This window comes from Protomyctophum parallelum (assembly GCF_964188405.1).
Source record: "Protomyctophum parallelum genome assembly, chromosome: 7".
Classification (NCBI taxonomy): domain Eukaryota; kingdom Metazoa; phylum Chordata; class Actinopteri; order Myctophiformes; family Myctophidae; genus Protomyctophum; species Protomyctophum parallelum.
In genome coordinates this window covers 39,230,094-39,291,041 of record NC_139705.1, presented here as the reverse complement: position 1 = coordinate 39,291,041, position 60,948 = coordinate 39,230,094, and the positions used below count along the sequence as shown (strand labels likewise).

Below are 60,948 nucleotides of genomic sequence, written 5' to 3'. Positions count from 1 at the left end.
TTGCAACCACTTTGGTTACATAATGTTACATTTGTCCAGTCAGAGTTAAACCTAACCAGTCTGTTACACACCAGCATGTTCTGAACTTTTAAAACAACATAGCGGTACAGGAGGGGAAAAAATGACACTGGGTCACATGACAAAAAAAGTCTGGCTGCCTACTTCCTTGTGGGAGAGAGTGTAGGAGGAGCACTTGGACTTGTCAAACAGGTTTGCCCAGAACAACATTAGTTTCCACACGCGTTCACACTCAGCAGCAGAATTCTACAGCTCTGCCGTGTGGCTCGCTGGGTTGGAACTTGGAAGGAAGCAGAGGCCCAAGTTCAACACAGAGAGAGTCAAGGTGAGTTTTGTGTGGTAGAATAGTGAGCATGAATTGTATCTTATCTGGTCAAATAATTCCAAACAGCTTCAACCAAACAAACAAACGACAAACACAGAACTGTGCTTGTCAGGACACGATCACCCACGCCTTTAAGGTGTGCATGCGGGTAGTACTTTCAGAGGTTTCAGTTGTTTAACTAACTGGTTGGTGTTATTCTCTCTGTCGCTATTGCTTTTATCGTCCTGTTCTAAACTATGATTTTTACTTATTCTTCTCCAAAGCAGAACGTGCAACGACTTGACTCAGAATCACTAAATTAGAGCAATGTTTTGCTAACTGTTTTGCATTCCTTTGTGGTTGTTGGAGGTTATACATTGGTCCTACTCCTACCTTTACAGTGCACCATAAAATTTGCTTAATACTTTAGCCTCTGTTCTGACTTATCAGTTATTGCTGGCTGACAAACAGAGGTTAGTGAGCACAGAGCTCAGCTGGAAGTAATTGTAGTTGATACTAAACGTGGTGTGTCCTGCAGGTAAGATTCTCCAGACAGGCGGCGGTGTGCTCAGCATGAGTTTGGCCTGGCTGACTAAAACTGGAATGACAAATATGTTGAGAATGTACAGATTAACCAAGCGGTATCTTTTCAACTGGCACTCTCTCTGTCTGCAGTTTCCTTCTGGGTTTAATATAGAACTGATTCATCATCCTAATCTTTTAATGTTTTTTTGTACTAGGTAAATATTATTGTTACATCATGAACATTGACATCAGAACTCAGAATCCTTCTATTGCCTGTACCTGTATGTGGAGCATACAGAAACTGGTTCTGTTTCAACCTATCTTCATATACTTAGGCCTTAATGCTCATATCATATCATAATGCATTTTTGTCTACTCGCTCTGTGTCTCAGAGGACGGCTGTAGACAGTTCAGACAAGATTAAAATTATTCTAATTAGAACAAACAATGGTTTCTATTATAGCTGACCTTCCAGGAATAGAGAGAGACTGCAGTTTCTATTTGCTTTGATTTCCCATCGATGATTGCACTAGTAGGTGGGTTTCTTTCTGAACTGTCAACAGCCCTCTGAGGCTCATACTATATTTGAATGAACAATTGTAAGAAGCTGGGTTGAAGTTGTCGTTGAAGACAAGAAACATGTAGGACGATGACAGTTTGCAAGACAACAGCTATGTGTAAGCACATGTCAATGTTATTGTTGTGAGCCAATGGCTAACCATGGCTAAACAAAGAGGTTTTCACTGGTCCAGAGGGTCTACTAGAGGAAGTCCACTGAAAACTAGGCAACTGGGAGCTTTATTTAAAGATGAGGAGGTATTGTTTCCGTGTGTGTGTGTGTGTGTGTGTGTGTCTGAGTTCGTCTCCAAACAAAAGATTGTCGACATCTGCTGCGAAACACATACAAAGGCCCCATGGGTGACTGAAAATGAAGTCTCACTTTTATTGTGTGTTTGTCTAGAGAAAGATTGATGGTTGGGCGTGACACTCCTGCATGGCAACCAATGAACACATTAGGAATAGGATGTATATCATTAAAGGCTGGTGATTGGGCTGCGTTTCCAGAGTGAAAGGGGAGGGTTTATGACGGTTGATTTAGTTTGAGTCTCAGTTGTTAATGTTGAGTTTCTGAATTGTCTGATGAAGAGACGCTCACTTTTGTCTGAGGAGGTAACCGTTTCTGCTGACTGCTCTTTTTCCCTACTTTGTTTATGTTTTTCCTCTACACCCTCGCCAGTCGCCAGATTGATGTTTTAATGTCTACATTGTCAGTGTTGTTGTACGTGTTACCGTTTGTTTAAAGCAGCTTCTCTCCTTTTTCTTTCTCACAGGAAGTGCAAATGTCAGAGCACTTGGGTTCATGTGAGCGCCGAGACGCTAATATCTCCTCAAGGAATGACACACAGCTGTTTATGAGGGAACTATGAAGTGACGCTATTTCACATCTGCAGCACAAAGTAAGGACTGTCATTCCAGAGTACTGGCTGAAGACAAAGCTTTAGAAACAAAGTTAACAAGGACAAATCCAAATCCACTGTGCTAGTTCCCACCAGTCACCACCAGAGATGCCTGTGGAGAGCGTCCAGCCTCTACTGGGGCGACCGCTGAGGACCGCTGCCCTTGCTACACCCCCACGCCTGCGTCCCAAGGGTCCGGTAGGGCCCGAATTCTACCGGCAGAGCCCGGCGGCAGCGGAGAGACCAAAGCAAAGTGCAGTGGAAAGGCTGGCGGCAGACAAGGCGAAATATGTCAAGAGTCCAGTTGCGCTCTCCAAGCAGCAGCCAATCAGACCTCCGGTGATGCGCAAGCCACCAGCCACGGCTACCGCTGCTATGCGACCCACCAGAAAGACACCGACCCAGCAGAACACGCAGCAAGGGAATGTCCCTTTTAACCTGGCGCACCTCAGTAACCTGATCAACGGTGTGAACGACGCTCAGCTCTCCACTTCTACAGTAACCTCAGAGGACACGGTAACCTCTAACTGCACCACCTCCACCACTACTAGAAGTTTCACCAGCTCTGATCTTGATGATCATGGGCAAGGAGAGGAGAGGTCAGGTCCTCCTCCCGGTCCAGACTGGTCCACTCCAGCTAAGGTGAGGTTGAAAGCCTCTGGTCCGGCCGAGGCAGAGAGTCCTGGTCCTGTGTCATCTCCGGCTGCGGTGACCGTGCGCAGAGTGGACGTTATGCCTCAGGTGCGACCAGTGCGGACGCCTCCTTGCAGACCTCCGCGGTACATCCGACAGCCACTTCAGCCCATGCCGTTGCTGTCACAGTCTCAACTCCGCCCCGCTACTTCAAACCAACATCTCTTCTACCCCAGAAAGTTGCCTGGTCCTTCTCCCTTGAAACCTGTTTCTGCTCCGCCCAAACTGGACCACCCTGCCTCCACCCCGGTCGACGCCTCTGCCCCCGCCCCACCCCCCCCTCCTCTGCCGGTCCTACCCCCCGCCTCCCCAGCCGTCACCCGTTTGTCCTCCTCTAGCTCCAGGAAGCGTCCCTCTCTCACCCGGTCCAAATCAGACATGAGCGAGCGGTACTCCCGGGCCGGGACGGAGCTAGAGCGCTTCTTCAGCCTGTGCGGTCTGGACCCGTCTGAGCTGCAGGACTTGACCAAGGCCAGTTCCGACATTGTGTCTCTGGCACGTTTCCGGAGCGCCAGCGCCCCGGGGTCAGAGTGCGGCGGCTCCGATGGGGCGGAGGGTGGTGACGATGGCGGAGAGGATGACGGTGACGTCCGAGAGCGTCTTCCCTACGGCATATCTGTCATCGAGAGAAACGCAAGAGTCATCAAATGGCTTTATGGAGTCCGACAGGCCAAGGACACAAAGGTCACCAACATGTAGTCTAAATAATGACGAGCTACCTGTCGAAACACTAATGATACTGACTGATTTGTTTGGCACACAGGGCGTTGCGGGCGTTAAAACTTATTTTATACTCCATCGCAGAACAGTGTCGCATGCCGACAAGAACTGATCTAAAGTTTCATTGTTGGATTGTATTAGTTCTTGTCAGCAAGCAACACCGTCCTGCGATGCAGTTTAAATTATGTTTAAGAATTATGGTCACACTGTACAATTGAGTTGTATGGTTGAACACACGCATGGTAATCCAGGGTTATTTATTGCCATTTGGTCCTCTGAAATAGTAGGGGGGACATGTAAAAATAATAATAATGTTTATACTTGATCGATGAGGAAGACTTAAAATATTTGCAGTTCATTTTGTTCCATGTTATGTAGTCAAAAGGTTTTTGTTGACTCCGCTGCTGTTAGAATGTCATGGTCAGAAAAATCACTTGATGCCTTTAAATGAGTGACATTAAAGATTTAATGGCACAAGAATCATTGTCATCTTCTGTTGTGAATGTGGATTTATTTGGAGACTTGCCTGTATGTCCATGGTTTCAGCATCTGATAAAAACTGAGTTTACAGCTTATTCATGGAAATGTCAGTTTCCATCCACTAGAGGTCAGGACAGTGCATATAGTATACTATCTGGTTTAAACGGTAACTTCCATATCTGCAACTGTAGAACAACTTAACATTCCAAAGTATTTATAATTTGTGTTCATCAGTCTGTGTCTGTGACACTGAGTGAGTTATTTATTAACAGCTATATAGTCTGTCTCTTACCCTGACTAACAAAGTGGAATAGTTCAAATGTATTCAGTCATATGTACTGTCTAGATACAATCTATATTGAAGTATACAATAAACAGATTCAACAATTAAGTATTATGAGTTATATGTTTTGTGTTAAATGTCACTTAATTATTTTTCCTACTATGGAATCCAATAGGCAGGTAGGAGGTGTTCTGAAAAATGCTGTTTTTTTTTATTTATGTTTATTGGTAGTAGGTTTTCAACAATGTAGTACAGTTTGAACATACTGTACCATTTCCTTTTTCTCCCTCACCCCATCCCTCCCCCCACAGCTATCGTCATCATTAAACAATATAAAAAATAACAATAATAATTGAGTACAGACACATAAAAACAACCATGTATATTTTACACATAATATGGACAGTAGGAAACGAAAATAATAATTTAAGTACAGATAACAAAAACAATATAAATAACAAAAAATAAATACAGTTATGAGTTGGGTTATTTGAGTTCAAAAGAGTCGCAAGTTATGTTGGAAAAGATTGTGTTGAATCGGAACGTTGTCATACACCACCCTCTATACACAGTTCTATCGTTATGAGGCAAAAAACGCACATAGTATTGGTTCAATTAGTCTGTCGGAAGTACCCTCAGAAAAATGCTGTTTGACCAGATTTAATTGTCATGGGGATTAGGGTTGGTTTATGTGTATAAAGGCCTCTTGTTGCCTAAAAAGCTTCAAGTAGATCAATTTTCTACCAGTAGTTGTTGTTCATTCACAAAGATGAGTTGTTTCAAGACCTTTGGAGATAACCTGCAAACTTTAAATATTAACTTACAGAACAAATGCAAAACAACTCGGTGTCAGAAGGTAAGATATATCTTTATCTTATAGTGTTTCCATTATATAAATCAAATCTGTGTTTTGACAGAAACGGATCTACCGTTGTCGGATGCAGCTAGCTGCCTTATTGACAGTATTATTGAAGCATCTTTCACAACCATGTCTGATATAGTGATATTGCTCTCCTCACTGTCTTGTAGCCTATTATGTGTTGCTTACCCAAAAATAATAACTTTGAGCTTGTTTGACAACCGTCTTACCATGGCAGATTGACATTTTTGTAAAAGTAAATGCATTAAAATAGATACACAATACACACAAAATTCTAAATATACAATCTAACTATGTACAATACATTGTGGTCTCTTAAAACTGGTTAAAGTGTGGTCCATTAAAACCTCTTGTGGTCATACAGGGGACAGCAGGCATCCCTTTGGCCACTAAACTGTTCTATGGGTTGGGTGGAGTTCCATATCAGCTAACAACAGTTGCTATGAATGTCTCACTTCAAATTTTCTTACTGGATGTTGTTCAGGTAAGAATTAAAGCTGACATACAGTTTAACAACAGGAGTGAAAGTGCTACATTACTAATTGATTTAAATCCATGAATGAATAGACTTTCACTTTATTCTTTTAAATTAATCCTATATTTAAAGATGCATATCACAGTAAGAATGTTTTATCCTTTAAATGAATGGAAGATGAAGAGAATGTTATCACCTCTGTTCGTGGCCTGACATGTAGTAGCAGGCCATATTTTAGAGATGAGGCCATTTAGCCATCACTGTTACCAGTTCTTTGTAGGTACAAAGACACACATCCCAGGACCGCAACCATCATGTAAAATATAATGATTTAGAGCACAGAAACAAATTATTTGAACTGAATGGTCATGCAGCATGCTTACATTTGGTTTTCAAGGTCACAGACAAGGACATGGTCAAATTAACATAATCATTAAAATACTATAAATTCCTTAGACCAAGCATGTTCACAATAATGTTGGCAATAACAATTCATAATCGCAACAAGAAAAACACTGGTGTTGGATTTTAACATCAGCTGAAAGAGAGAGGCAGAGGAAAAAGAAGATAAATTTAAACACAGATGTATTTCTTTCCAGATGGAAGCCTTCTATGTGTCTATGATTCTGTTTGTGAGTCGGTTCTGGGACGCTGTGACTGACTCACTGGTTGGATATCTGGCGAGCAGAAGTAGATGGACACACATTGGTAAATTCATGCCATGGTGAGTGGAGCAACCTTACATTCCATTTTGAGTGCAAGTTTAAAGGCACCAGTATTATATTCAAAAAGAGCACTTTTGTTCAATAGTAGTTTTTGAAAGACAAAACAAAAATAATAAACAGTTCACTCACGTTGACGTGGACATGACTTATACTTAGACAGGACTATGGTATTACACATTAGTTTGACACTTATGTCATACATGTGTAAGTAGTGTACAATAGTATTCAGAAAAAAAAGTACAACCTCTCATCGCCAAGAAGCCACATAAGACTAACCAAAATATACAGTATATAAATAATAATGTACATGTAACTCAAGTTTGCGTCTGAGACTGGATAAAAGGCATGCTGTTGTGGACAGTAATGTGGACAGTAATGTGTGTGATGCAGGGTGATTCTGTCCACGCCGTTTGCGGTTCTGTCCTACATCCTGCTGTGGTTCGTGCCTCAGGGCAGCATGTCGCAGGCTGTCTCCGTCCCATGGTTCCTCACTACAGCCTGTCTGTTCGAGACCATCATGAGTGTACGGTCTGCTTAATTCCATCCTTACTTCTTTCCTTCCTTTCTTATTGCTTTATGTCTTTACTTCCATCTGCCTCTTTAAAGAAGAAAAAAATATATATACCGGTATACAGTAGTATATGTTATCTTCTTCAGGCCAGTAATATCCAAACACAGTTTCCTTTTAACTGTGTTTTTAAGCACCTTTAGAGAGAGAACATTATTATGCATTCATATATGGGTGACAATCACATTTAATTGTAGGCTACCTCTCAATCTGCAACCTGTCATCTTTTTTATAATGTACCATGTTGCTCTTTGTGTCACCATGGTGACACATTCTTTTTTTGAACAACATTCCCGTGCCAATCTCACTTGCAAGTTGTTCCCTGGCACTGTCACCATGACGACTGACTGTGGTACCCTGAGTTTTACCTCTCCATCCATTAACTGTTACAACACCCCCTACGCAGTAACATCCTCTGTGTTAATTTATACACTTATTAATTCAATTATCCATCCATCCAATAATCCATTCCCCTGTGTATTTACTTATGACGTATTTTAATGTCTGTCAGATTATTGTTACATTTTCCAGTGTTTCGTCTCATCAGTGCGTGTCTATTGGAGCTGGGCAATTATTAACCAATTATTAACCAATCGTGAAATGGAAGTACTGATATAAAGAAGGAAGGACCTATAACATAAAATTCAACTTTTTCAATTTCTTTTGTGTTTTTGGGGCTCCCATGTGTGTTTTCTATCCCCACAAATAACCAATTTTGACCAATCAGGCCTTCATGTCATATGGGTGTTTTAATGGAAATTGCTCTCAGAAACGGCTCATCTGATTTTGGCCTCATCGTGATGTCATCAATGTCACCCTACTTTGTATAATTCCTCCTCTTCTTCAGTCTTCAGTTGCAAATTTGCATTTCCACTTTGTTTACAATGTCCACCATTGTTGATTTTCCAAGCTGGCATGGAATGGAAACAAACCTGGTTTTATCTAGCATGAGTATTATAATGACTCAAATATTAAATAATCTGCATATCAGCACCCTCTCCACCTCAGGACAGTGTGGTACTGCAGCTAAAACGGCTTTCAAAGTCCAGAAAGAATTGACAAGGCCTGGTTATGTCAGAGTGGTGATTGAGGCTCAAACCATTAGAAATAACTTTGAGGGACATAGACAATATGATTATTAAATATTAAAAGCAGTTTTAAAATGCATGTTATTTGCGCTTTAACAGATAAAATATAACTTGATATATGAGTGGCTGAAATTGGCAACCCCGTTTATTAAAGATCTGGAGAGACAGGGAGACCCATGTTACTGAACAAACTATATAATGAACTCTATATAACAATGATTACTTTCACCTTTCAATAATGGATGTTTTGTTTTAACCCCAAAAAGATCACCCTGCCTTTAAAAGAACAGTGTGTGTCTCTCCATCCATTAACAGTGTTACAACGTGCCCTACCTCTCTCTAAACATGTTCCTGGGTGGAGACCAAAGAGACAGAGATTCCGCCACAGCGTACAGTAAGTACAGTAAGACCTCCTCTGTCTGTCTGTCTGTCTGTCAATGAAGCCTGCAGACATAGCCTATAAACGTTTCATCAGAAAGTAGGCTGCGCTGCAACTATCGTGTAACGATTATTATTATATCGATTACCTTTTTGACTACTAGAATAATGGAGAAGTGTTTTTTAAATATATTTTACAAAATTATTGCAAGTATCGCAACTTATTTTACGCTTTGTTGCACGGTGCATTGTGAGCTTGTAGATCGGCTATTTTATCTATTTTTGAACTAATTCATAATTTATTATTTCTTTAAATGATCGATTATTGATTATTCTTTATAATCAATTAAGTGGATTAGTTTAATTAACTGTTGCACCCCAATCATGACACTTCTCCCTGCTTCTTTTTGACAGGGATGGGTGTGGAAATGATAGCGATGCTGGTGGCCTCACTGATCCAGGGTCAGGTTGTTGCTGTGTACAACACAGAAAGAGAGGGGGCGTGTCAACAGCAACTGGTCCAGAGTCAGGGAATATTCCAAACTACAGCGCCTTCACCGGCAGCACACACCGATTCACTACAGACCACGGTATTGATAGTAATATATGCCATTTAGTACTTCAAATACAGCCAGGAACCTGGTCACGGCAGATTAGATTATTGGAAGTAAAATCTAAATTGTTTTCCTGTAGCCTACAGTTAATAACTAAAGAAGGGCAATAACAAGGCAGCTGATGTATTGTATGCAACACAGCTGCAGCAAATTGCACATTAGCAAATGGACCCTCATCCTGGCGGTATTGTCCATTTGGTTACATTAGTGACAATGTGAAAACACAATAGCCTACCTGTGACTACTGCCTGTGCTTGCTCATTGACACACATTATATAACCAACCTTTGGTTGCCTTTTTATACTCTTGAGTTACAAATTGGTTAATTAAAACTGAGGATTTTACTGTGTAACCTTGGCTGTAAACTCTACCTAAGATGAACAGTACTCTCCCCTTTCTCTAGCAGTCGAACAGCATTGCTTTAGCACAGCCTTTAGCATAGTCACAGGGATATCTAGTTACCCTATAATTTACTTTTCTTACCTCAACAAAGGCATTGTTCAACCTGTGCGTATGCATGTCTTTGGCGCACACAGATGCATGAGTAGCTGAACGCACTGCAAGTTTACAGCTTCTCAGGCAATGGTATTAAACAGGGTTGACATGACATGTAACAGCATTGTGGTAATTGTATTATTGCTCCAAATGTAATGCATTACACTGCATGTAAAAAAGAGCCAATTTAAATGCCAGGGACAAACATTTAATAGACATTGAAAGGTAGTAAGGGCAGTTATTTCAGGAAGGTGATCTGTGGTGTGCGTGCATGCGTTTGTACACAGAGTTAGATTAGCACTGACAGAGTACATTCTCAGAGTTAAATTCACACTCAACGTTTTACTGTGCAGAAAAAGGCCTTCCTGACTTCTGCTCTGGTCATGGGCGCATTGTTCTTCCTCTGCAGTCTGCTCGTCTTCCTCGCGGTCAAGGAGCAGCAGGGTGAGTCCAATGTTATCATTCCTTCATAGTAGTTTGCTGTTTGATGCTCTCATTCACACTAACAGCAATCTGAGAACCTATCGGAAAATAAAGGAGAAACAGCGCCCTCTTTTCATTTGAATTTGCTGTTAGTCAACAGTCTGTCTCGAGAGACTACACTACACTAACAGTGACAAAAGACCACATGAATGATAATGAGTAAGGCCATTTCGTTGCGGTCAGACAGAAACCTATTATCTCCATATTCTAACTTTTGGAGTTGTTTTTTTCCCCCCGTAAACTTGATCATTAGTTTTAGACATGAGGTTTCCATTTCCACCCAACAGAGATGTATGATGTATGTTTATTGGATTTAATTGAATTTGTTTTGTTTTTTATCTTCAGCCCCCATCTGTTCACATGAGAAAGTGCAGTTGTCTTATCTCACATCTGTTAAGATGCTGCTGTTCCACGTTCCTTATCAACGACTGGTCCTTGGTTTTGTCTTCAGCGCTGTTGCATTCCAGGTAAACGTACATTCTAAGCAAGATTTATACTTTGTCGTATGGCCGTGTGGCATGCCAAGAATAGGCTGGTTGACCTACAAGCTCACAAAGCATCACATCCGCAACACATTGTGCTTAAGTTTTACGGGTCAGATATTTTTGCAATGCAACGTCATATGACAGAGCATAAATTAAGCTGTACTGTCACATTCACTCTTATTTCTCTCAAAAGTTGCTTAATAACAATAAATCACACAAAAGATGCAAAAATATTTAATGTGTTATTGTACCTGTATGTACATATTTTCACACTTTTACTTTGGATCCGTCTGGATTCTTTTGGATTTATGTTTTTCAGTGTTTGTGCCTCGATCTCCTCCATAGTCCACTAGATGTCCTACGTTCCCTCACTGTCACTCAGAAGCACACTTTGCTTAATGGCCTTACTTAGTTGTCTCCACCAGGCCGAAGGCATGGGGGGAGAGTATGTTTTGCACTCCGTCCGTGTGTCCGTCCGTGTGTGTGTCCGTGAGCAGCTAATCTCCGGCACCGTTAACCCGGTCGATGCCAAATTTTGCACACACACTCCCTGGATGCCAACGATGAACCTCTGCCCCAAAATTTCCAGAACGGCCTGTTATAGCGCCACCAGGAGGCCGCTTTGTGCAAAACAAGTTTTTGCACAGTACACCTACAGATTTTGTCCAAACATCGCGCAAATTGGTAGACAGTCTCTCTAGAGCCATTCAACGAAACGGGTCTTTCAGATTTCTCAGACTCCATCCTGATTGGTTAAGATTGGCTTCCAAAGTTCACAGGAGTGCTCAGTTTCAAACAAAATGCTGCAAATCATGAACACATCGCGTGATTTCCGTGAAATTGTGCACGCACATTCCCACTAGGCCGAGGAAGAAATGCCACATGAACAATTTCAACTCAGCCTCAAGGTGGCGCTATAACTGGCCGAAAAGTGTTTTTACCTCTAATTTTCATTGTTTTGTTCCACTTTTGCTGTGGCAATGTAAACGTCACACACACACACACCCAAACAAACATGTTTAAATTACTCCTAAACATTTTGCCAAACATCACACACTCTCCTATCCTCCTGGTGGAGACCTGTGCCCAGAAGGGCACTTTTTCTAGTTTAGACTTTATTTGTGTGTGTGTGTGTGTGTGTGTGTGTGTGTGTGTGTGTGTGTGTGTGTGTGTGTGTGTGTGTGTGTGTGTGTGTGTGTGTGTGTGTGTGTGTGTGTGTGTGTGTGTGTGTGTGTGTGTGTGTGTGTGTGTGTGTGTGTGTGTGTGTGTGTGTGTGTGTGTGCGGGTACGTACTTACCGTGTCTCATCATCAGTCTTGTCCTGTGTCCTGCCTGTCAACCACCCCCCCCCCCCCCCCCCAGTCGCCTTGTTATCCAATCCTCTTGTTTCCATGTTAATTCTGGTTCATGTCTCCTCCAGCTGTGCTTCCTCCTGTGAGTAATCCATTCCCCTGTGTATTCATGAATGTCGGTTATTTTAATGTGTGATCATCATCTAATTTCCCAGTCTTTCATCTCATCAGTGTGTGTCTATTGGAGCTGGGCAATTATTAACCAAAAGTAAATAGAAGCTGACATTTAAAACCAATAACCAACTTAATCTAGCTCATACAGGCTAATCTAATAGTTTATATATTATTATATAAACAAATCGATGTTTTTGTAACGGACAAAATTAATTAGTCTGAGTAACCACTGAAGCCCTGCATTCTACTTTGGTGCGATGGTATTGGTGGCTATTTTCACTAGGGTTGTTATATTCGAGCCAAACGTTTGTGTGATATTGCTTTTGAAGTCATATTACCCCGCCCTAATGTCTATGATTCATGTCAGCCTGTACGCTGGACTTGTTGATGTTCTTTGTTTGAACTCCCTGTAAAGCACTTTAATCTGTAATTCTGCCTCTGTCTCTGAACCTGCTGCTTTGCTACCCTGTGACAGGAACATTAATAATTGTCAGATTATTTCTGCCTTATCTCAGATGTCCTTGGGTAACTTTGCACTGTTCTGCACTCATGCAGCTGGCCTGGGGTCCCAGTTCCAACACCTTCTATTGGTTCTTCTGGTGAGATGTGCCCATCATGTCACACTGAAGAATTACCTTCCATGTCTTATTTATAATCTGCTTTCATGGACTATCCATTACAAAGCTTTACAAACTCATTGAGGATTTCATGTAATTATTATAATTTTTAAATAAAACAATGTCAATCCTTGTTTTTATAGGTTGCCGCTTGCATAGCACTTCCACTATGGCAAGCAGTTCTCATACGAATCGGCAAGAAGACCACAGTTATCATTGGGCTATCAGTAAGCTAGCATGGAAGATCTACTGCTTGTACAATAATTCAGCAAATTGTTATTGTCTCCACCAGGCCGAAGGCGTGGGGAGAGAGTATGTTTTGCACTGCGTCCGTGTGTGTGTGTGTGTGTGTGTGTGTGTGTGTGTGTGTGTGTGTGTGTGTGTGTGTGTGTGTGTGTGTGTGCGCGTGTGTCCGTCCGTTACCAGCTAATCTCCGGCACCGTTGGCACGATCCATGCCAAACTTTGCACACACACTCCCTGGATGCCAACGACGAACCTCTGCCCCAAATATTCCTCAACGACCTGTTATAGCGCCACCATGAGGCAGATTTAGGCAAAACACATTTCTGTAGATTACTCATACACATTTCATCCATACATCACACAATTCGGTACAAACTATCTCCATAGTCATGTGATCAACACGGATCTGCACCATTTCCCATCTTCCATCCTAATTGGCCAAGATTGGCTTCCAAAGCTCACATGATTGGTCCGTTTCAAACAAAATGCCACAAATCACAAATGCAGTGTGCAATTTGTGAAATTATACACGCACATTTCCACTAGGCCGAGGACGACATGCCACTAATCTTTTTCCAAATCAGCCTCACGGTGGCGCTATAACAGGGCAATTCCTGTCTTTATCTATAACTGCATCATCAGCGCACTCCCTAGAGGCCATGGAAAAACATTTTCCCTGCATCCCTCCACATCTGCCGGTTATAGCGCCACCATGAGGCCGATTTCTGGAAAACACATTGTTTATGTTAGTCGCACAGATTTCATCCAAATCTCACGTAAATCGGTACACATGATCTCTGTAGTCATGTGATCAAGACGAGTCTGTTGGATTTCTCAGATTCTACACTGATTGGCTAAGATTGCCTTCCAAAGTTAACAGGAGTGGCCCGTTTTGTACAAAATGTCCCGCTCATCCAGAATTCTATATCCTCAGAGATGCTATGAGTGATCTGGCTCTGCATTTCCTCAACAAAATGAAGACAATTGTTGCAACAACAAAAAAAAAGTTTATATTACTCCTAAACATTTTGCCAAACATCACACACACACACACACACACATACATTCTATTTTATTTTTAATTCCCTTTTCTCCACATTGCCTGTTGGAAAATATGCAAATTCAAATATCACAATATTTTGGGCAAAATACCTCTATCAATATTGTGACGATAATACTGTATGACGATACATTTTCTTTTACATAAAAAAAAGTTACGATAGCAAAAATAGCAGATCTACAAGCTCACAACATGTTGCAATGTGATGTGTTGTGTGCTTATAGATCGGCTATTTTCAAGTGTTGACTTTTTTGTATGAAATCTAGCGAATCAATTGCTTAACACCAGGAAAAAAACATTTATGACATGTCACTATATTAACGATATCAGTCTGCCAATATCAATATAATATAGAATACAGTATTACCCATGTGTGTTTATGTGTGCTGTAGATCTTCATTCCGGCAGTGATAGTTATTGCCTGCATGCCCACTAACCTGCCAGTCTTCATGATGATGTGTGTGCTGATGGGATGCAGCCTGGCCACCCTGTTTTTACTTCCCTGGTGAGTCAGCGATCACAGGACACGGTGCAGAGATGCCCTGCTTTCTAGCAGTGGTGGAACAAGTACTGTTTTGGTTGTTTTACTTAAGTAAAAGTTGCAATGCCACAGTGTAAATACTCTGTTACAAGTAAAAGGCCTGTTTAAGATTTTACTTGAGTAGAAGTACTTTTGGGATCAAAATATACTTTACTTACGTTTATGAAAATAGTTGTGACTTGTGACCTGCAAAGTGGGGCATTAATCTGCAACGTTACTGACTAAAGCAGTAGCAATTATGGAGTATAAAGTAGTAAGTACAGTATTTGCCTGAGCAGTGGAGTAAAAGTATAAAGTATCAAAAATGGAAATATTCAAGTAAAGTAAAAGTACCTCAAAATTGTACTTGAGCTCAATACTTGAGTATATGTACTTAGTTACTTTCCATGTCTGCGTTTTAGGCCCCTGTCTGCCCGAATTAGAATCAAAGAACAATTCTGCCCATGTATGTTTCACATGGACTCAATGCTGCCCGGAAGGCTGTCTGAGGAATGACAGATCTATTTTGTCAGGTGGTCAGTCATTCTAAGCATTCTAAGCATGGGGTGGCAGTGCCTCGAGGTACAGCAGAGCAGCCACAGCCACTAGGGAATCGGATGGTTCTCTCTGTCGAAGTGACCTTGAGTAAGACACGGAACCACTGAGTGCTCCTGATGAGCAGGTTGGTGCCTTGGCAAGGTTGCCTCCACCGTGTGAATATGTGTGAAAGGGTGAATGTAATGCACATTGTAAAGGCACTATATAAATGCACCATTTAACATACACAGTGTGTTATGCTTCTGTACTGGTCCTTGAGAGGGTTCCTGGGAGTGCCCTGCTAAATGATTGAGATTTTTCATATTGGAGACCCAGAGACAAAAATCATATCAAATGGAGGTCTGTGGCCTAATGATACATGTAGAACTGGAGGTCCTTGAAATTGAAACGTTTGAGAATAATTGTACTGTTGTATGCTGGTTGAAATCTGATTTGCAAGCTTATCTACATTTAGGTCCATGCTGCCAGATGTTGTAGATGACTTTGCCAAGACAAATCCCTCCTGCCAGGACCTGGAGCCACTATTTTTCTCCTGTTATGCCTTCTGCAGTAAGCTTGGAGGGGGCCTGTCTGTTGGAATATCAACCATGACATTGCAGTGAGTCAAACTTAACGGTGTCAACTCAATTCATTTAAAACTTTAATCCAGGCACTCAGGGTATCCATAGAGTACTATACAAATCATCATAGACACAACACAAATAAAATAAATTAAACTAACCGATGAGAATGATTGTGTTTGCAAGCAACACCGTCATTTCCTATCGGCAGAGTATACTAGTTTAGGCTTAAATCATGTGTCTGCCTACTTGGTTCAGTGTGTATATTAATTAGTCTTATGTTCTCCTGCCCTGCAGTTTTGCGGGCTACACAGCTGGATCATGTGACCCAGGCGATAGTGTTGTGATGGCTTTGATTATACTGTTCTCACCGGTGGCCATTGTGCTGCTGTTGGTTGGATTGGTCTTCTTCCATTTCTACCCGATCAATGAAATGCAACAGGTCCAGACACAACTGACCACAATGCAGTGAGTTTGTTTTGCTTGAGTTTAGATTTAGATTTAAGTATGAACATGTGTCTGTCATCTTAGTTACTTTGAATTTATTCTGTACACACTCTTAACCACTTCAACCCTATACTACGGTACGTAGTTGACCTGGGTCCCCCAGTGTTCTATACTACTGTAGGTCTGCTGTCTTTTCCCTCTAAATCTCCAAACTCACAATGGTAGATTGTTCCAGAATAGGGACGCTATAATTCAAGTGGTTAAAATGATACTTTAACCAAACCTATAATAATCATCTAACAATGTGTTCTTAATTAATAATAACCTTGTTAATAATAACCATAACAAAAATGTTTTTTTTCCTTCATCAAGACCAGAAGTTGCATCTTTACCAGAAGAGAGGGTACAGCTGCAACCACAGTCCAGTGGGAAGTCAAATATGAAACAAAATCTAAAGTCACATCCAGCCATGAAGACTGGAATCTTGCACAGATCAAAATCTTTGCCATATCGTCACAGCAACAGCAATCAGAAATATTCCGCTAATTTGAATAACCTGTCAAAATGCTCTTCTGTAAAACACAGCATGTCTATGTGTGTTTCTCGGTCAAATTCACATCCACAATGTCACAAACAGAGGGTCCATTCATATCAGCAGCAGCCATCAAAACCTAAAGACAGTAAAACCTCTTTTGAGTATATCTCTGGGTCTTCTTTATCTGATAGGTCAAAGGTTAAATCCAAAGTCACATGGGTTTAACTAGGGAGATTGTTGGGGACTCTTGGGGAGTAGACAGGACCTGATGAAGATCAAACATTGTTCTCATATCAAGAATTAAATAAAAAGTAAATCACACTTGGGAACACACACACACACACACACACACACACACACACACACACACTATAACAATCCAAGTGAGGGTATTTCGGCTGTCAAATAATTGTATATTTAAATCTTAAAAATGCTGTCAGAAGAAATAGAATGTATTCTGAATACATTCACCAGCAGTAGATCTAGTGCTCGCCCCCAATCCTAGCTCTGACGATGTAGCCTACATAGCAGCTCACAAGGGCAAGGCTGGCTCTCTGTGGGGGTGGGGGTGGTGCATAAGCAGAGCATGAATGTGGGGCATGATGATGGTGTGTGGATGGATGGATGTGTGGGCTGAGGATGAGAGAGACAGAGCTACGTCAAACACACGCAGATAAACTGAAACAAGCTATTCGGCTTCCAAAATAAAAGCTTGAATTATAAATTGATTGATTGATTGAAATATTTATTAACAGTTTGTAGAATTTACAGTACATTTTAAGCACAAACTCAATACAAAGACTGTCAACTGTGAGTGGACGACCCAATTAAGCATTACACTTGTTTACAACAGGGTCCACATTGTTCAATTCATCAAAACATTTAAAGACATACAAACATTTAGAGTCATACAAATAGACATTTCTATGTAGCTAAAGAACAGAACAGTAATTCATCATAATGGGAAGCAAAAAAGGGAAAAGATACAATATACAGTGAGGGAAAATGGGGTGGGGGGGATTCAGATTTTACAGAGGCCAGTTTCGAATTGCAGCCATCCGTAGGTGCCCTTTGAGAGCGGTTTTGAAGGAGTCAAGGGATTCACATGTCTTAATGACTGTTGGTAGGGCGTTCCACATTTTGGTGGCATAGGAGCGAAAATAATTTAGTCCCTTGTTTGTGCTGAATCTGGGTTGTACAAGTTTGTTGCACTCCCTCTGGTGTTGTGGGTGTGGACTTCGTTTACATTAAGGAAGTATTTATGGTTTCTAATACTAACTAACACTAACTATCTATCTATCTACACATTTCCTTTTAAGTAATACATTTCCGTTTTAATAATGATATAATAATTATAATAAAAAAGTATTTTTAATAAAAAGAGCAAAACGTGTGTGTGTGTGTGTGTGTGTGTGTGTGTGTGGGGGGGGGGTGCGTGTGTGTGCGTGCGTGTGTGTGTGTGTGTGTGTGTGTGTGTGTGTGTGTATTTTTTTATGTATTTCCAAAGAAATAAAGAGAAAAAATATATATAGTTTTATTTATATAGTAGTATTTCCTAAAAATAAATAAAGGTGTAGTTATGTGAGATAAATATTTAGTTTTACTCTGAAACTCAAGTAACCGGAAGCTGCTTTATGGTTCAGCTGGTGAGACAAACCAAGGAAGGAAAGGAAGGTAAAGAAACCAAACGAGGAAAAAAATAGGCTCGGGAGAGAAAATGGGAGTCGAAGTTGAGACCTTATCCCCGGGAGACGGTAAATATTTATAACCCATTTATTCGTCCCGTTATTACGGCACATGTTATGTTCGCACTTACTCATAATTTCGTTTATTTAAAAAATGTTGTTTTGTTTCTTTTACATACAGGACAGACGTTTCCGAAGAAAGGACAGCAAGTCGTCGTTCACTACGATGGTGAGGCCCCAATTCATGCCTCGCAGTACGACGGTGCCGCTCGCGACAAAAAGCACAAATCTACAAGTCGACAACGCGTCGCCAAGCGACGTATGCGGGATGCCTTGTCAGCTTGTAGATCTGCGTTTTATGGCCAGCGACCGCTTTTGTTTCGCTTAGCTAAGGTTAGCATTAGCACGAGAGCTAAGGCTTCGCTTAGCTCAGGCTTAGCTGCTAAGCTCCAGCCTGAGGCTGTTAGTTTCCGCATTCCGCGGCGGTGTTTTTTAATTAACGACAACAAATGAACACGGTGGATGAGGATGAGATTAATGTACATTTTAATGTTATAAAACCTTACTGTCCTCATGAGTCAATTTATTCTACAGCACATATTATATTAAACCCTTGTGAAATAAAACGATAGTCCCTGTCTGATCATCTGTCAGATTCAACACCAAAGTGAATTGACATTCAAGAGCATTTCAAAACTATATTCATTATAATGCTACTTCATTAAATACATACACATTAATTTTCATATTTGCAAATCCCTTGACTACAGGAAATCGACTTTCATTGCACTTAGACCTGTAATATATTTGCAAATCCATTGACTACACTAAATCGAGACCTCTGACGCGTTATTGTCATTTCCAGAATACATCTTGTTAGGTTTCATTTGATTGGCACTTCTGATCTTGAATCAGTGGCACTATTAAACTCGTTCTTCATTAACAATATTTTTGATCTCTTGACTGTACTGTGTGGATGGCTATTGGTGCTTTTGCAGAATATTACACAATGCTATTTTTTCTTATGTATGGGTAAAGGAATATAATAGAAAGTCCGTTCAGAAAATGACAACTATAATAATGTAATGCAGGCCTTACAAACCAGTAAAATACAACATTTATGCCACTTCATTATCCAAAATCCCAGACGATATCTAGTTTCATATCATGGTATCAATATATCGCTCAGCCCCGGCTGTAACAGTGCTGGAAGTAGAGTAGACTTATGATCTACCTTCACATTCAGCCTCTTTCAGTGTTTATCATAGTTTGTGGCAAATTCCTGGGAAAGCATCTGTCGTTTTTAGATTTTAGCGTTAAAAAATAGCAGATATACAAGCCCACAGCGCCTCACTTGCCGAGTTGACGCAATGTGAAGCAAACATTTTTAACTACGGAGGTCCCTGTTGGAACAAAATATTTTAGATAGGGGTCTGCAGCCAAATACATACAATTTTGGTGGTCCTTGACTTGAAATAGGTTCATTTTTCAGAAAACTGACATTTTTAGAAGCAGCCTCATCTCGTCTTATATTAAGACACATTGGTTGGGGCTTAACCAGAAATACCATGGAGGGAGAAGGCTACTTTCGTTCAATCTTCGCTGTTTTGTTTGTAGTTTTCTAATCTGTATTCGTGCACAATTTGTGTCAGGGATCCTATGTCTAGGTAAGACATGACCTTTGACGTGATCTTAATATATCGATAGAAGAACAGGGAGACAAAATACTACCACCCCAATTGTAAAAGTTATATTGTATTAACAATACAGATTGGACAAAATTACATTTTATTTAATTAAAAAAAAATAAGTTACATAGTGCCGCTTTAACCAGCTTTCTTTTCTTTTAACAGGCAAGTTGACAAATGGCAAAAAGTTTGACTCCTCGCGAGATCGTGGAAGGCCTTTCAAATTCAGGATCGGACAAGGGGAGGTGATTCGTGGCTGGGAGGAGGGCGTAGCAAAGGTACATGTGATATGTATGGTCGCTGTCAGTCAGAAACGTATCTCCATATTTAATCTTTTCGTTTTTTCATAAATTAATGCCCTATTTTGTATTTAGTCGAATGACGATGTTGATCAAGTGTCTTGTAGATCTGATATTTTTTCTATTTTTAATAACATGCCCAAAATATGGAGGCCAGGCTGAAACTTAAATGGTGGGCATTATAAATATTGAACCAATAAAAATGATTAACAAGAGGTTGTTATTAAAAAGAAATAACTACAAACGTTATTTTTTCCATTTCATGAAAAGTTTCTTAACTTAATACAACACTTAATCCCGAAAGATCATTTCTTGCCGCGACACAACATGCTACAGATCACTACAATGAGTCTATCCTGCTTGCCATCACATCCACAGATGAGTGTTGGCCAGCGTGCCAAGCTGACCTGCACCCCTGACTTTGCTTATGGAAAGAACGGCCACCCGGGCGTCATCCCCCCCAATGCAACTCTCATCTTTGAGGTGGAGTTGCTTGGCCTGGAAGTCTGAAGGCTCTGCACTCACTTTGTATAATTCCACTCAAATTTTCAGGGTAAGGATTGAAAGTTTAACCAATTTACAATTTAGGCATTTAGCAGACGCTCTTAATCCAGAGCGACTTACATTTAGGCAAGAACAAAAGCATGGGAATACATCACATAAAAGCATTTATCATGAAACATGCGTAAGCTAAGAAGGTAACAGTGGAATATCTATATGATGAAACCACTTCTTTAACCCTATACGTGGACGACCAGAGGCCCCTTCGGTTTTTTCCCACTACACAAAATCTTGCTCACAATGCTTGTCGTCTGCTGTTTTTGATGAACGTTAACCTGTTATGACATGGCCAAGAATAGGGATGCTAGGCAGGTGGATAATGTGTTGTATAGTCAGTTTGTCATGATGTACTTGAAGTGTAAAGTGTAAAATATTGTCAATTGTTATCTGTTTTTAGTGAGCAACGGGATGTAGTGATTTTGTTTTCTCTCTCTCTATTCACTTTTATTGCATGACTGAACAGGACTCATAATTGCACTTCATTGCATAAACAAAGTGAACAAGGCGGATGCTCGCTCACGTTGCACCGTCATTGGTGACCTATCAAACTCTGTGGTGCTGGAGATCTTTTCAAATTCAAAGAGTAATATAACATGAAGAGAAACCTTTCCCAAAACTAGTTAACGGGATTAATTTCATTGTCATATGTACTAGTAGCTATATATAGCTTTGTTCGTGTTTTATGTGTTAATAGTGACCATGGGCCTGTTATTTATTTAAGCACCTCAGAATCACACCTTGGAGTCGTGCTGAAATTTAAAGCAGGACTGACCTCAGAGTAAACATGGTGCATAGTTATAAAGCTTCCTGCACTAATTTTAAGCCATTTTGTATTTTGAGAATCAATCACGGTTTAACCTTTTCCCGCTTATAAGTGCTATGCATTTAAAAGTGTAATGTTCATCTCCATAGTTTGATTTATAAAATTGAGACAACAGCACCACTGTATGTGTATATAGGCTGTAGCCTGTAGGCTGAAAAGTCTATTGTCAAAATTGATAAATCAATCTCATAAAATGATAGACTTTATCGATTTGCATACAAGGCTACACTGTAAGTCAACATTGTTTATCCACAACATTAAGGATTATGAATCCACAACCTATTTGTGCTGTCTCTTTGGATTCACCTTCGTGTCCTCATTTCTGCTCAGGGTAATGATTTCACATTGAGTGTGAACCAGATTTGCAACACTTTTTTCAGGCTTTTAGGAGCGATTTCCTCCTGAGAGGTTTTATAAATGCGGGCCCAGGGTTTTTATTCCATGAAACCTGGAAGCAATAACAGCTTACGGCTAGTTTGCGTTGCTACAGTCATTAGCACTTCCTTAGGCCTTTAGTTCAGTATTTCTTTAGTAGTACTAGTGCTAGTAACTCTAAATGGTCATGGTGTGTTTACAATATGAAGATTTCCCCTAAAGTTAAAGCTTAATAGGGATGCACCGATTGGAAATTCTGCACCGATACAGCTCAATGTGAAAAAAGAAACGTGTCAGAAAGGGAAAAAAAGCTAATATTGTGAAAGAATTTGAAAAGTGACAACATATTAATATCGCCTATTGACATTGGTGAATGTCATCCTATTTCCAAATATACAGACAAGGAAAGTGTGCATCCCTATAGCTTAATTCAGACTTTGTAGTAATGACATATTGCTTGCTGCCAAGAACTGATCTACAAGCAACAGTGGCTTGAATATCTGTTTTTGTTGGCAACACAATGAACTGTAAATCAATCTTTGATCACAGACCTGAAATACTTTTCGTTTCTCTTAAACGCAGGTTGACTCCTATCCGGGAACTCGGAGGAAAAGGTTAACAGATGATTCCTGCATAGGACCTTTGTCTAATAGTTTCACTACTTCACTCTTTCCATTTAGATATGATGTTACGTCACTTTGTGTTAAAACCTCATCCTCTAGATCCCATAACGTAGTGGTTCTCAAAAGTGGGGTCCATGGAGCCTTGGGTTTCCCTGAGGTAGTCCAAATGTACCCTTACAGGGTCTGTATCTCTGAGAGTGTATACAATTGTCTTTTGTTTATACTCTCACAGTTATGGAGGATTTTGAAATGAAAACGTTTGAGAACCACTGCCTTAAAGAGTCATAGGCCATACTTCCATGTATCATGTTATAGTCTTCTATGTATTTTTATTTTATGGTGATTGTTTTTTTTTCTTTTTCTTTTTTTGTAATTTGATTTCAAAATTGCTGACTGTAATCTGCCATCAGGATCATGTTTTGATAGTTTGGTAGTCTCATTCCTGTGGCTCTGTGTGGCCTTCCATTAGCAACTGTATTGATTGCGGGTATTAAATTGTCTTGAATAATGAAAAAAAATAAAATAATAAATGTCTGTTTCACATCAATCACAACTGATGATGAAATGTGGACATAAATTGAATTCTTGTGTGACACATCTTGCATTAGTCTTAATTTAAAAAAGAAAGGAGGGACTCATTACAGCAGAGGAATTAATTTAAAATATATGGCACAATATTGCTGTAATAAATTAACTACAGATTTCTTTATTGGTTCTATACTTCTAGCAGTTGGAAATATTAATATTTACTCTCGCAAGTCTTCAAAACCTGTTAGAGAAGACATGATTTTTATCATCTTTTGCTTTTCAGGTAAATGCCAAGACACAATTATTCAATAATTGCTCTGGCATAAGGTTTTAAAGTTGCATGACATGTTGACACAGTTTTTGCGCAACTCTTTTTCTGGGTTGTGCCCATAATTATTTCAACGAATTGTTTATGAAGCTGTGGAGGTTTTTAAAGCTGTACTGTAACCGTCCTCCACGCACATTAAAGACTGAACTTCTTCACAAACTCTTGTCATTCCTTCTGTTGGACATTTAGATACGGTATTAATATTATGTATTCACTTTTATACACTTTATATTGAGATATTGTATGTGGTTATTGGCAAAAGATTAATGCCAAGTTACTGAAACTTACAGTACATTAACAATTGTGTAAAACGTTAGACTGCAATATGCTGTATCTAACAAACCTTTGGTATCGATGGCATTCCCAGTTTCCAAATGTCTCATCCTGTCTCCACACAGTTGAAATGAGCCACTGCATCAACATATACAGTACATGTTTTGGAAATAAGAAAAAACATAATGGCCAGTAAGTGCAATTATTTATCATAAAGCGTATATGCATTCTATCACAGTATTCCAGCTGAATTGCAAAGTGTTGGCATAGATTTGAGTTTTGGCATATTACTAAGCGAAGGAAAAGAAACTAAAGGATTCCTTTAAAACAAAACGACTCATACATTGCTCCAGAATTATTTTATTTTAAGTCATTGAGGCATTAAACTGAACATCAATTTTGTGCTTTTGATTGCTTTGTAACATTTGTCTGTCATTCATTTACAGACTATCTTGCAGCCACATTGAATGAGTGTTAGCGTTTATTTATCTTTACTAGTTTTAAATAGTTAATAGTTTGCATCTGATTTTCAGTGCTGACAGCTGAGTAGGCCTATACTTGTTTTGTTGTTGTAAAGTTAGACAATGACACAAAAGCAATATTTAGTTTAGATGCACCAGCAATCTCAAAATATTTACATCTAGAGTCCCCTTGTCTAATGTGGCATGATTTTCACAAATCATTAAAAATCATTTGGGAAATTGGGGAAAATAACATTTCAGAATCTAGTTTATTACCAAGAATTTCTATGTGGCTATATTGAGATATGGAATTATTTGTTATTCCATCTTCAAGCTGAGAGAACCTTTTTACTTGCTTTGCTTGAACGCCACTATGCAGATGAAGGCCTCGTTTTGACCTTCAGTAGTATTGCCATTTGCCACAGACAGCAGATCAGTAAGCTCACAATGCAACGCATCCGCAATACATTGTGAGCTTATAAATCTGCTATTTCCGGCGAGCAATGTATACAACAATGTATAAATTGTCCTAAAGGAGAATTCCATGCTAGAATGCTTTCTTATCTTTCTTACCTTTCTTTGTAGTTGTTACGTCCCCACCAAAGAGGTCCAGGTGTTTTTTTGTGCAAAAGCTCCTTATTGGCTATTTCCCCTACCATAAGCCCTCAATGAATTGCATTGCATTGAATGGGAATTGAATGGGGCTATGGGGTGTTATGCTAATTCGCTTATTTCCATCGAAATAAGTAGTAAAGTGTGCCGCTTGGGATATTATTTACATTATGAAGAGAGGATATATACAAAGAAATTATAATTTTGAGCGATGGAAATAAGCGAATTAGCACAACACCCCATAGCCCCATTCAATTCCCATTCAATGCAATGCAATTCATTGAGGGCTTATGGTAGGGGGAATAGCCAATAAGGAGCTTTTGCACAAAATAACACCTGGACCTCTTTGGTGGGAACGTAACTACTACAAAGAAAGGTAAGAAAGCCTTTTAGTATGGAATTCTCCTTTAATGATTCATTCTTGGCTCTTGTGTGGGCGTGCAGGAGAGCTCTTGAGGTACAAAAGGTTCATTTATGTGAATACTGGTACATAAATGTTGGTATCAAAAGGTTCAAGATTCTAACAAGACTTTTCAGCTGGATGGAAGAATAATTGGGTAGAACATTTCTTGGGCTACATGCAACAATAACTTGTTTAGTTAAAGCCACTTGAAATGCAGGCAGCGGCATTAAGTATTTTAATCATGAAATATTCTTATTACTAATCAGTTGTATCTCTGAGGCAAGAAATGAACACAAAACACAAGGATATCATGGCAAATCTGACGATAGAATGGGGCATAGGTATGTTTGCAGTGACTGAAATTAAGGTAATATTACTTAAGCTAAATTGCACAAAAATAAGCACTTACAAAATATGTATTGTAATGAAGAAAACGTACTTCAAAGTCACTCAGACTACAAAGTCCTCACGTCTGCATGTGTGTGTCATCACGGCTGCATTTGTGTGTCATCATGGCTGCATGCGTGTCATGTCATGGCATGCATGCGTGTGTGTGGCTGCATGTCTGTCAACATGGCTACAGATGGGTGATGTCATGGCTGTGTCCTCATGTATGTCATGCAGACACATCAGCCTCAGATAGGTGTCGTTCCGTTCATATTGGTGGGACGTCCTCTTCCTCTTGCTCCTATACCTCTGCGACGCAGTGAATGCAGTGCCACAGCGCAGCAGCCCCTCAGCAGGGAGCCAATATGATACATGGGCCTGACTTCGCGCTGAGACCCTTGGCACAGCCATGCCACCGTAGGGACCATGGGCATTGCCAATGCCAGCAGGTCTACCATGAAGTACCTGCTCCAGTGGCATCGCTGTGGCAAAAGCGCCTCCTCCTCCCCGACTCCATCTGCCCCCTCACCCTCCTCTTCCTCCTCCTCTCCCTCCAGCTCCACTACCGTAGCGTCCTGCCTCTGTGATGGCTGAACTAGAGGTTGTGGCTGGCAGGTTTGGGGCATAGTTGGCACCCATGTCATCTCCACTGGCTTCGGCTCTAAGCTGTAGGAGAGGTCAGGCGGTGATGACAGAGGTAGAGAGGGTAGGAACGCTCGTGCCTTTGAGTGAGAAACGTCTGCCGATAAAGAAATAATACTGAGCTCTTCGTGTCCACGTTCATCTGAAAGCCAGGTCATAGTTGGGCTGGAGGCCTGAGAGCGAACCTCTGGTTTCTTCTCTGGAGGCGCTGGAGGAGGAGGAGGGGCGCTCGCTGCAGCTGCACTGGGAGGCTCGTCCTGAGGTAAGTGTAGGAACAGATGATGATGATGTGGGAGGTAGCCATGTCCAGTGCATTTGCAGCCACTGCTGAGAGTGTGGCAGGAGTGTGATATTGGCAACACGGCCCCCCCACTGCACAACTTCTCAAAGGTGGGGGAGTGAGGTGCAGCCGAGGGGCCTCGGCCATGGGCGGCGGTGGGGGGTGGCTGCTCTGATAAGAGGGCCGCTTCCAGCACCAGGTGGGTTTGTCCCGCTGGCCGCGTCGCTCCACTGAGGTCAGGGGGGTTTAAGTTGCGCTCCACCTGTAGTGCCAGAGCCTCGCTGCTCAGCCGTGTGTACGTGGCGCTGCGGCTCAGAGTATTGGCCGGAGAGCAGCCGCAGGAACGGGATCTTCCACCCGGCTGAGGTCTCTGCAGACCTGGGTATGGCTTGTGGTCATGAGGCTCTGGTTCCCGGCTGCTCAGATTGGTCCTCACGGTTTCTACCACATCCTGAAGGTGCTGGATCTCTTTACGGGCCTCTTTGAGAGCCAGCTGGGCTTCCACGCGGTGGCACTCCTCCTCGATCCAGTCGTCTTGCATCCGACACAGCTGGGTCTTCAGCTCATCTATCTCACAATCCCTGATGGAGGAGAAGTAATGCAGCTGATTTAGCAGTACTGATTAATAGATTTTATTCCCATGAGCAATTAACAATTAAAGTGGAAACTTGCAACTTTGGATCAACTTGTTTTCAAATCCACGGAGTCCAGTAATCCGATACTATTAATCATTTTGTAGTTGGTAAAATAGCTTTTCCCTCTTTAGTATTCAACAATGAATGTAATAATCAAAAATGACATTCTTTACATCTTATACAGATTATTTTAAATCATTATTAGAAAATAATTACTTGTGTTTGAGGAAACAGATCATGAAACAAAAAATAAAAGAATTGATGAATCAGTTGTAACTGAACCTAGAAGATATAACATTGAATTGAATCAGTTCAGTCAGACAACTCACGAATATATTTACCAATATTTCTTACAGAATGAGTAATGAGTGTGCATATGATATTTCACTTGGCGTTCGGCTCTGCTGGATTTCTCCCTGCTCGGCACGATTAAGCACCAACATAAAACATTAAGAGCAGGGAGATAGATATAGCCTACAATAAAAAACCCCATGGGGAGCATAAATAGCAGAGCCCACCGGTGGTGCTGGGGTGGTGCTGGGAGAAAACATCACATACAACCAGGAACCATGTGCAGAGGAAGGCAGGAAGAGCATGCAGTCTAGTGAGCTTAAGTAGCCCCCCAATTGGTCAGCTGACTGCCGCATCGGTGAATGACGTGTGGGACTTGCACACACTTATACAGTTATACACCCACACATGCAGCATGTTAACCCCTTGAGTATAATATGCGCCTTTGAGCATGGCATGAACCCCCTCGAGTATGTCTGAATGAACTAACTCCGCAAGCTACGTCTCATTTATGTCCTTGGAAATTGGTTTAGCAAGAAATTGTGTCGTTTTCAATTGATAGCTGTGTCAGACAGAAATATAAGCACTCACAATATCTGTCAAGATTCACCTGTGCTGCAGTCTGTCCACATGATCTCTCAACCTGGCGCGCAGGTGACGGATGCACACCTCCTTCTGTTGCATGGGTGTGAGGTACTGTTCCGGGGTCGGAGGCCTGATTCCATGGTTGTCGTTGCAGGTGGCCTGCCGTGCCTGTCGCCTGAGTTTAAACCAGCGTCATTTGCATTCAAATGCTTCACATTATCTCAGAACTTTAATCACAAGTCCTGTTGCAACACACAAGGATGAAGTAGTGAGTGGATGTTAAAGAACGGTTGACTGTGGTGTTTTTTCTGGTCTGTCTTGCTTTTCTTGCTGGCAGAAACCTTGTACCTTACTTATTTCTTTCCTTATTTCTTTCACAAATGAAATTATATTGTACTATGTCAGAGGGACGGCCAAGCTACACCAGGCTTTTCTTGCGCGTTTACTCTAAACGCGCGGACCGTGCGTGCGTAAGCCAAATGCCCTGGCTACATCGATCTGTCAGACGCGCGGCAGGTTTGTGCGGGACCTTCCGGGAGGATATATAGATACGCGCGCATGGGGGCATACGCACGTAAACATTTTAGAACCGATCCTATTTTTAGAGCACGCGTAGGATGGCCCGCGGTATCCGTGCGTCTGGTGTAGCTGGTATCATTGACGTATCATTGACGTAGCTTGACGTGTAGCTTGGCCGTTATGCATGAGTAGCAATACTTTTGATACATTCTAATTTCACTACACCTGTAATGACATGCCCAAAGTAGGGATGGCAGGTTGAAAGGGGTTAAGTGGGTTAAAGGGGTCTGTCTGTAGGTTTTTATAAATATTGAACCAATGAAAAGTATTTACAGCTTGTGACAAAATAATAACTGCATTGGATCGATGGGAATGCAGATTATTTTCTCCATTTCCTGAAAAGTAATGGTTTTGAAGATTTCTGCCCAACAGCGTCTCTGCAACATTATCCAGGTTAGCGTCCAACAGGACACGTCTTGCTAACTAGGGGTGTGCTGAAATATCGATATTGTGATAATCGATAATCACAATATCGATAATATATATTATATATATATATATATATATATCGATACGTCCTCCCGTGATAGATTATCGATTGATCGATATCGGGAATAAAGAAAAAATAAGAAAAAAATAACATAAAATAATGTTGTTCATAATGAAGTGATGAACAACATTAGAAAAGGAGGAAATGACAGCTAAAATAAAGCAAATTCCACTCTCACATTCCACAGTAACCAGAAGTACTGAATTACTGGATGGTGATTTGTCCAAACAGCTTTGTGGGAATACAGAATGCAGAATGCATTTCCCCAGCAGTGGACAAGTCCACTGACATCAGTGATAATGGTCAGTTGGTGGTGTTTGTGAGGTATTATGATGATACCAGTGATAATGGTCAGTTGGTAGTGTTTGTGAGGTATTATGATGTCAAAGGGGGAGTTTATTGAGTATTAATTTAGTGTTTGAGTGGTGCAACCACTCCTATAGACAGCTATGTGTGTGTGTATTATTGTGGGTCTACTCTGGGTTTTATAATGCAGCGTGAGTCCGCGATAGCCGATCTACAAGCTCACAACGCATTGCGCTGATTGACAGTGCACGTGCAGAAGTTACTGTATAAAACTATAATTAAGTAGGCTACTTTTTAGTGTGATGTGTGGTGTTATTGACTTCTTGTTCTTAATGTGGGTTTATCAGAGCACCAGATAGTGCAGCTGTGAGTAGCTGCTGCTGCTGCGTCCGTGCACCAATAGAGCGACCGCGACGGCGGCGTGCATGCTAGAAATAATAAATACAAATATGTCGGGCTTCGGGCCGGGCTCGGGCCGTTTCTGGATTTTACCAACGGGCTTAGGGCCGGGCCTTAACTTCACGGGCCCGGGCCGGGCCGGGCCGGGCCAGGTCTATATTTTAGGCTCGTGCAGGGCTCTAGTACCCATACCGTCCCACCCCTATTGCTAACCTTTTGAGCAGTGGAGTTCTATAAGTAACATCCTACCTGGGTGTACTGGGATATGTCCGGGCTGTGGGACTGCCCTCGTTAGCCCTGCCTCGACCAGGATACGTGTTGGTACTGGATGCATCACTGTGGGAATACCGGCCTCCGCCACCAGTGCCCACTGAGCGCCTTGCACAGAGAGATCATATTACAGACCAATCAAATACATTATGACATCATGAAAAGTTGTACAAACAACAGCACTCATTATATCACTGACTCCAGACGTGAGAGACAGAATGAACAATACCTGCGCTGACCTGCAGGGGTCTTACGAGGGGGAGGGAGAGACATTTGTGCTGTGCGGTGTTGATGTCTCCTGTCCCACGACTGTCTCTAGAGAGAGACACAGAGCCTAGGAGGCCTCAGAGTTGAACTGCACCAAGCAATAACAAGCAGAAACATTGTCATTGCATTGTAACTGCAATTTAAAGCAGTGGCTATTTAAGCTTGTTACATAAAAGAGACAAGAAAAATATATTTACACACAAAAAATTGGTCCCGACAAACAATTTGGGATACACTAATATAAATCATAAGTTCGTAAACAAATACAGAGAAAATAGTTGCAACACACAATGTGCTCTAGCACAGTGAGTGATCCATCAGAGTACACAATCATTATATGACATCATTCTGTAGAGAGAAATACAATGAAGCAAACTAAGACAATAAGATGGCCTTTCTTCACGTGTTGCCTCACTGGAAGCAAATGACAACTTTGAAAAATCGTCTAGCCACCATGTGCCCAAATAAAGCCTCCTTTCAGTGCTGACACAAGGGAACAGTGAGTTCACTCTAACAGTCACTGCAGCTGCATCCTGCATGCATCCGTACCCTGGTCTTATAGCCTAAAATAAAAGTCATCCACCTTCAAATAAACTTGAAAAGGCCTGAGACAAGGAAAATATGACACTAGGAAGTAATTAAATAGACAATGAATGTAGTTTCTGTGGTCATCACACATTTTAATATTGCGACAAAGCGAGACTACTAAAACAGTTAAATTAAATGAAGAATTAAATGGAACACACAGGATGCTTTTCTCAGAGCTCCCTTAACTGTATACCTGTCATTGCATGGGTAGTTTGTATAATGTCACTGATGTAATAGTGTTACTATGATGTATTGATTTTATTGTTATTTGTTTTAATGTTAATGTGGTATGATATGCCTCCATTTCTTCTCCTGCCAGAACAGAACAGTGTTGTTCTGCTTTTCTATGTCTTAGGAAATGTCAGCAGCAAAACATTTCATATTAGGAACTTCCAAAACAAAATGTATACTTCAATAATGTATCAATTATTTACAGAGGCACCCACCAGTGGGACACAATATCTGTAAATATTAAACAAATCAGAAGCAAATATATCTTAAATGAATATTAATGAAAGAGTCCACACAACTGGAATGATCATGTTTGATGTTTAACCTATGTTTCTATATTGTCTATATTATCTAATTATTATCTTTGGCATTTTAATAATAATAAACTGTATTTTTAATAGTGCAATTAGGTTTTGACTGACGAGTGTCAGTTGTTGTTAACTTGTTTGTTTGTATATTGTGTGTTGTTTTATGTTGTGGACCCCAGGAAGACTATAGTGACTGTGGAAACTAATGGAGATCCAAATAAAGAATATTAGATAGTTGAGATAGTTCAAATGTACCGACATGTTTGTGGCTGGTAATTCACCACCATGTGTTTGCTGTAATATCTATTGAATATTTAAGTAATTTACATACTAAAGCTAAACAAAATGAAAGCTTAATTTATAGTCCATCATGCGGTGCTGTTACTTACTGACATGAAGTTATTTTGTGGGGAAGAATTAGGATTTAGCCATGTACGTACACTCGTACAGTATGTCATTTAGACATGGGGCAGGTTATGTTAGAACTTGTAGACTTATATTTTTGCTTGACTAAATGCTATGAATGTATTGTTATTGTAGTTAGACTATATTGGATATATGCAAAGATCATGTGTGCTGTCAAATGGATAAGCCTAATGTGAAAATGGCAGTATCTTGTAGAATCGACTATTGTCATTTGTCATTGAGTTGATTAAAAGCTGAGATCACAGGACACGGTGGCCTGGGTTCGATTCCTGCTGGGGACGCTGTGGGCACTGCATGGGGGCGTGTTTCCTCCTCCGCGTCATCAGTGCCCATACCCCGAGGCGGGGTTGGCGAAAGGGCCTTTCTGTGTGGAGTATGCATGTTCTCCCTGTGAACCATAGGTACGTACCCTCACAAAAAACATGCAGTAATCCTGGTCTATAAACTACCTCCCCCTGGCCAACCGGGGCGCCTGATGGAGGGGAAAGGACTGGTCGGAATAACGTGTTCTTTCCACGCGCTACGTCCGGCCGGGAAAACTCCCCCGTCAGGTGAAAAGAAGCAGCTTGGACTCCTCATGCATTGAAAGAAGCATGAGGTCAGTCCGCTCCCCCCCCCCAGGTTGGCAGAGCAAGTGTAGTGCCCAGGATTACATTAGATAATTGGCACTGTGTGATCACACTGTGAACTGAGTGTTGCAACTCCCCTCTCCTCTCTCTCTCTGTAATTAGCAGGCAACAGTGTAACACTATCTCTCGATCTCTGGCACAACAGCGCCACTTTTGCCCCTACTGGTACATAGTTACATAGGTTAGCCATAGTCACATAGGTTAGGACGGACATTGCTGTTCTTTGGAGCGGTTGCACCACTCAAAAAGAAGCTGAGATCACACTGTGATTAGTGTGATATGCACAGCTGGAGGAAATTACAGTTATCTTTATGTGGATAATGTAGTAGAAAAAGGAAAAATAGAGAGGCCAGAATTTGTACGAACAGAGACATAATTTCATAACATAAAGACGTGTGTGTGTGTGTGTGTGTGCGCGCGCGCGTGCACGCGTGTCGTCCAATTTCTCTTGGTGCACAACAGGCAATGTGGATTCACCTCTGCGCAACAGGTGGCGAATACGCAATAATACGCAGTCATCTTACGTAAGAGGGAATATCAGTGATCCGCAAGGGACAGCTGAAGTTGAAGCACGTCCATATACGTAGAGAGCCCGATCTCTTTTCATTCCATATAGCTTCAACTCCACGATGCCACAATCTGAAATGCTTTAATTGGGGGACCGTCTGTTGTTTGTTGATGATACGCTTTGCCTTTTGAACAATCAATATTCCACTAAGAGAGATGGAGTTTACGAGCACCATATTGACCACACTGGTCGTCAGGGAGTCGTCACGTCAGGGGAGTCCAGCTGGACAGTCAGTGGGGAAAAGTCATATCTTCTAAAGTGCATACATGTGTGTGCTGTGAATCAACAATAGTATGTAAAAACACTGCCATTGCAAGTAATCTTCATGATCAGATTCAGAAATAGCTGACAAAACTAATTTAGTCATGCCCTACATACGGTTATCCAACGGGGATATAATATACGATCATCTGCAGAGTAGACACAAAAACTAGATCATGCTCGTTCAAGCCATTATAATAAATAATACATGTACAGTACCATTTGGTCAGATCGGCGTAGTTGTGCATCGTTGTGGTTGTGTGGGCAATGCATGCAGTCACATGTGTAAGATGGAACAGAACGGTGCTGATGAGGGTCCATTCCTGCAGCGGAGACGATACGTTGTAACTGCGTCTACTGCATTAGTGGCTCTTAAAGAGCCAGCGTCCGATAATCATGTAAAAATGATGAACAGGTGGGCATACATAGTTACTGTGTACTGTTACCATATTGCACATTTGTGAACTATCGTGTCTATAAGATCAGTTCATATACTGTAGTTAATACACAAAAACTGAATCGATTCATCGCAGAGTTTAAGCTAAATACCTGAAAAACAAAACGACTATTCACGGAAATAAATCACATGACTGTATCAGCAAATCTGTTATTTTATTATAACAATATATAACATTCAATATAATGTTTTTTCTTTTTTTTTTATAGGCTAACCAGACCGAAACTATCTATTTACAGAAATACAGAATAAATACAGAATACACAAACATTTGATCAAATGAGCATTAATACAAATGTAAACTAAGCTGAACTCAGCCTTCAACACAACTTCAAACTGCAGACATAAAATAGTAACACACACCCCACCACCATAATGTGACATCAGTCCTTTTCAAGCCAATGGGCAACAAAATAATATATATAATATAGAATGTTTTAAGTCAGAGGAACACACATTCATAGACATATTAAGACTGCCATATGCCAGGAGGAGGTTCTTTGTCAACCCACAAACCTCCATTAAAATGTCCATTTCATTTTGTCTGACTCATTTTCCGAACCATTCTGGCAGCCAAGCTCTAGGGCTCAGTACTGTAACACTGCTGCATCCTATGACTCATGGAATTTGGGGCCAGATGTGGCGAGGACGTCTTCATAGGGAGCGTTCTGGTACAGCTCGATGGCCTGCTGTTTCTTCAGGACCAGGAGGTAGAAGAAGGTGGATGATGCCCGGGCACGAGAGCTCCGCTTACATAGAGACTTAAAGCTGAACGTGGTGTTGTTGCTGCCACAGTCCAGGTTCTGTGAGAGACGCACATAAACACATAAACAAACAACAAATTTACCACCACCATTCTCTAATAGTACTCTGACAACAACTCCTCTTCAAATCCATACTGACAGTGACTTCTGTCTCAATCACTGTTGGCATGCTACTGGGTGGCAAGCAACAACTTAGTGTTTTGCCTCATTGTCGATGGTGTTGTATACCGAAAATAACTAATTTAGACGATTTTATCGTACTGATTTTTATAGGGGATAATTTGAAAGTTGTTATTGTTCCAAATACAAAAGTAGCATGTATCATGAGTCTTTATTATTTTCTTCACCCTTACTCTAAGAGTGTTGAGTAGCTTCTGAGTTTTTCGGGTTAGCCTCCTCTCCTCACGGTCCTGGGTGTTCAGGTCAGACTGCAGTGCAGGAAAACATCAAATCAGTCACACTCTAGTCAAGTATGCACTTCTCACTGGTGTGTGTGTTTGTGTGTGTTTTTTAACTATAAGCACCTGAGTGGGGATGATGGTCGATTGACTTTCCCTGTTCCGTCCTGACGGATGGACAAACATTGAATCCTCTGATGGAAGGCCAGAGTGTGAGAAGTCCAACCCATTCTCAACCTCAACAAGCGGAGACAGAGCATGTTTATAAACAATACACAGACAGGTAACAAATGAATAGAGTGCAGAAACACGAGTGCAGAAACAATAACAAATTTGCTTCCATACTAGTGGACGGCATGATACAATTAAGAAGTGACTATGAAAATAATTTTGTTATTTTAGCAGGAGATAGTCGCAAAGACTGCTAAATATTATAGTGTTTCAATAGGAACATTGACTAAGTGACACCTCAATTTCAATCTTTTGGAAAGACATCAGCAAATATTGTAAAAAAAAAGCACATTCAATGAATGACTCTTCCGCAGGTGACTAAATGCAGGATGTGATCAGACTGTGTCAGCAAGAACAGTTTGTCTGGTTGTGAGGGGCAATTTCCTGGCATTGTTTGGGTCCACTTAGAGAGAAGGGTCACTGCAGATCAATGCAAAGTTATTTGGTGAGTAATCACCTTTATCCTACGATAGTTGATTTTTAAATCTCTATGTTGTTATTGGTGTCCTTACTGTTTTGCCTGATTCGCTGCCTTTTTGTTGTTTTATGTTTTTTGCTATTATTCTAAACATAATGATGAATAACATAAATCATTAACTATGGCTTGCACGTGACTGGCTTGTCACAAGATCCCAACCCAATTGAGATTTTGGAGTGACGTGTTAGACAGCGCTCCACACCACCATCATGAAAATATCAAATGAGGGATTGGCTTTAGTTAACTTAAAACTATGTGTTCTATTCTTTCCGTACAGTTTCAGAGACTTGCAATCTATGCTAAGGTGCATTGAACCTTGACCATCATAAGACACTTTATGTAGTTTAGTTTTAAACTACATAGATTATTGCCACCTTCAATTTATATTTCAGCATTGTTTAAATTATTTTGATAGTAGAGACAGGAAATTACAGAGAGGCGGGGGGGGGGGGGGGGGGGGGGAGACAACGACGTGCAACTTCATAATGGAACTGGGTATGTTACATCTCCTTATAGTGTTTGTTTCCTGTTTGTCTTCCTGCACAGAGAGACATGCTTACTAAAGCTTACTTGTGCTGGCTCAATGCTGTTCTCTGGTGGGTTGCCATCGCTCACATGCTCAAGAGTCAGCTCAGCACTGTGCCTCAGTCTCTCAGTATCCACAGTCTGATCCAGAGAACTGAGCTCTGCAGTATGGACTGTATGGAGGCTGCACTCTTTCTGACCTATACAGTATACAAATACAAAAAATGAATAACAGCTAAAACAAATACACAACCGTTTACAAACATTAATACAGACACTGAATATTATGCAGATTCATAAGCTCTGCAAAAAAGACTTCGATGACCGAATGAATGCTCTAACGTGCACCTTCCTACCTCCTGCTCTGTGCTCGTCTTCATCACTCACTCTGACTTTCGCTCTGTCACCATTCTGGTTTAACATATCATTGGGAAAGAGCTGCAAATGCAAAATGGGTCAATAAAACAAATACATAAATACTACTAATATAGAGTGTATGCACATGCATAAAGTGAGTGGCAAAGTGAGTTTAACGTTGTTTAATGCAATGAGATAGGACTTTTCTGTTTGGATGTATGGGCTGTCAAGGCCAGAAAGTTCTTTACCACCCAGTAGGTGTTCCTGCATAACTTCCTGGTATGTCATGCGCATATCCTCAATAACTACTATAACTACTTATAACTACTACATTATATAATAAAGTTATAATTAAGATAACTTCAAATACTTTCAGGATAGAGGCTGGCTGTTGACTTATATTGTGCTTATATGATACGATCACGACTTATATGCCGACATGATATTGTATAAGGTTTAACTCTGGGTTCCCACACTTTCTCATTACAAAGACTTTCCAAAACGTCTCCATTACCCGCATTGAAATGTCCATGACAAGTTTAGCATGTAGACAAATCGGGGGCATTTGCTATAGTATAGACAAAGACATCCTGACTGACAAAGCATCCCAACTATACTCCATTTCCCTTTTATTATTTTACATAACTTAACCAGAATAGGAAAATGGGAATTTGAAATTCCATTACTTTTATGTTTCCAAAAGAGTTAACAAATTCACTATAAATGTTTGGACCTGCAGTAACTGTGCATGTAGGACGTCAGTGGTGAACCGGCTGAGGATTAGGACTGCTTGACCGGTCTCCTTCCACTTCATGAGCTTGTAGGTAGGGGGCGCCATGTCCAATGGGCCGATCAGGTTAGAGTAGTCTGCAATCTGCCATCTGATGGCCTCGTTGGACAACTCCTTGACCTCGTCCACAACCAGCTTCCTTTTCCTCTTCAACCTCTTTCTGTCAGAGTTGGCTGAGGGGAGAAGATGCAGGACATTTGCTTGTTTCTCTATTAAAATAATTTTATGTTTCTCTGAGTGTGTTTCTCAGACAATATTGACAGGCACACTTGTCAAACAGAACCTCATGCACTTTAAATCCCCCTTCCAGAAAATGTGGCACTGGCAGCTCAGTGGCCTTGTGGTAGAGTGGCCGCCCTCTAAATCTTCCAAAGTATGCAAGTAGTAAACGGTATGTTTCTAAATTATCACAATTAAAGGGAGAGTGGTTTAAGCTTACGAGTCATAGTCACAGGCTCCAGGGCAAATCCTTCCTCCTCGTTGGCAAGCAGAGTGGTCTCACTCATTGTTTGAAGGTCTACCTCCATATGATCTGATCTAGGGGCATCAACCTCCATAGGTTCTAGAATACATAAGAAATAAAATGTAATATGTCTCAGTCCTAAATCTCTTAATCACCAAATCAGCTGTCTCCTTATGTAGTAATTTAATACTAATACCAATGGCAGTCAAACGCAGCTGTAATAATGCTAGAAGTTTCAGTAAAATATTCAAGAGACATTACCCTCGTTGGTAATGTTAGCGGGTGTCTCTAGCAGTTCATTTGGTACATTACCCTCGTTGGTAATGTTAGTGGGGGTCTCTAGCAGTTCATTTGGTGGCTCCTCTGTGATGTTATCCTCTTGAAAAGCATTATCACTGCTTGTTACCCAATCTGTAGTCATTAAAATAAAAAAAACATCCAATTTGGTCATTGTCATTCCTCTTTCAGATAAGGTGAGAGGTAGATATCATATATCACACAGCAGCCGTGACAGTAAAAGAACCATACTGTAAATTATAGGTATGGGACTATGGGTATGGCCCTTGAGTGGAATAAAATCCCAGGCTGTACAATGTCATTATATAGTAAGTTTTAAATGTATGTCTTTAAATGTAATGATCTAGTTAGTCTACCACAGAGCCCTAATTAGTCCACTGCCAAGCTTAGTCCATCCACTACCAAACTCTATTGAGAACACTTAATTCTAGCCCATCCACTACTGAACTCTAGTCAGTCCACTGCAGATTTCTAGTCTGCCAAACTCTAGTCAGTCAGTCCTCTGCCAAACTGTAGTGTGTCCAATGTTGCACTCTAGTCTGTCCACTACCAAGCACGTCTATGCCGTTGTCTTCATCCCCAAAATTATCTCGAGGGTCAGCCAGGCTTTGGAAGGTCATGTCCATCAGTCCATGCGGGTGATATGATTCACCTCCTAAAGCACACAGAGGAAAGCACAATTATAGAATCAATAAGGGACTACTTTGATACACTTTTATCCTGCCGGGTGAAAATAACTAAACTTAATGGTACAGTAAATAAAATAAATATTACTCACACTGTTAATTTAAAAAAACATCCAGGAACATTTGTTCTTACCAAAATCCCGTAGTAGAAAGCTACTGCTAAAATCTTCTTTGAGAGTGATCTCCTCCTTTCGACATTGGTTGCGTGAATAGTTGTCCTCCAGGTCGATATTACTTGTGTCCACATGAAGAAAGAACCGGTTGTAAAGGGCATATCAATGTGTACTAGTCTTTAATTAAAGAAGACATGGCACGAATAAAAGGTAAAATAATTAATAATTAAAGAGTACCGTGGGCTTGGCAGCCGAGTGTCAAAGTCAGTGAATTCCTCTGCCAAGGTGATGGCTTTCGTTGTGGCCTCAAGCGCGTCAGCAGGCATATCGACAGTTTGAGTTTGTCCTGGTAGGTTGACATTGGGGGGGGGTGTGTAGTTTTGGGGGAGGGCCCGGAGGCAGTCATAGAAAGACAGCAGTCAATAACTAATATTTTTTAATTTTTATAGAACTGGCACAGGAAAGTACAGCACCCAAATTCTGAACTCAAAATGGTTATTCAGTTGTGTGCTGTGATACGTAGAAAGGCGAACAGTCTAAATATAATATCATGATGCATACTTTCAGCTAGTGCAGGAAATTACTCTTGTTATCTTACTGGCTGATGATTTCATTAAATTCCGAATCCGATAAGATGAATATAAAATAACCGTCACCTGGTAAAAATGCCAGGATTGGCTGCTATTATTAATTTCCATGAAAACATGCACCATGGAATACAAACTCCAGTATATGGATAATTTTCACAAACAAATAATTTCACACAACACCTGGACTAGTTAGGTTTGAATGTGCACACACGGCTATTACTTTTGTAAATCTCCAACCATTCTAATGTTTCCACTGACAGTAACAACACAAAGATAAGTTACCTGGCCTGAATGCCACTTCAATCTTAACCAGAGCCTCATTGCACTCTGAGAGGTAATATTTGGCTTTTCTTGAGTAGATCCGTACCACTCCCAGGAGTAGGTGACTAGTTGTCCGCAAACCAATCCTCATCTACAGAAACACACAGAAACACACTTACACATGGTGATGCTTATACAACAAAGTGCTACAACATAACTAGGATACAAGGTAAACAGAGGCCACTGGCCCCCATTTTATATGATCCGATCATCCCCTATTTATTTGTAGGACTCCAATCTTGGAACATGATTTGGTCTGATATGGTATGTCATTTGGACCAGAATTCCTGTCTATACTGTAGGTATCATCATTACTAAAAGGACTGGTCGCTGTCTTTCTGTATACTTCCTTAGCATAGAGCAAGACAGCTGCTCGCTTCGAGCGCCTCCTCACAACGCAACGACAGCCTCACGGCACCTAGCGCCGCGCCGCGCAGCCCTGTCCTCCAACCTCAATCTGTCCTGCATTGCACACGCCAAACATTCTAACAATCATCTTAATTAAATTAATTTGCATCAAAAACAACTCATCTCCCCGCAAATCACGTGTCACCAGCTGTTCATTTGGGGCGCGTTCGGAAACAGCGCACTGAGCCCACTGTGCAATGCAAACTAATAGGCGAGTGTGCTCCGGTGTGGTATTTCCGAACGCGCCCATATTCAGGGGTGAGGACTAGTAGAGATAAACATACTAAAGTCTAAGTAGAGATCAGGCACGTACTGTAGGTGCGACACATAAATACATTTATCTTGTCACGTAAAGGGTGTTGTGAACAGAGTTAAGTGTGAAGCTTTATTTTAGCAGAGGTGCAATGCAAACCTACTACTTTTTAATTATTATTGTTTTTTGTCTTTGTTAGTCTTTTGTCATTTTAGACGTTTAGTAATGTTTCTTGGGGGATATATGCATTTTGTTCTCTTTTCTTTGCCTCACCTGAGGCCTCTATACACACACATTTCAAACAAACATGCTGTGTTCCGTCTGTGTTTCATGCTTTTCCAATGGAAGTCACGTGGTTTGAACAAACACTTGTGTTTGATTGCCCCCCTCCCCCATCAAACACAAGTATTTGGTCAAACCATGTGACTTCCATTGGAAAAGCATTGAGGCAGCCATGAAACACAGACCGACACAGCATGTTCGTTTGAAATGTGTGTATGAGGCCTGCGAGATAGAAACTTAATGACACACGCAAACTAAAAGCACTCACGTCCACTCCAACGAAAGCTAAAGTTTCAAATGCTTTACTTCATCACCAAATATTACAGTACAAACTTCCAATAAATATGTGTACATAATATTGAGCTAAATTAGGTCACAAAGTATCTCTCCCAGCTCCCCCAAGATTAAACCAGCCTTCGATTGAGCAGATAGGGACCATTATTTAAATTGTAACCTGCTGGAGGCCATCCAGAGACACACTTGTCACAGTCTATCACTCCTACTTTCGATTCCAATCCACTTCAGTCCTTGTTGCACACCTGTTTCCACTCCCTCATCAGCCCAACAGTGTCAGTGACATGCCCATTTCACTTTTCCATCAACCCACCACCTATAAAACTGGACTCATTTCACTCACTCAGTTTTAGCCATGTTTCAGGGCTAACTCAGTTTATACTTTGTTGCCTCTGTGTTTTGTGTACTGCCTGCATCCTCACTGTAAGCTTTGCCCTTTTGGACTGCTGTTCTCCTGCCTGCAACTTACTGTAAGATTTGCCTTTTTTGGTTATTCAATTCTGAAATCTACTCTTGTCTGCCTACTGTGGCTTTTCATTTTGGGTTCAATGTAATCCGCACCCATGACATGCCTACATCATATCACAAGTCAATAATCCAATCCAGTGTACAAAATACAATACAAATATAACCCCCAGCTCCTACAAGACATTCTTGTATGTTCTCCAGTTGTATTTACTTGTACATTGTCCAATTTACAAGTGCATAAGTAGCAAATAGTGAAAAGCAGTGATTGATGATATTACTACAGTATGTATTTAAATAAATAATACACTATATATATATATATATTTTTTTTTAAATACATTATTGTTTTACCTGTGGGGAGATTATGTCTTCAATGGTGCTTTCCAGGTTGCATTCAAAAACATGGGCCTTAGTGATTTTACGTTCCCAGTGAGCTGCCAGCCAGATTTTGGCTAAGGGTCCACGTTTGGACGCAAACAGCTGCGTGTAGAACAGCATGTTGAATCCTCCAGATGTTCGGTTCGGTTCTGTGACAAAGCAGAGGCACAACACAAGCTTGCCTTACATAATGTGAGCTTGCTCTTTTCAGCAAGCATAGTACAGAGTTTTAGTAAAGTATAGGTAAAATAAATACCAGAGTAAAGTTTGAATTCATTTCAATCGTCCTTTCGCTACAGAAGCTACATTACTATAACAAATTAACAATATGTACTAATTAACTTTATTAGCGTCATTAGCGTCGACTGACGACGGTGTGTCCATTAGTTCATCATAATGCTACTATGGCTGCTAGCCTGTCTTGTTACCTGCTAGAATATAGTGAACTATTGACACACACTCTTTTCTTGTCCCCGTTACATTCCGAGACCAACACGTGGCATCACTGGCATGTATTTATCATTATATTACATTTACATATTAAATTGAACGGCTCTGACTTCCAATTCACCTTTTAATGTACGGCCAGCACCGCAGCAGCTGGACAAACAATGGGCATGGAATTATTCCTCCTGGATTCGATTGAAAGGAAATTGCCGCCACTGTCTGTGTACACTACGTTGCGAAACAGGGTCACGGACTCACGTGTCAAACGAACAGATTTTCAAGCAATCAACGCATCGCCACGCAAGACGTTTGTTGCTTGTAGATCTGTTCTTTTTTTGACACGCTACGGAGAATCCATTAGGTCAAAGTTATTTGGGTTTGTGCGAAACTGGAATGGTGGTCCGTCCAACACCATGCAGTACGAGACTACGGTAAACACTTTTAAACGTCAATAAAAAGTATTAGTATGATAGTGCTAATTGTGTAACTATTAATGCTGACCAGCCTCCATTTAATAATAACTTCAGTCCATCATGATGATCCGTTGAACTTGATGAATGAAACAAATGTGTTTGTTTCTCTCTCTGTGTGTCTCTCTCTCTCTCTCTCTCTGTCTGTCTGTCTGTCTGTCTGTCTATCTCTCTCAATTCAATTCAATTCAATTCAATTAGCTTTATTGGCATGAATGTAAAAGCTACAGTATTGCCAAAGCATGAAATTCAACAAAAGAACAAAACAAAATAAAATAAGAATATAACAGAAAACAAGCAAATAGAACATTAACTTTCACAATAATAACTAATAACAATCACAATAACTTGTCTGTCTCTCTCTCTCTCTCTCTCTCTCTCTCTCTCTCTCTCTCTCTCTCTCTCTCTCTCTCTCTCTCTCTCTGATTGATTGATTGATTGAAATATTTATTAATAGTTTGTAGAATTTACAGTACATTTTAAGCACAAACTCAATACAAAGACTGTCAACTGTGAGTGGACGACCCAATTAAGCATTACACTTGTTTACAACAGGGTCCACATTGTTCAATTCATCAAAACATTTAAAGACATACAGACATTTAGAGACATACAAATAGACATTTCTATGTAGCTAAAGTACAGAACAGGAATTCATCATATGGGAATATAACAGAAAACAAGCAAATAGAACATTAACTTTCACAATAATAACTAATAACAATCACAATAACTTGTCTCTCCCTCTCCCTCCCTCTCTCTCTCCCTCTCTCTCTCTCTCTCTCTCTCTCCACCTCTCCACTACTTGGATGCTTCACGAAGAACCTTGAATTGGAAACCACCTGCAGGACCACCCTGGTGTTCAGTGGGTTGTTGTTCGGTCATGGAACAGACTGGAACTGGAAGTTCAGGTGAAGGTTGGCGTAACTGGAACTACTGTAGTTTCCTTCATAAACTGAACTGCATGACATTGAAGGCCATGGCATTACTTTATTTATGACAGGCTTTTTAAAATGTATTTATTCCAAAAAACAAACCACAAACTCATGGATATATTTTTTATGTCTCTGCTTGCAGTTTAAAGGTTTGTTGAATGCGAGTACACAGAAATATCCATGAGTCTGACTCATTCTCTATTTATTTCATTTTATTTATTGGTTTGAAATTGTAATGTAAAATCTGCTCTGAGTTCAGTAGGGTGTCTCAATGACTCCATCTAGTGGCCAAAAAAGAAAGGGTGATATTGGTCAAAAACAAAAATTGGAAAAATGGTATACTGCATAATACAACTTACAAGTGATAGTGACTGATCTTCAAACTGTTAGCTTGAAGATCAGTTATTGCAGTGAATTAGTTTTATTCATAAAATGTGTAGTTTTTGTGGGAAAGTTGTACATGTATAATTTTGACATGAATTCACTAGGTTGAATTCACAAAACTGATGGCAGACTTCGATGTCACACATGTTTCAACCAATAATCAGGCAGGCAGGCGTGCGTGCGTGTGTAACCACTGTTAGGGTTTCCGACTTTGCTACTCAGAGTACAGTCTCACTTTATGGATTTCCATGTTTGGGCAAGACTGACCTATAACTCCATATATGGGCATGGCCTACTTTTAGTAACAATGTGACAATTAGAGGTCACAGCCGGCCAGCTTAAAATCCTACCTAGTCACAGTCTCTGGTCCTACCCAGTCAGTGAGTTCCCACATTCTGTCCCATCAAAGTCCTTGTATATCAGCTGCTTTCCAGTCATGGAAGCAGTCGTGTCCCAATCGTCCAGGACTCAGGTATTCTCCTGTCCTGAATGTCCATACGCCTTCACGTCTCAGGTCTTCTACTATAAACACTTGAAAACGAGCCACGACAATCTCTACTGCCAAATGCTGAAGAATCCGCTCATTGAGCCACATCAATACCTACTGCGAAATGCTGAGAAGTGGACAGATCCTCCCAGCAGCCTGTCAGGAAAGAACCAGCTCCATAGCCAGCCAGAAACCAGGAGGCACAGACGAACCAAGATATTACAGTTGTCAACAGTTAACCAACACTTTAACTCAACCAAGAGAAGTAAACCGACATCAGATGACTTACACAGATAAGAAAACTCACATTTGTGAACATTGTGACAAACGTTTCGATCAGTTAGATGGCCTGAACACACACCAGTGTATCCGTCCTGTAGTAAAACCTTTTCACTGTAAACAGTGCAACAAGAGTTTCTTTCATTCAGTTAGCTAGTTGCCAGAGGCACCAGCGTCTCCTCTCCACACTGAAGAAAAACGTTTGCACTGTAAACAGGGGGACAAGAGTTTCAGTCAAGTACTAACTTTGAAGACACAACAGTGAACCCACACCAGAGAAAAACTTTACCACTGTAAACAGTGTGACAAGAGTTTCAACCAGGTTGGTAGTTTCAAGACCCACCACTGGCGTAATGCCTGGGTGCCTCAAATAGATAATAGTTTAACTTGGAGTGGAGTGTTGGTCATTTGATAGTTGATACTAATGATTGTATCTTACAAGCTAGTAATTTACGACCGACATTGAATCCATTATACTACAAGTCTACAACCATGAAATTCATGTTTACATTGTTTCAGCTATAGGCTTTTTGTGCTAATAATTCAGATGACAGGACTTTCAGGCACACCAACAGTAATGGTTCATAGGTTTGAACGTTGTGGACATCAATAAAGGCTTTGTTGACATGATATCCAAAGCTTTGGACATGGCCCCTTATCCTGCATTTACACTACAAGGCGACATTGAGTACTTTACAATAAAAGTCAGTGACATGATTTATTTTTTTCTTTTATTTTTATTATGTTAGCGGAAATATGTGCGTGGAAACAGAAAAAAGAAGATCTTCGTATTTTACTGTAAGGTACAACAAATCAATTGATTTATACATACAGTAGTTACTTGCACTGACAATAGCAGATCTACAGGCTCCAAACAAGCTGTAAGATTTTTTTTCTTTTTTAACTGACACATTTATTTTTGCACCAACAGTGCAGCAACACTGAAAGCCAACTGTGAAAAAGTCACCAGGAACATGTTAGCTTTGCCCAAGTAGCAACGAATAGCGCAGTCCACTTAAGGGGCGCCAGACGGGCCAACTGCTGCCCGCCTTGGTTTAGGGGTAGTCCCCTCCCGGAAGCCATTCCTGAATCTGCGATAGACGACCTTCAGGTGTCTAAGACGGCCAGTGCCGGTGGTGTTCCTCCTCTTGGCCTTAGCACTCCAGTTGTACTTTCTCTTGCGTCTCTCTGGATAGCCACACTTTGCACAGCTGGACTTCTGCAGGTGGTAGGCCTTAGATCCACAGCGACGGCACAAAGTGTGCGTCTTGTTGTGCCGCTTTCCAAAGGAAGACGTTCCTTTCGTCATTTTCTTCCTGAAGCGATGGGAAAAGAGGGTAGCAAGCTGCAAGCTTTAGTTTATTTCTTGTTAACAACCCCCAAGACCTAATAATATTTGTATCCCTAGACCTCAATCCAAGAACATATTTATTGTTCGGTACGGTATGATCATTTGGTACAGACAACAGTGAAACACTAATTGAAGCCGTCAGTAGAGCTTAGTCCTACTTGTGGACTTTATAGCTTATGGGTATCTATATCTCTCCTTAGGCTCCTACTTTCTAATACTTATGCTGAATAGTTCTATGTGCAATGCTTTTATAGGCTGATGTGACATCATGCCCTGATGTCACACTGTCAGCTGTTTCTGTGGCAACACTAATCAAAATACAAATTTTCTTGAACATTCTCAAGATTTATTTACTTTGTGTGTGTCCGTGCGTGTGCGGCACTGTGGGTGCGTGAACCACCGACATTGCTACTCGGAGTACAATCTCACTTTATGGATCTCCATATCTGGGCAAGACTAGAACTCCATATTTGGGCATATGGCCTACTTTTAGTGACACAGTGACGATTACTGTGTCACAGCCAGCCAACTTAAAATCTACCCAGTTTCAGTGAGTTCAATCTGTCCCATCGCAGTCGTTGTATATCAGCAGCTTTCCAGTCATGGAAGCAGTTGTGTACCAATCGTCCAGGACTCAGGTATTCTCCTGTCCTGAATGTCCATACGCCTTCACGTCTCAGGTCTTCTACTATAAACACTTGAAAACGAGCCACGACAATCTCTACTGCCAAATGCTGAAGAATGGACAGATCCGCTCATTGAGCCACATCAATACCTACTGCGAAATGCTGAGAAGTGGACAGATCCTCCCAGCAGCCTGTCAGGAAAGAACCAGCTCCATAGCCAGCCAGAAACCAGGAGGCACAGACGAACCAAGATATTACAGTTGTCAACAGTTAACCAACACTTTAACTCAACCAAGAGAAGTAAACCGACATCAGATGACTTACACAGATAAGAAAACTCACATTTGTGAACATTGTGACAAACATTTCGATCAGTTAGATGGCCTGAACACACACCAGTGTATCCGTCCTGTAGCAAAACCTTTTCACTGTAAACAGTGCAACAAGAGTTTCATTCAGTTAGCTAGTTGCCAGAGACACCAGCGTCTCCACACTGAAGAAAACCGTTTACACTGTAAACAGTGGAACAAGAGTTTCAGTCAAATACTAACTTTGAAGACAGCGAACAGCGAACAGCGAACCCACACCGGAGAAAAACTTTACCACTGTAAACAGTGTGACAAGAGTTTCAACCAGATGGGTAGTTTGAAGAGACACCAGCGAACCCACAACAGAGAAAAATCTTACTGCTGTAAACAGTGTGACAAGAGTTTCAACCAGGCGGGTAGTTTGAAGAGACACCAGCGCCGTCTCCACCCTGGAGGAAAAAACCCTCCAACTGTACACCGTGTGGATTCGTTAGACAGTCTCAGTCAAGACCCACCAACGGCGTAACGCCTGGGTGCCTCAAATAGATAATAGTTTAACTTTTGGAGAGGAGCGTTTGTCATTTGATACTAATGATTGTATCTGACAAGCTAGTAATTTATGACCGACATTGAATCCACTACAACCATGAAATGACTTTTGTGGACATGATATCCAAAGCTGAGGACATGTGAGGACATGGCTCCTTATCCTGCATTTGCATGTTGTGTGTCTGTGTGTGTTTTGTTTTAACTGCAATTAGTGTAAAAGACGACAACTGCAGAACCAAACGACAGAGAAGGACACACCCAGGGGCGCGGCGTCAGCGGGAAGGGTTGGGTGGGAGGAGTAGAACGAACGCTCTGCATCCTCCTGGTGGGTCTCACAACACTGAAATGAGAGTGGGGAGGAATCAACTGGCATAAAATCCTTGTGTACCCTCACAAAAACATGCAGTAATGCTGGTCTCCATACCGCCTCCCCCTGGTCAGCCTGAGCGCCTGATGGAGGGAAAAGGAACTGGTTGGAATAACGTGTTCCTTCCATGCACTGCGTCCTACTGGGTAAACCCCCCCTTCATTGAAGGAAGAATGAGCTCAGTTCGGGGCTCTTCCCAGTTCCCAGGAGTGTAGCGCAGGATTACAGCTTAGGCACTGGGTGGGTTACAAAATTGTGGGATGAAAAAAAGTGTATGTATAAATAAATATACTCATAGTTCATCAAGAATGAATATATGAATGACTAAGTATATGCTCAGCGGAGTGCAAATCTCCAGAAGGCATGCCACACCTCCCTCTGAACACTGCCATCCACTTGGCTTAGAACGATTTAAAAAACCTAGTTTTATAGTTATAGTGCTCAGTGTGAACGGCCCTTAATGCTGTGTTTACACTAGTGGCGACAAAGTGACAGGCTACAAGTAATCTTCAATGGAAGCCAGTGACATGAAGCTGCTAAGTGTCACTCAACACTTGTCGCTGTTGTTAACCTTGAAGACAATATGTTACATGGCATCCGTGTTTGTTGATGTCAGGTTGCTATGGTTACCCAACACAATTGATATCAGATTACTATGGTTGCCAGCAGAGACTGACATCAGGGATCTCCATATTTGGTGTGAGGCTGACCCAGAACTCTATATTTGGGCATTGGCTGACTCGTAGTGACATCATAGTGATGATGAGAGCATCACAGGCGGTCAGCTTAAGAACAGATGAAAGTAAGCAATCACTCACTTTCTAAATCATCCTCTAAAGGGTCTGAATTGCATAAAGAGGCTTCACAGGCCTTCCATCCCCGAGTAACCACTCCACCAGAGAACAAAGAGAACCTGCTGGTAGTCATATATGACATAGGAAGACATCATTTTGTTAAGTTGTAGTCCCACTCCCCTGCAACGGTAGTTCCCAGTCAACCAGTGCATTATTGAGTTGCTTTTACAACAGTTTAACCACACTGTTTGTTTGCGGTGTACAGACAGTTTACAAAAGGATGGCAGAGGAGTGCTCTCAATCCTGGTCAAACAATAAGGATGATTATGTTCTCAATGAGGACAAGGTGATAGGGAGTGGTGCCACGGCTGTGGTCCAGACAGCATACTGTGAGTCCAGAAAGGAGCAGCTGGCCATCAAGCGCATCAACCTGGAAAGGTGTCAGACCAGCATGGATGAGATACTGAAAGAGAGCCAAGCTTTGAGACAGTGTCACCATCCAAACATCGTCCCTTTCTACACCTCATTTGTGGTTAAGGATGAACTCTGGTTGGTGATGAAGCTACTCAAAGGTGGCTCTTTGTATGACATCATCAAGCATACTAAGTTGTACGGTGAACACAAGAACGGAGTGTTGGATGAAGCCTGCATCGCCACCATCCTCAGAGAAGTGTTGAAGGGGCTTGAATACATACATAAAAATGGACAGATTCACAGGGATCTGAAGCCTGCAAATATTCTTCTTGGCAACGATGGCTCAGTGCAAATTGCAGACTTTGGTGTGAGCGCCTTCTTAGATGGTGGAGGAGACATGACCAGAAATGTGCGACATACAATTGTAGGTACTCCTTACTATATTGCCCCAGAGGTCATAGAGCATGTGCGGGGTTACAACGTCAAAGCTGACATCTGGAGTTTCGGTATAACAGCCATTGAACTCGCCACCGGAGCCCCGCCGTATCACACACAAGAACCCCTGAAGGTGCTGCTGTTGATCCTGAAGAATGACCCTCCCTGCCTGGAGACAGGCTTAAAAGACAAAAGGATGGTGGAGAAATACGGCAAGTCCTTCAGGAAGATGATCTCCCTGTGTTTACAGAAAGACCCAGAGAAAAGGCCTACTGCTGCTGAATTGTTAAAGCACAAATTCTTCACAAAAAAAGCCAAGAACAATCAGTACTTGAAGAAGACTCTTAAGGGACCAAAAATATCGGATCGATCAAAAACGGTGCACCGTGTACCTGGGTTCAGCGGTCGTCTCCACAAGACAGAGGATGGCGAATGGGAGTGGAGCGACCATCAGATGGATGAGGAGAGTGAGGAGGGGAAGACTGCAGTGGCGGCTCTGCGGTCACCCAGGGTTAAGGACAACGCATCACAGAATGTGGATATCTTGAGATTTTCGCCAATAGTTGGCACCCCATGTCTTCAGCCATACGTTCCAGCCCAGGAGAGCACTGAGAATGCTGAAGAGATGGGCGGAGAGGCCATATCAACGGCCCCTGCAAGTACAGAAAGTTCTTTACATGGACCACCGGCTGGACCGGATCCGCTAGCATTAAGCACCAATGCCGTCCCCATCAGCCTGGTGCTGAAGCTGAGGGATGTAAATAAGGAACTCAATAACATCGAATTTGATTTCATGCCTGGTAGAGACTCAGCTAATGGGGTGGCTCAGGAGTTGGTCTCAGCCAGTCTGATCAATGGTAAAGACCTAGTCATTGTTGCTGCCAATTTACAAAAGATCGTTGATGATCCTCAGAACAACAGAAATGTTACCTTCAAACTGGAATCAGGCTTGGATGCGAGTGAAATTCCTGATAATGTTAACCTATTGGGATTCGCCAAGCTAGTCATACACAGAATAGGACTCAAAAGCTAACCAGCCAATAGACAGGTAACCGGTTTAGTAGTAATTATTGCCAGAATAAATAACAGTTCACACTATTGTGCTGAAATGAAAAACAGTGATCCCGATGGCAGACAAGTCCAAAGAAACCAATATTAATAATATCAATGTTATGTCTACAGCATATATATGTCACACTTAACTTGAACCCCCATTCTGAAATGTACTGTACTGTAAATGACTGAGATAAATAAACTAACTAACTAACTAACCATTATACCTTTTTGTGGGTAAGAAGCATATGCTAATGTATACACTATATACTCTGAGAGAATGAAACTTTCTTGTGTTTTTTAAATATCTTTTACCAGAAATATGTGTGAAATGATTTTTTTTAATGTATTATTTTACTGTAAGGTTCAGATCGATCCATCCAGAAATCACATTGAATCAATAAAAATAGCCAACAATATTTATTCCATGTTAATGTTACCCATTAAACCAATTAACATCAAATTCATTGAGGAATTTAGGTGCCATCACTACTGTATGATATAAGGGTCGATCACTTGGTTACACACCGGTGTCTCGCACCAAAAATAGCAGATCTACAACCTCACAATGCATCGCAAGCCGTTGTGAACTTGTAGAAAACACAATGTGCAACCTAGGATAAATCAGGCTTGAGGCACATCAGCACCATATCATGCATCAAGTCAGTATTTTAATGTACAAGTAGGTTGATCCACCCTGACCAGACATATCTAAACTTCTGTGCGGAATTGTAGTGTGGGATTCTTCATCTTTTTCTTGTAGTCTTCATCAAAGTGTTCATTCTGGGCCAGAGTGAAATGGTTCTTCCAGTCACCAACCTTTCCTGGAAAATCAATCAATCAAAAGATTCAAGGTGTTCTTTATTGTTATGTTATGTTATATCATGTCCTACAGGTACATAAAAGTAATAGGCCTACTTACTAATTGACTACTGGTTCTTCACAACATTGTATAATAATATATTAATAATATAATCATATTCTAGATATGCCACAAGGAAAATAAACAGAAAAAGAATAATCAAGGACAGTTTGACTGACTTGAAGCCAGGCTATAATTACCTAGGACTAAGAACCTTGTAGATAGCACATCTGCAAGAGGTTATTATAGCCTGGCTCTAAACCATATACACCGCCTACTAAGGTTATATTATGGGCATGCTGATATGCCCATATATGAATATCTCTGTATCTGTCAGGCCTTGTCCTTGGAGATATCTCTATATCAGTCCTTGTCCCTTTAATGACCATATATGGAGAGTCCCTTGTTGTATGCCCATATATGGAGATCTCTGTATCTGTCAGTTTTTGCCCCTTTAATGACCATATGGAGATCCCTGATGTCATCATATATGCCCATATATAGGCATTTGGCATGCCCCATTTTGTGCCTATATATGGAGCTTACTGATTTGTTTGCTGATGCCATGACAACACCTTGAGTTCCGTAGCTGCAGTGGGAACTCCTTATATGCTTATATATATATATATATATATATATATATATATTATGGCTGAGTCATGACATGAGCAGGGAGGGACAATTACAATTGGAGGAGCTCGTGACTGAGAAATTGGCTAATTATCCCCTCTTTATTATTATATTATATTATTTATTCACCTTTCCGCATGAAGGGAGATACTTTGAAATCCATAGCTGAGTCAGTCGAATAGTTGGTTATTGTGTTGCTCTTCATACTGTCAAACTGCACGCCTGCTCTGATTCTCTCCTTCTCTTCGGCTGATGGTGACAAACCAAGAAAGGAGCACAGTCTGTCTATCTCTAGTCCAGTGTCCTGTTAACACAAGCAAAGGAAAGGAAAGGAAAGGTACTATATTATGTTTACCCAGGGTAACTGGACTAAGCTCAAGAACTTGTTTACAGCCAGGCCCTGCTCATAGAACATTTCATGGTAGGGGTTCAATGCCTTGTCCAAGGGCACTTCAGCGGTGATAATTTTAACGTGCCGGTCCGGGGATACGAACTAGCGACCTTCCGATATCAAGACCGCTCCGCAAACCGTACGGCCACCACTGCCCTAAGCAGTGATAGGAGACAATCTTATTTCTGTTGTGTATATAATAAATATAATAAAGAGTTCTCTAAAGAGACTCTTAGTATAATTTCTAAATTCTGAATTAAATACTTAAACCCTATACGTATTTGACTGGTTTCCCCAGGGGTCTATACTAGCCCATTTAGACATTAGGCCGATTCTAAAAATGCCTCCTAAAACCTAACCTACGGTTTTTTGAAAACTTTCGTAGGCCTACTAATTTTTTTTGAAAATAAATTATGTTGCTATTTGAGACACAGAGGTGTATGTGACACAGCAGGCGCAGCTGGCATTAAAGGTAAAACAACGTATAGGTATAGCACCAGGTCTAAACGGTCTAGAAACCCTTCTATTTTACCAAAAAAAAATATCTTTACCAAACGCTGATCTACAAGCTCAGAATGCTTCGCATTGCGACCAGGGGGGCAGTCAGACAGATAATTCGTGAAGCCACTGAGGAAATCGGGATTTCCTGAAAGTTCATAATGGCCTGTTGTGGCGCTGTCACTGGACCCAAAAAAACCCATAGCCCCATAGAAGTCCATGTATTTGGGCCCAACTTCACCTAGACTGTATTACCTTAATAAACATGGTCATGAATACTTTCTGCTTCCAGTCACTAGTTTAAAGTCTCATTTCTAATGTCATAATATTCTTTTTGGAAAATTATTGTCCCATTTATAAAATAAATTACCATAAAGTCACGTATGTTCTGAGGGGCGTGGCTACCGTTACAGTCTATGATCGGGATTCCCCTCCCACTCGAGTCAAAATAAAAACCAACGGAGAAGAGGGGGGAAGTCCCGCCTCGTTGTCTGGGCCAGCCAATGGGCCAGCTGGGCCCAAACGGATCAAGAAAGATGGCGACTTACAATGCAAGGAATTATTGGCTTCATTTTACGTCCATGTTAGACCCGGGGAACGCTTTGTCCATATTTCTTACAGTCTATGATTGCGACGCATTGTGAGCTTGTAGATCGGCACAAACAAATTCAGTATGTGTACCTCAATCAGATCTTCATAAAACATGTAGTGGAGTTTAGAGTGAGCCTGTTTCTCCCACCAGCCAGTTACATGGTCATACCAAGATCCAAACACCACTGAAACCATAGAAGAACAAATTAATGAAATTCTAGACAAAACATATTGATGATCCCATTATAAACTAGCTGTTTCTATTACTTCATTTCATACTCACGCTTTCCGTCCATGAATCTCTGAAGGTAGCTGCTCCAGTCTCCTGGCTCTGGCTGGGACATGTTCATTCGATCAAAGTGGAAATAGGACACTGCATTGTCTTTGGCGTTCCGAGCCACATAGACAACCTATTTAAAGAAATCACTGAAATTACTCAACAGACAAACTAGAATAATGACTAGACGAATTTCATCTCATAGGTGAAATTCGGTTTTCAGCTAATTTGCCCAGCTGAGTGCTGCCCACAGGGGGGCGCAGGTGGGGAGCAATTAGGGGCAGTGTCTTGCTCAGGGACACTTTGACAGGGCTCGAACCTGGGACCTTCTGCTCCCAGGAAAAAGGAAAAGCAATGTAATGTAATAGTTAAACCGTGACTGTGTGTTAACAAAGACACAAGCAAAGAACACTGAACCCGATATCTGTGTGAATATACAGACGTGCCCAAGATTCAATAACTCCCTTACTACTTCCTCAGTATATTTGATTACATTGTACTGCATGTCAAAGTAATGGGGTTATAAGTTGATTTAAAAATATGTATTACATATATGCTGTACCCTGCAGCCTTGCTCCCAGAAGGACTTTGGCACCAACTGGACTGGAAGATGGGTTTTGATGAGGCGAGGAGACGTGGTCAGTTTATCTGCCAGTTCTGTCCCTGTATGGAGGAATAAAGGTGAGCTCTGCAGGATGTTGTCATTGGGAGTCAACAACTTCTTTAATATTAAATTGGGATTTTTTTTCCCCTCTGTTCTGCAATGTAACATACAGTATGTCTGAACTTCTGAAGGCTCTGCAAAGTCCTGTTACATTAAATAATATGTAAGAGTAATAATATACAGTAATAATCCTACAAAGAACATTACCTTTCAGACACCTGTGAGGATAAACTTCAGTTTACCAAAAGGCAAGCATGTACCGTATGTGTTTATATTATGATAATGGAATTAAAGCAGACTGGGAGTTGCATACAGGTATTTCTTTTTCTCTCTTTTTTAGGAGTAACTCCTGTAGGAAACTCATGCTCAAACCTGGAGGATAAGGAGGATACATGACTTCCAGGAAAGGTACTCTGTCATAGATAGGGATGAATGTCTGACACTTTAAAGATGTCTGGCCAAAATACAGAAGGTCTAGAATATACGAGACCCATGTAGTGCCTGAGAGAGACAGAGAGAGAGAGAGAGAGAGAGAGTTATGGGTGAACGTCCCTTTCATTTAATTTCATGCAAACTACTGGAGTATCGGTATCTCACTTTCTCACACTGACCAGCTTTAGGATATGTCGCAATGAGAATGTCATCTGGCCTGGCCTGAAAGTTTTCAACATTCTCCCAGTTGTCTGTGAAATAGTTGACCATAAAGACTCCATGGAAGTCAAACAATGTTGGTCGTGGAGGTACCTTCTGAAACAGAAACATAATAATGACCAGGACAGTTATAATTTTTGGAGTTAATGAGAGGTATAAAGCTGCATTTTTGAAAAAAAGAAATGTTTCGTTTGGAAGTGAGCCTCATTAAGGCAGAAGGGGAATACCACTCATTTTCAACATTAAACTATGTCTTTAATATATACCTAGAGTAAAAAAGTCGCCCCTTCTGTGTAGCCTAGAACTTGAGGTCATGTGATCAGTGACATCACGAAGATGTCACTGATCACATGACCCCAAGGCTAGACCTCCAGGCTAAAAAGAAGGGGAACCGATTTATTCAGTCCTGTGTAAGAAGGCTATATCCCATCTACAACTCGTTCAGAATTCTGCTGCCAGACTGCTTACAAATTCGAAATGACGAGATCACATCACCCCCATTTTAGCCACCCTTCACTGTTATTTATAGAATAGATTTTAAGATTTTACTTTTTACTTTTAAAGCTGTAAATGGTCAGGCTCCCCAGTATGTCTCCGACATGCTGGCTCCCTATAAGCCTACACGTTCACTAAGGTCCTCAGACAAAGCCCTCCTAGAGACCCCCACAGCCCATCTTAGCACAAAAGGTGGCAGGGCATTTTCAATCCGGGCTCCCAAACTATGGAATGCCCTATTCATTTAAGACTTGCTAAATCTGTGTCATGTTTTAAACCCCTTTTAAAAACCCACCTTTACGTTAAGGCTTTCTCTTAATTTTCCTTTTTGCATACTCTATTTTTGTGTGTATGCTTCTACGTTGTCCACTTATTGATACCTTGTTGTAGCTGTGACTACGTTGTTGTTGTTTTTATCCTGTTATGTAAAGCACTTTGTGACTATGTCTTGAAATGTGCTATATAATGTGCTATATAAATAAATTCATTATCATTATCATTAACCTTTTAGTCTTTCCACAACTCTAAGGTAGGCTATATTAATGACATACCGGTAGTAGTAAATTAACAAAGTGTAAATTAACGTGAACAACAATGCATGTCATAATAAAGTAGTTAAATGTATTTTATAGCACATGCATCCAAGGCAATTCAAAGTGCATAACAAGATATGAAATGCCTTTAATCAGCAATAAACTTGTGCTTGTCAGGTTACAGTACTTAGTATTTATCTTTCTTCAATAACTCCTTGCAAACCTAACAGAGTAGGCAAAGTAGATAAAATTTGTAACAGACTATACCTTGTCCACAGCACGTGACATGCTGACAATTCAGTAATGTGTCCTCCCTTGTATCTGAAGTGATTTCCTCCTCTGTTCTCTGCCACCACTTTCTTGTCTGGCTGTGTCACATTATTTTCCTTCCTCTCTGTGGTACAGCAAGCCCTGAATTAAATGACCTTTCTCCCTCTGTGTCTCATGTCACACCCATGTGGTTTGAAATCTTGATGTCTGTTTGTTATTCTGTGCTATGAATCAGTCTTTGTTCATGCACAGCAAAATCCAGATGTCCAGATTTTCAGATTTAGCAGTACATGTGTTGTGTATACTTAACTTCACTTTCAAACTGGTCTCTCTAATTTGGGCATGTAGGCAACATTTAAAAAAAGGTTAATAAAAAAGTAATTGTGGAAATAGCAAATCTAACTGTACAAGCTCACAACATTATGAGCTATTTTGCTATTCTTCACAAGTAGGCTACATAAACAAAGTCCACCATTTGGGAGAAGGGTGGAGAAGGAAATTGTGTCATGGTCTGATGTGAAACACATGGCTCGGCTTCTGAGTGTTTCTGAGGATGTAGTAGCCTGTATCCTTTCTGGAGGAGCCCCCTTCAGGACCCTACAAGTACATGCCAAGCATACCAATAAAGGGAATCAGTGAGCCAAGCATTAAGTCTCCATATATGGGCATATTGACCACTGTCCAGGAATGTTTATAGTGTGTGGATCTCTGGATCCACATGGAAGGGTGTGGCTCCAATGGGGATCTCGGACTTCAGCCTTTTGTGACATCAGTCAAGTCATCAGTCATATGACATGATCAACCTGTGGGCCAGGGCCCACTCATAGGCCGCAAGGGTACTGCAAGTGGGCCCCCAAAGTAATTGGCAAAATACTTACTTCAATTGATTCATCCTAACATTCTCTGAAAATGCACTTTGGGGATTTTCAAGTGTGCCCTGATGCCCCCTGGCTAAACATGGTTGAGAACCACTGCACTGTACAGGTATAAACCTGACTCCGCCAGATTGCGGCAGTACTGAGTTCACAACTTCACAAGCCAGATTACTGTACAGGACACTCTAGTGAAATTGAGCACATACAGTACAACGTTTGCAAATTGGGCTTTGAGAAAATGGGAACAGATCGTTAATTTTTATTTTTTATTTTCATAGAAATCCACAAATGGCAACAAACCACTTTGTTGTCTCCACCAGGCCGAAGGCATGGGGGGAGAGTATGTTTTGCACTCCATCCGTCCGTCCGTCCGTCCGTCCGTCCGTCCGTGTGTGTGTCCGTCCGTGTGTGTGTGTGTGTCCGTCCGTGTGTCCGTGAGCAGCTAATCTCGGCCACCGTTAACCCAGTCGATGCCAAATTTTGCACACACACTCCCTGGATGCCAACGATGAACCTCTGCCCCAAACTTTCCAGAACGGCCTGTTATAGCGCCACCAGGAGGCCGCTTTGTGCAAAACAAGTTTTTGCACAGTACACCTACAGATTTTGTCCAAACATCACGCAAATTGGTACACAGTCTCTCTAGAGCCATTCAACGAAACCAGTCTTTCAGATTTCTCAGACTCCATCCTGATTGGTTAAGATTGGCTTCCAAAGTTCACAGGAGTGCTCAGTTTCAAACAAAATGCTGCAAATCATGAACACATCGCGTGATTTCCGTGAAATTGTGCACCCACATTCCCACTAGGCCGAGGACGAAATGCCACATGAACAATTTCAACTCAGCCTCAAGGTGGCGCTATAACTGGCCGAAAAGTGTTTTTACCTCTAACTGCACGGATCTGTGGATAACTTTGTATGCCAACTCCCTAGAGGCCAAGGAAAAACCTTTGCCTGGAATTTTTCACATCTGCTCTTTATAGCGCCACCAGGAGGCCGCTTTGTGCAAAACAAGTTTTTGCACAGTACACCTACAGATTTTGTCCAAACATCACGCAAATTGGTAGACAGTCTCTCTAGAGCCATTCAACGAAACCAGTCTTTCAGATTTCTCAGACTCCATCCTGATTGGTTAAGATTGGCTTCCAAAGTTCACAGGAGTGCTCAGTTTCAAACAAAATGCTGCAAATCATGAACACATCGCGTGATTTCCGTGAAATTGTGCACCCACATTCCCACTAGGCCGAGGACGAAATGCCACATGAACAATTTCAACTCAGCCTCAAGGTGGCGCTATAACTGGCCGAAAAGTGTTTTTACCTCTAACTGCACGGATCTGTGGATAACTTTCTATGCCAACTCCCTAGAGGCCAAGGAAAAACCTTTGCCTGGAATTCTTCACATCTGCTCATCCTGGTGGAGACCTGTGCCCAGAAGGGCACTTTTTCTAGTGTTTGTATTATAATTGGTTGAATGTTCGCCCCCCTGGTATATAGAGATGCTAGTGTTTGTGTTATAATTCATGTCTACTGACTATGAAAACAAAGTTCATCTGTGGAGCCAAAAGTATAGAAAGTATACTCATTTTGTAGATTAGAAAGTCCCATTTGACAAGTTTTCAAATGTATTCAATGTGTACAAATCTTTTGAAAATAGCAGATCTACAAGCTCACAATGCATTTGTAGGTCCGGTATTTTAAAAAGGCCAAAATGTATATTTTACTGAAGGGCTGAAGTGGTCAATGTATGTTTTGTAATAATAATAAAAAATCTGCAAAGTAAACTAACTAAATTTGTCAAATAATTGTCGTGGAGTAAAGGTACTATATTTGTCTCTGAGATGTACGTAGTGAAAACTATTGCAAACCCTCCAGTATAAAAGTCCAATTTCCCTCAAAAGTGTACTTTAATGTACTTTACGCCACTGAGCACATTAATGAACCTTGAATCAAATGAACCATGTAAATACAACAAATTGAGCAGAGCACTGCAGGGAGTTGAACCCCATTCCGGTAAACCAGAAGTACCACAACCAGTGCCTTGGTTTTTGTTTTGTTTTACGAGGTCCATTCGTTGAAATGTAAATTTTGCATTTTAACAGTAAAGTAATTTCACAATTTACATTGTAGGCAATGATTAATTACGGTATGGCACCAGGCCAAAGCCATGGGGAGAGAGTATGTTTTGCACTCTGAGTGTGTGTGTGTGTGTGTGTGTCTGTGTGTGTGTCCGTCAGTTTGTTAACAGCTAATCTCCGGCACCATTAACCCGGTCGATGCCAAATTTTGCACACACACTCCCTGGATGCCAACGATGAACCTCTGTCCTAAATTTTCCAGGACGGCCTGTATAGCACCACACATTTTTTTATGCCCTCCGAGACTATGGACTTTAGCCTTTCGCTTTTCCGTGATTTTCACCTTTTTTCAAATCCTAAACAATGATGAAGAATCGCGCACTACATAGCATGCCACTTAATGACCTTGACCAATATCAATGACCTTGAGCAGTATAAATGAACTTCAATAAGACTAGTAAATGACCTTGACCAGTATAAATGACCTTGAGCAGTATAAATTAACTTCAATAAGACTAGTAAATGACCTTGACCAGTATAAATGACCTTGAGCAGTATAAATGAACTTCAATAAGACTAGTAAATGACCTTGACCAGTATAAATGACCTTGAGCAGTATAAATTAACTTCAATAAGACTAGTAAATGACCTTGACCAGTATAAATGACCTTCACCAGTATAAATGACCTTCACCAGTATAAAAGACCGTGACCAGTATATGACTGTGACCAGTATAAATTACCTTCATGAGACTAGTAAATGACCTTGACCAGTATAAATGACCTTCATAAGACTAGTAAATGATCTTCACCAGTATAAATGAACTTGACCAGTATGCGGTCCGTGACCATGGACTATAGCCTTTCACTTTTCCTTGATTTTCACCTTTTTTTTAAATCCTCAACAATGATGAAGAATCGCGCACTATAGCGCGCCACTCAATGACCTGAGACCACAACAGGTATAAGAAAGACGTTCTGATCTTCATCAGGTCATGTGTACACAAAACATACACTTTTATACTAAGGGAGTGCCCCCATTAACCAATCAAAACACCACATTTTGGTGCCCCTCCCATCACTGCAGGTGTGACACGTCAACCCTGAGTGAGTAGGTGGGGACCCAGACATATTGATGTAAATATAGTCTGTTCAGAAATGTTAGTGCCTCTCATAGAGCTTGTAGGTGATGCAGAGGAGGGAA

At 41.1% G+C, this 60,948-nt stretch overlaps 8 protein-coding genes across 8 annotated transcripts; 4 read left to right on the top strand and 4 right to left on the bottom strand.

Moving 5' to 3' along the window:
* The first annotated feature begins 217 nt into the window (after positions 1-217).
* Positions 218-4,519, top strand: LOC310861484 (protein FAM110A-like). Its single transcript, XM_083768945.1, has 2 exons — positions 218-343; positions 2,179-4,519. Exon 2 carries the CDS (start codon positions 2,413-2,415, stop codon positions 3,694-3,696), a length of 1,284 nt encoding a protein of 427 aa, XP_083625071.1. The 5' UTR covers positions 218-343; positions 2,179-2,412; the 3' UTR covers positions 3,697-4,519.
* A 122-nt stretch (positions 4,520-4,641) lies between these two features.
* Positions 4,642-16,168, top strand: mfsd2al2 (major facilitator superfamily domain containing 2a-like 2; the record flags this gene model as incomplete). The annotated part of the gene is made up of 13 exons (XM_083769822.1): positions 4,642-4,659; positions 5,725-5,844; positions 6,435-6,559; positions 6,951-7,083; positions 8,532-8,610; positions 9,009-9,184; positions 10,057-10,147; positions 10,532-10,653; positions 12,652-12,735; positions 12,897-12,980; positions 14,451-14,563; positions 15,591-15,734; positions 15,994-16,168. 13 exons carry the CDS (start codon positions 4,642-4,644, stop codon positions 16,166-16,168), a joined length of 1,464 nt encoding a protein of 487 aa, XP_083625948.1.
* Positions 16,169-18,320: 2,152 nt separating this feature from the next.
* fkbp1aa (FKBP prolyl isomerase 1Aa) lies at positions 18,321-23,747 on the top strand. The gene is made up of 5 exons (XM_083768960.1): positions 18,321-18,432; positions 18,545-18,592; positions 20,217-20,329; positions 20,729-20,903; positions 22,692-23,747. The coding sequence occupies exons 1-4, from the start codon at positions 18,396-18,398 to the stop codon at positions 20,858-20,860; spliced, it is 330 nt and encodes a 109-aa protein (XP_083625086.1). The 5' UTR covers positions 18,321-18,395; the 3' UTR covers positions 20,861-20,903; positions 22,692-23,747.
* A 2,225-nt stretch (positions 23,748-25,972) lies between these two features.
* snpha (syntaphilin a) lies at positions 25,973-33,788 on the bottom strand (the record flags this gene model as incomplete). Its single annotated transcript, XM_083769821.1, has 5 exons — positions 33,699-33,788; positions 30,431-30,556; positions 30,181-30,309; positions 28,183-28,332; positions 25,973-27,227 (listed from the first exon to the last, which is right to left on the bottom strand). The coding sequence occupies exons 2-5, from the start codon at positions 30,472-30,474 to the stop codon at positions 25,973-25,975; spliced, it is 1,578 nt and encodes a 525-aa protein (XP_083625947.1). The 5' UTR covers positions 30,475-30,556; positions 33,699-33,788.
* A 759-nt stretch (positions 33,789-34,547) lies between these two features.
* rad21l1 (RAD21 cohesin complex component like 1) lies at positions 34,548-42,152 on the bottom strand (the record flags this gene model as incomplete). Its single annotated transcript, XM_083769820.1, has 13 exons — positions 34,548-34,739; positions 35,054-35,128; positions 35,225-35,335; positions 36,378-36,532; positions 36,689-36,770; positions 37,423-37,652; positions 37,919-38,041; positions 38,204-38,353; positions 38,790-38,894; positions 39,059-39,159; positions 39,276-39,384; positions 39,911-40,040; positions 42,006-42,152. 13 exons carry the CDS (start codon positions 42,150-42,152, stop codon positions 34,548-34,550), a joined length of 1,710 nt encoding a protein of 569 aa, XP_083625946.1.
* A 3,769-nt stretch (positions 42,153-45,921) lies between these two features.
* On the bottom strand, positions 45,922-46,355 carry LOC310861499 (large ribosomal subunit protein eL37-like). Its single transcript, XM_083768961.1, has one exon. It carries the CDS (start codon positions 46,341-46,343, stop codon positions 46,050-46,052), a length of 294 nt encoding a protein of 97 aa, XP_083625087.1. The 5' UTR covers positions 46,344-46,355; the 3' UTR covers positions 45,922-46,049.
* Positions 46,356-49,309: 2,954 nt separating this feature from the next.
* On the top strand, positions 49,310-50,911 carry LOC310862081 (serine/threonine-protein kinase OSR1-like; the record flags this gene model as incomplete). The annotated part of the gene is made up of 1 exon (XM_083769819.1): positions 49,310-50,911. The coding sequence occupies one exon, from the start codon at positions 49,310-49,312 to the stop codon at positions 50,909-50,911; it is 1,602 nt and encodes a 533-aa protein (XP_083625945.1).
* Positions 50,912-51,616: 705 nt separating this feature from the next.
* Positions 51,617-55,546, bottom strand: sult1st4 (sulfotransferase family 1, cytosolic sulfotransferase 4; the record flags this gene model as incomplete). The annotated part of the gene is made up of 7 exons (XM_083768954.1): positions 51,617-51,755; positions 52,553-52,727; positions 53,994-54,088; positions 54,187-54,313; positions 54,743-54,843; positions 55,217-55,345; positions 55,456-55,546. The coding sequence occupies 7 exons, from the start codon at positions 55,544-55,546 to the stop codon at positions 51,643-51,645; spliced, it is 831 nt and encodes a 276-aa protein (XP_083625080.1). The 3' UTR covers positions 51,617-51,642.
* Positions 55,547-60,948: the final 5,402 nt, after the last annotated feature.

Excerpts from the sequence above, each read along its gene's own strand:
- LOC310861484 (XM_083768945.1), top strand. The coding sequence starts at position 2,413 with ATGCCTGTGGAGAGCGTCCAGCCTCTACTGGGGCGACCGCTGAGGACC.
- fkbp1aa (XM_083768960.1), top strand. The coding sequence starts at position 18,396 with ATGGGAGTCGAAGTTGAGACCTTATCCCCGGGAGACG. Across the intron at positions 18,433-18,544 it reads GACCTTATCCCCGGGAGACG|GACAGACGTTTCCGAAGAAA; the intron begins GTAAATATTTAT and ends TTTTACATACAG. Across the intron at positions 20,330-20,728 it reads GGGAGGAGGGCGTAGCAAAG|ATGAGTGTTGGCCAGCGTGC; the intron begins GTACATGTGATA and ends TCACATCCACAG.
- LOC310861499 (XM_083768961.1), bottom strand. The coding sequence starts at position 46,343 with ATGACGAAAGGAACGTCTTCCTTTGGAAAGCGGCACAACAAGACGCAC.